Source organism: Nuphar pumila, chromosome 13 (assembly GCF_984573655.1).
Source record: "Nuphar pumila chromosome 13, dmNupPumi1.hap1.1, whole genome shotgun sequence".
Classification (NCBI taxonomy): domain Eukaryota; kingdom Viridiplantae; phylum Streptophyta; class Magnoliopsida; order Nymphaeales; family Nymphaeaceae; genus Nuphar; species Nuphar pumila.
Genome location: NC_143261.1, coordinates 53,142,751 through 53,214,839, shown reverse-complemented (window position 1 = coordinate 53,214,839; position 72,089 = coordinate 53,142,751). Strand labels below are relative to the sequence as shown.

At 38.0% G+C, this 72,089-nt stretch overlaps 1 protein-coding gene across 2 annotated transcripts; it reads left to right on the top strand.

Annotated features, from left to right (window-relative positions):
• Window positions 1-12,232: 12,232 nt before the first annotated feature.
• On the top strand, window positions 12,233-63,949 carry LOC149818402 (E3 ubiquitin-protein ligase UPL1-like). Of its 2 annotated transcripts, none has more exons than XM_089984818.1 (16): window positions 12,233-12,545; window positions 15,540-15,635; window positions 15,726-15,932; window positions 27,569-35,632; window positions 35,711-36,028; window positions 36,500-36,701; window positions 36,780-37,060; window positions 37,328-37,623; window positions 37,813-38,950; window positions 39,060-39,206; window positions 39,355-39,435; window positions 39,764-39,989; window positions 40,106-40,245; window positions 62,825-62,931; window positions 63,264-63,428; window positions 63,518-63,949. In XM_089984818.1, the coding sequence occupies exons 1-15, from the start codon at window positions 12,513-12,515 to the stop codon at window positions 63,364-63,366; spliced, it is 11,439 nt and encodes a 3,812-aa protein (XP_089840944.1). In that variant the 5' UTR covers window positions 12,233-12,512; the 3' UTR covers window positions 63,367-63,428; window positions 63,518-63,949. The 2 variants fall into 2 exon arrangements, with proteins under 2 accessions (XP_089840944.1, XP_089840945.1); XM_089984819.1 differs by having other exon boundaries at window positions 63,524-63,644.
• The last annotated feature ends 8,140 nt before the right edge of the window (window positions 63,950-72,089 follow it).

Sequence of the window (72,089 nt, the reverse complement as noted above, 5' to 3'; positions counted from 1 at the left end):
TTTTGTCAGTGAAGGATGTTACTTAAACAGTTAAACTTGTGAGGTTGAAGAAATTCATATAAAATATAGGTGAACAATGATAAATATTTGCAAAGATAAGAAAGTATGTACAAAATATATGCTAACAATGACAAATATTTACGAGGATGAAGAAGTTCGTATAAAATATCGTTGAATAATGACAAATATTTGCGATGATGATAAAGTCTGCATAATGACAAATATTTGGGAAGATAAGAGTATGTATAAAATATAAGCAAATAATGACCAAATATTTGTGAGGTTGAATAAGTTCACATAAAATACAATGACAAATATTTACGAGAATGGGGAAGTCTGTATAAAATATAGGTAAATAATGATCAATATTTATGAGGATGAGGAAGTCTATTTAAAATCTAAGTGAATAATAATCAATATTTTCGAGGATGAGGAAGTCAGTAAGGTATATGCGAACTGAGTCCAGTATTTGCATAAATATACATGAACTTCATCCACTATTAATGAAGTTATGTGGTTCAATTTAACTTTGCATATATTTTCACAAAATTTGCATAGATAGAATAAAGTTCGCATAAATGTATCAGTAGACGTTCTGTAACTGAAACATGTCAAAACTTTACAAATAGTGCACATGTGATTCACAAATTTATTGAAGACTTAAATATGAACCTTCTCATAATTTTATGGTGGTTCGATAGTGACACTTCAATTTTTTACAATGATGCTTTGAAAGTGTGAACCAACATTAATTGTAATGCTTCAATTTTTACAACGATGCTTCGATAGTAAAAAAATGATAGTTCACATTTTAGGGTTTTGTTTTCACCTTTAAAAAGTGGCAGTGAAGAAGATTTTGGAACAACATGGATGCCATGGCTGAGGTGGAGAAGATAGGAGGTAGAGATGATCAGGTGAATGATGTTTATGGTCCTTTGTAAAAGGAGCAAGCCTCAATTATGGATAGTGCACAAAGAAGGCATATTCACCTCAATCATTTGCTCAAAAAAAGTGAGGCTTTGCGAACAAAAATAGTAAGTCGACTGACATTAAGAAGCCAAAGATTGGACCTCCAATATAGAGTTATGTATGATTAAAAATGAGTCATTGGAGTAACAAGTGCATGCTCAGGGTCAAATTGCAAGATTCTCAAGCTCAAGAGTCAGATTGCAGAGGAGGCAATTTTGCCTCAATCATTTTCTCGAGAGAAGAGAAGGTCTATGAACAAAAATAGTAAGTTGATTGGCATTAAGAAGCCAAAGATTGAGCCTCCAATGTGGAGCTATGTCTGATTGAAAATGAGTCTTTGGAGGAAAGTGCATGCTCCATGTCGGATTGCAGGATTCACTGGCTCAAAAGTTGGATTGTAGAGGAAGCAGTTTTGCCTCAATCATTTGCTCGAGAGGAAAGAGTCTGCGGAGAGAAACAATAACCCAACTAGCATTAAAAATCTAAAGGATGAACCACATGATGTTTGAGCAGGTTCATTTTTGAATGAATGGAATGAATATATATAATGAATATAATAAATATTTGTATGACCATGTTTAGTTTGAATAAATTGAATGAAGTTGTATCGCATCCTCTGACTAAAAGGTAGATTTACACAGCTTATAGATACCATATATATGTGATTTTACTAAGATATTTGAGAAGTTACGATCATAAGTTCATAAATTTTATTTTTGCATGCTTCATGAAGACCGCAAAAAAATATGTGTGAACATACATTTAAGTGAGGGTTAAAGAAAGGAAAAGGGAAGTTCATGGAGTTTCCTGTGACTTTAGTATAAAATATGTGATTTTAGTAAAGTATTTGCAATTTTACGATTAGCAGAGAAGACCACATAAACAATATAATTTTGTGAGTGCTACATGAGGTCCACAAAAAAAAAGTGTGAAAATCCTTTTAAGTGAGTTTATGATACTTGATGTACAGAGCGATATATTGAGCGAACTTCTTGAGTTTTGCACATATTCACAAAATTTGTGTATATAGAGCAAAGTTTGCACAAATGTATTTGTGAACTTCCTGTAACTGAAACATGTCGAAACGTTGCGAATAGTGCATAGGAGATTCACAAATTTACTGATAACTTAAATGCAAACTTCTCCATATTGGTCATTTTTGTTTATATTTTGTGTGAACTTTATTAGGTCTTCCTGATAAAATATATGTGGATTTCCTCCTCCTCACATAGAATATATGCAGATTTGTTTGCATTCACGTATTGCAATTATTTATTGACCATAATTATCAAATAGTTTTTAGAAACATTAATCATTTAATTTGGGCAAGTGATGACTATGTCATTGATAAAAGTTTTATGACATACCTATTAAGCATTTGAAGTATGATTGTGTGATGGATATATAGGCATCATAGCACCCATATGGTATTCCATGTGGTAAGCAGGGTCCTACGTAAAGCTGAAGGCCCAGAATCAAATCCCTCTACCACATGAGATGGTTGTTGTTCTGGTAGGGGTCCGTCTAACCCCAACTTGCCTTTAATATATATATATATATATATATATATATATATATATATATATATATATATATATATATATATATATATATATATATATATATATATATATATATATATATATATATGGGCATCATGATTTCCTACATGTCAAAATATAAATTAAATATTGTTTTTCAAAGCTCTTTTGGTCATGGATTACTATTTAAAATGAGTGCATCTTGATACTTGTTTTGTCATATATCACAAATGTATTCGACTAAAATAAATAAAAAATGTTTTGAAATCATATGATATTTAGTGTTTAAAAATTATATCATGATCCTTTAAGGAAGAGGCAAACTTAGACAATAAGAATTTTCAATTTGTATAAAAAGAAATTATATTATCATTTAATAGTTGGCATAGACTCAAAGTCAAACAAAAATAAAAATAGTGGGGTTATGTATATAGTGTTTTCATGAATGTGAAATAGTGGAAATAACTTTTATACATAAATTTTTGAACATTTTAGTTATGCCTGATTTTTCTTGTGTAAAAGTTTTATTAATATTTAAATTGTTCTTGGTAAATTTCTTCTCATGGTAGCTAGTATTTATGATGACCTTATACTCATGTGTTAAGTTGGTTATCGAATTCAAATGGTGAGTAACCATTTATTGAAAGAGGGGTCATTTGACATATATTTGCATGTACGAGAAAATGAGAAAATTTGTAAGTTATGTGTCATGATGCAAAACTCATATTTACCTTATATATGTATCAGATCTAGAGGATCCATTTATATCCAAGTTGGGATATATTGTTTACGTATGTGGATCTGAGTCGTAATGTTTCCAACTTGACATGTTTATGGTTTCTTTGAAATTACACATAACATATGCTTTAAATGGATTTATTAACTTGAGGTTCTTGGTTGTATAGGTCTGGCAGTTTAGTGAGAAAATGAAGTTGAATTCATATCCAAATTTGTAATGAATTTGACTTAATTCTCTTAGAACTCATAGTGATGTTTTTGTGCTTCATGCGAATGGATTGAGCTTGACATTCTTTAGAAATATTATTTGATGCACTTATGAGTATTTTTATGATACAAGGGAATCCAAATTAAATTTGACAATCAAGTATGCTAAATGACATAATGAATGTGAATATCCAAGGTTAGAAACTATATATAACCTTGATGTAAATGTTTATGAAAGAATGATTAATATGAATATCGAAGACAATAACTTGTTTCAAGTCTTGATCAAAGTATGATTGGGAGAAACCACTATATTTAATAGTGATGCAAATTGATAGAATATACAATCAAGTAAGAATTTCGATATTGATAGATGATTGAAATTTTTTACCATATATCTCATTGTTGTGAAAAAATGATATCAATTTGGTCATTTAGTATTGGTGCCTCCTATAAATGCATATTGGTACAACAGAAGGAGAAGTATTTAGACACTTTTTTGCCTAATAATAAAAAATACTCGATGAGTATATTTTTTGAGAAAAAAATAGAATAATTAAATATTTTTCCTGTTAATGTCACTCTCAATTAAAGGGGCCCTTGAAAGATGATACATCGAGGGGAATAAGGTTAAAGCCTAGTAAAGACAATTATTGATGATGGATACCCAACCATATGATATAGATTAAATCAAGTCTAGTGGTTCAATGGGAAGAACAATTAATTGAGTAATTATATAAATATAAAGAGAGAGTATCTTTATCTTAATTATGATGTCAAATGCTCAAAACTTGTGTTTTTTTAGGAAGCGCATATATCGAACTCTTAATGAGATTTATATACCTTATGGCTAAGGTGTTTCAAATAGGTTTATCACCTTTGACGAACTCACCTATATATGTGTCAAGGTGGGGTTGTCTTCCATGAGACTCAGGCTTGTCTCTAGAGCATTCATGAATTCAAGATATTGTATAAGGCCCTTAATGCACAACTTCATATATAGTAGACATTTATTATCAACTGAAGTGAATATGTGTGTTAGGACATCTAAAAAGTCTCTCAAGATCTTTAATTAAAGCTAAGCTACTAAGTTTTTTGACTTATTATGACAAACACTAAGTAAATATTTAAGCCAAAAAAAATTACCTTCATTTATTCATAGGAGTTTTATGAGTAGCTTTATTCTTTTTATAATTTTGATCTAAGTTGAGGATTGTTATAATTGCCTCAAAATTCTGCAATTATCAAACTTAAATTCTTAATCATGTTTTGACTTGACCTTTGATTTTGCCACCTAGTTAGGCTAAGCTCATGGTCGATTTGACTTTAAACTTTTTACACAAGCTGATAGAGGAATTATTGTCGACTGTTAGACATTTAAATGTGTTAACTATTATCTGATCATTGGACTTTTAATTGAGTGAGTTGTTTTCAAACCATTAGCCACTTGCCATTAGATATGACCATTATACATATATTTCTGATCCTTGAACATTTATTTGTAACCATTAGACATTTATTCATGACCATTAAACATTTGTTCACTTAAGTTTATATATACTCGGAATCTTTTGTGACTTATATTCTTTCATTCTTTTGTGTCTCACCCTCACTTTTTTATCTAAAGCTACTCAAAGGTGATGTGTCGTGGTAGACGACTTTCAAAGTGCAAGTTGTGGTAGTTGTATTCTAGAAGAAAAATTGCAGTCAACTCTATTGTGCCGAGGAATTAATCCTAGAGGTGCTGCCAAGCAAATTTCTTATGTGATTGAGTATGGTTCAACTATATTTTCAGCAAAGTTTGGTATGCATATTAACTAATGGTGGGTGTTTGAATTTTTTTTTAAAAGAAATTAAATATAAAATAATGAGTGATGCACTAATTCAAAGGAATTATCGTTTGGAACATATGTCCCAATCCTTGATTGCCATCGGGTTAGGTACCTCACATGAGATGCACGTGTTGCATTTGGGCTGCATGATAAGTTAAAGAACTAATTTTGGAGAGGGTAAAGAGCAATGATGTTCATATTGTATTGGCCCAAAATCAATAAAAAACAAGGTTGATTTGGTTTAATTTTCAAAAGTGCATAAAATCATTCAAATGGGTTTTTAATATTTTTAGTATTGTTTTAGTATTTTACTAATGTGTGTCATCCCTTGGTTGAAAACTGACTGATTCAGGTCCGAATAAGAATTGGCTGATTCCTTGAATCATTTTGAAAATTGATTCAGGGTCGATACTGATACTAACAAACATAGGTAAATAGTCACTTTATTAAACCTGGTTAATAGGGATGTAAGCGCTTTGGATCCAAGATGGATATTCGACTAATTGGGGCCCCAATCAGATTTGGATTGGGATTCCATCCTATTATAATCCAATATGATTTTAGCTTACTAAATTTGACTTAGTGGAGTGGAATTTGATCGGATATCAAATAAAAACCAACCCATCGACATCCCTACTAGTTAATAGGGTTCTAAAGGACCCAACTCAAATTGATTGGAATGCAACTTAATTTGGTGGCCTCAGTTGGGCTTCTTGAGCTCTAACTTGTCATTGGTCAGGCTAGGCCATGCTGACTGGATGTCCACCACCTCCATTGCGAGGAGGCAAATGCCCCATACACATGAAGGTCATTTGACATGAATGTTTTCACTAATAATTTTATATTATAAAGTGAAAAAAGGATTTGAAGAAAAGAAATTTGTTGGTTTAATATGAGGGGTTAATCTTTTTTTGGGGGGGTGTTGGGGTGTGTGGTTGAATCAAGATTAGGTGCAATGTGATTGCACACTTTAAGTGTGTTGTTGCACCTAATCACCCACCATATATTAGGCCAAACTGGTTGTGTCCCAAAGATGGTGAATGATTTGGTGCAAAAACATACTAAAAGTGTGCAATCACATTGCATCTAATCCTCCCTCCTATGGTTTGGGGAAATGTTATCAAAACCTATCTAATTCATATCGAATCGACACTTAAAGAATCAAAATAGGGGTCAATTCAACCATGGTAAAAAATCAACATATTTTTTGTCCAATCGGGCTGTTTTGTCCATAATCAATTCATTTACATCTTTTTTTAACATATATTATAGCAAAAATAAAATCTAAACTTTGGGACTTCAGCTTGATTCGAATTGATTGTATGATCTTTTTGAGAGAACAATTCACTTTTTCCTAAAAAAAAGAGAGGACGATTCACTTGGTGAATCAATTTTAACATTGGTTTGGGAATGTGGGTTTGAGTGCTATCTATTTTCTAAACTTTTACAACTAAAATTATTGATTTTTAGATGGCTTTGTCTGCCCCAAAAGAGTTTTGTGTAGTGGGACGAGATCTAGGCCACCAGACAGGTGGTCTAGGTTCAAATTTCATGAGTATCACCCCTTGCACAAGCCGAAACATGGTGACTCTCTGGGTAGAAGGGGTAAGCCCATAGAGTTCTACACTATCAGGACAACAACGATAAGTATGGCATGCAGAGCCAACGTGGCTGGGTCTATAGTCTTGGCGGTGGTTTCTTCGTGTAAATATAAAAAAAAGATGGTTCTTCAAAATACCTTATATAAAACTTTTTCCATGTAATCATTTTTTTTAAGTTATTGTGTATGAGTTTGTATTGATTAAGTAGGTCATGACCTCTTTGTTCAATCACAATATAGACTATAGAGGGGTATTGTAATCAAATTGTTAAAAAATGTGGTAGGTCATTATCTAAAAAATAACTTATAAATTTTATGAAATTCAAATACTATTATTATATTATCAACCAAGTATGACATATCCATGTATGATTGAAATTAAATATAAAATTTTGTTACTTTGATTTATAAAAAACAATACCTCCTTTTTTTACTTTTATTTATTTTAAATATTCATAGTAATAAGATAAATTATATATTTTTATATATGATCCATACGACATGCAAATTTAAATATGTAAATGAAATCTCTATAACCAAATTAATATTCTAAATTAGTATATATGATCATAAATAATCAATTAAAATATCTAAGCTTATCTAGATATCTAGATGGATCAAATTTTAAATAATATATACTTATAGTCAAGAACAAACATGTAATTATAATAAAAAATCATAAATACAATTTTAGTTAAGATAAAAAACAAAATCAAGTTTATTTAAATAAGTAACCAAAACTGTTAAAACAAACACCATTTGATTGTTATGAAATTTTATACATAAAAGATGAGGAATTTGCTTTTGAATTATTTTAGATATTTGAATAAGTTTTTCAAAATCATTGAATTTTGATATAAGGTGGCAAAGTTATGGCTTTCTCAAGCTGACTATGTCTAGTGTTATCTAATTTTGAGTTATGGTTCAAGCAGAATATATGTATATGATCTAAGCATGAAGTTGAATAAATAATATATATAAATCACTAATGACATTAAAAAGAAAAAAAATATTTTTCATCAACCAAAGCTCTCAAATTTATCTTGATTGAAAAAGAAAATAAAATAAGGCACAAAGCTAGATCAACTTGTTTTAACTTGAACCACCATCAAAATATAATTAGACTCAAGCTTTTGTGTCTACTAAAAGTTCAAGAGCACACCAAATAGGGCTGACTTGATCTTGCTTCTTGACTACATAACACAAGGCTACTAAGAAGGATTTCTCCATTGTTTTTTCCTAAAGTGAGATCTTTCATTAAGAAAATGAGTCACAGTTGATGCCAACCTCTAACCATACTTTCTTAATTGACAAGGTCAATCCTCATTAGGTAATTTTTTTAATTAAAATAAAACTCTAAAAGTTGTAGAGATTTTAAAGATATCAAAAATAAAATTCAAAAAATATAATAATAAAAAAAATACTTGTTTAACAAATAATGACGGTTACTCGATATATGCATAAGTTATCCTTACGAGCATAAGAAAAAAATTTGTTTACTTAGTACATAGACATACAACACCAATATTTAAAACGAAAGTTTGTACAACTAATCTTATCTCAAAAGCTTCTAATGAGTGTGATTATCAACCATTCTCTCAGTAGGGCTACATGTTCCCACACATATCAAATTGCCTAACTGATAAATAAACAATGTTGGGTCTATTGGAATCATGTATGTTGCATGATCTATGATATTTGTCGGTTCCTCAAGTGATTTTTCCCCAATGACACCGTAAGAAGGTCTATCTCTTAAAGGCCTTATCTTCAAGCGACCCTACTTCAAAAAAACAATAAGATACACTACATCACCCCAAGTCACTCATGCTTATACCCTTAACCTAATTTGTGAGACATCAAAAAAAGTGTATCTAAAGTTTTGTGGTTGTTTTTTTTAATGTGCAAATTAACATGACTTATATAAGTTTTTAGATAAACTCATCTTGTAACTAAAATCGGTTTGCATAAGTCGCAATTGAATGCAATACCAGAACAACAATTCATGAACATAACCATGACCATATTTGAATATTCATGGATTTCATCAAAAGTTATGCAAGGACGTATAAAATATCTAATACAATCTTGGTTGTTGGGAGAAAAAAAAAGTAAATGCATTAATTTCTCAATTAAACATAGCAATATTAAGATTATTTGGAGTATAAAAGATATTCAGAATTTTTTTGAAACCTGTAGTGTATATATATATATATATATATATATATATATATATATATATATATATATATATATATATATATATATATATATATATATATATATATATATATATGGGTGTCAATGGGTAGGTTCTGGTTCAAACCTAAGTGAGTTCAAACCTATTTTTGAGGTGTTGGTACAAGGTCTAGACACATGTCCTATTAGGTCTGCTATAAGAAAAAACATACCTGGGTCCTAAAGATTACATGAAAATCACAAGTCTTAATCAAAATTCGACTTGGACCCAGGACTAACATGAAATTTCATAAATCATGCCTGCCTTTATTAGGGGTGGCAAAACCTGACACGACCCGCCAATCCGACCCGCCAACCCGCCTCTTAGGTGGGTTCGGGTTGGGCTTAAGCCAACCCGTTTAATAAACGGGTCAACCCGCCTAACCCGTTTATTAAACGGATCGGGTTCGGGTTGGGGGTATGCCAACCCGGCTGACCCATGTAATAAATGGGTTAGGCGGGTGGGTCAACCCGCCAACCCGACCCGTCAACCCGTCGACCCGCCAACCTGACCCGCGAACCTGAGAACCCGTTTACCCGACCCAACCCATTTATTAAATGGGTTGGCGGGTCGTGTCGGGTTACCTGTTTATTAAAACGGGCCGGGTTGGTGTTTGCCATAGCCGACCCGTTTAATAAACGGGTCGGGTTTGGGTTGAGGTATGCTGACCTGCCAACCCGTCGGGTCGACCCGCCAACCCGACACGATTGACACCCCTAGCCTTTATATACGAATTGCACCATTTGGGTCCAACCCAGTTTCTAATCCACTCACCTTTTTTATCACAAAACCCTGACCTTATAAGGTTTGGAAAGAAACCGGTTTGAGTCAAACCTGACTCATTGACACCCTAATTATATACTCCCTCAATATCTTACTGAAATAAATATCCACAAATTATTGTAAATTTCATGGTGAGACATAAAGAGCTTTCTATAAATGCACCATGCCTGTCAACAAATTTAAAATTCACCTGTCCTTTTTTTTTCGGTTTAGGAGTAATTTTCTAATGGACACCAAAATTCTGGTTCTAATTAATATATCCACCAAAGTCTTCTTACATTTCAAGGACCCTCCAAACTTGTAACATTTGTTAAGCGGATAAGCCCATGAGTTAGCAAACATTAAAATGTACATTCTGGTACGTTTTAAGGGTATATAAAATAGATTTATATTAAGCATAATAAAAAACTATAGACACATTATTATAGGAGAAAATGATAGTTTTGATGTTATGATCAACATTTACACAAGATTAGACCAAGTGTAGTAGAGGAAGAAGGGTATTGGCTTAAACGTGGTTAAAGACCTAAAATTTAGTGGATATGCTAATTATGACCAAATGTTTGGTGGGCATTTCAACATTGCCATTTTTCTCCTCGAAATCCATTTTAGATGTTGAGAAGTTCCAAAAACTTACCTAAGTTTTTGCTTTGATTGTGCAAGTTGTCATTTACCCTTAACTTTCCTATTAAGTTTGTAGCCGTTAACAAAATTTAAAATTTAAATAATAAAAGAGCAAGCCCCAAAGGGGTTTGGCATAGTGGGATGGGACCTAGGCCACTAGCCTGGTGGTTTAGGGTCAAATCCCAAGGGTGTCACCCTTTCTCCAAGCCAAAGTGTGATAATTCCTTGAGGTCAAGGGTTAAGTCCACTGAGTTTTAGGCTAGCAGAACAACGACAATAAGTACGACACGCAGAGTCAGTACGGTTAGGCTTCTGATTCTGAGAATGATTTTTTCGTGTAAATATAAAAAAAAAGCGAGCATTTTTTTAACACAATAAGGTCAAATGGCAACCTTGGGCATTAACTAAGATAGGTGTAATTAGAATTTTCATTACCTTAGTGAGAAGTTTGTTTTACTTAATTTGAGAAAAAAAATTAAAACTAAGATGCTCTTAAGAAAAAAAAAATATAAAAAAATGCTGACAAAAAAAATCTGACCGCCTCCCTTTATTCTTAATGCCTCGTAGACGCTCGATCTAAGAAAATATTTACTACAATCATACGTATATACACATAACTTACTAAGTTTCGTTTGTTGTTACTTTCTTTGTTTTTAAGTAAATTTGAACATAAAAATATGATCTACGTGGTTGGTTGAGTAGGAATCAACATTTGGGTTGCTAGATTCCGGCACTAAACTAAGTTTTTATGGTGATTGAAAAATCAATGGCCATAAATGCATAGTTTTTTTAATTAAAACATGTTTTTTTAATAAAAAAAATATTCCCATCAATAAGGTGATATTGTTGAAAAAAATTTAATATCTTTTTTTTTTTTTATAAAAAAAATATTGCTTTTAAGAGAAGGCAAATCTTTAGGCTGCACTGGGGTATACTAAAAATTATGACTAGACGAGTGAGGGCAATCTTAAGAATAATGGTGTCATATTTTTGTCACCTTTTCTTCCTTTCTCTCTCTCCCTCGCTCTTTATAAAAACCACTAGAATATGAGAACTAATGTGTGAATCATGATTTTCATGGATTTTTTTGTTTTTTCATCTTGAATCTAACCTTAAATATGTAATCTAGGTGCTTTGTTCCGCTCTATTTTGATGCATAAGCGATTTTTTTTAAGGTTTTAAAATTAATGACTCATAATCTTCATAAATATTCAAGCATTAAAAAATAATATTTTTAATCCAAAATACACTATCCAATGGTTGATTCTTCCACACATTTAGATTTAGAAAAATATTAAAAATACCCATATTTCTAGTTTTCATATTCTAGTTCTTGCATTTCAGTTCTCATATTAATAATCAACTTGGATCATATATTTTCATAAAAAATATAATTTTTGAATGCTTGAATATTTACTAAGATCATGAACCATTAATTTTAAAGCCTTAAAAAATCTAGTTTATGCATCAAAATGGGATGATTCAATAGTGGGTTTTTATAAAACCAAGCAGGCAGATCACATCTGTACACTTAGATTCAGGAGAGAACAAAAAATCCATGAAATTCGCTACATATATTTCGAGTTCTTATATTCTAGTTATTCTCTCTCTCTCTCTCTATATATATATATATTAATAAAGAAGATTGAAAGCTAAAAAAATTTCACCTCCTTTTCGGGAAAAAAAAACTCTTACCTCTTTTTATTGTGTTTGGGTAAGAAGAGAAGAAAACCCTCTCTCTCTCTCTCTCTCTCTCTTCTTCTTCTTCTGGATGATCCATTCTGGTGAAGAAAAGAATTCCTAACCACGTCTTCTCTCTCTTAGCTAAAGTCTCTGATTGCAGGAGCGATTCCCGATCCGTTCTCAATAGGAGCCGATTATTTTCCGGCGTGAGACCGTTCGCCGTCCGGCCGAAAATCGGTCGGATGCGTTCTTGCGGTTGACGAGCCGGTGAGTGATCCGGAGGGGACCGATAATTCAAGATGAAGTTGAAACGGAGGAGGGTTCTTGAAGTGGTACGCCGATAATCCCGAAAAACCCTAACCTTTAATCTTGAGTGTGCGCGTTTTCTATCCCGGCGATCGATTTTTGTGTTTTTCCGTTCGGTTATTGATCGGAATTCGGCATTGGTCTCGTCGCAATCGATCGGGGTTCCATTTGTCTTGCTGATTGTTGGGTTTCTTCCAATCTGTGCCGTTTGATCTTCTGTTTTTGCTGGTTGATTCGTTGGTCTATGCCGTCTCAGTGAATAATATGCTGCGATGATCTTCGCGATTGTGTTGCATACACCAGTGATCATGCAGAAAGTTAACGATACCAAATATTGACCTGTGTGTGAGTTTAGCGAATCAGTTTTTTCGTCTTGTTAGTTGAAAAACTACTGAAAAATTACGACTTTGCGGAATCTTTATGATCCTTATCAGTTTTCCTCCTATTGTTTCTGTTGCCGTTAACGTGGAGTATTTTTCTTTTGAGGTTTCATATGTGGGAGCTACCAGACTGGGTCCATTGCTTCAGTTAGATTGTTAGTATATTTGTTATTTTTTTGTTTTCTAGATGCTAATAATGCTATCGAAACCGGTTCTGATCAAGCAAATTTCGTAAATGGGTGATCAAGCACGTAGGATTGATTGAGAAATGAGTGCGATAGAGCTGCGTATCAGATTCTTGTTCGCAAAAGATATCAATTGGGGAACTGTGGGAGCATGGTCTACTTACTAGAAAAACTGATGCTTGGAGGCATGCATCAGTTAGTCACGACTTATGACCTCGTAATCGTGTTCTGTATGCTTTCGGCTGTTGCATTTGTGGATGGCCTCTGTATCAGATGGACGGTTAAAAATGCGAATTCTCAAATTGTTGGGAGTTTGTAGAGAACGATTAAGTGATTCTGAATAAATATCCTTTTCTGAGGCTTTATGTTGTTTAAAAGGTATCACCTTGATAAGAAGATGTCAGTAGGTGCTCTTATTCCCCTCACTCAGGATGAGCCTACTAGATGTTCCCTTTTTTTGTCAGATCTTCTGTAGTTTGGATGGTATCGTTATTACATGGGATGCTATATAGGTTGCTGTATAATCAAGAACCTGTTGCATGGTCATGTTCAGATGATTGTTTTTTTTTCTGTAGGATCTTTGGCAATTGAAGTTGTACATTCACCTAGCGAGTGTTTTCTACCTTAGATGAACTTTTCTTTGGACTCTGTTTGTAGATTGTAGATTCTTGATTACAATGTAGATAATAGCTGAGAGCTATTGTTGGTGTTCATATCTCGGTTGCTATGACTTAGTGGTAGTTTGTCGGAGCGGAGCTTTTGCTCCACATTAGGATCACTCGCAACTTATCTCACATGCAGTTCGTATAGTGAGTTGGTTCCAGCATGCATCCCCTTCTCATGCACTTGTGCCGGTTAGTGGAAATGTTATGCATTCCCTGTACTCTTGCTTATCTTGCTCTTCTTGTTGAGCTTATGGCTTACTCTGATTCTAATTTGGATCGGGATGTCTCTTTGGTGCTTTGGTACTAGATTATACTTTTTCGGGATGACTCACTTCTGGAAATGAGGGAGATAGCACTATGTTACCTTCTCTTAGTCCGGTCCAATATTGTGCTATGACCTTGCTGAGTTAGTTTAGATTGGCCTGTTGATTGATGAAATTTGGCGTTCCTTTTGGTTTCACATCACTCTAGTATGAAAAGGACAATGGTGTATATATTTTGCAATACGTTCTCCCATTTTCCTGAGAGAATACAGACACAAGATGATGCTATGAGTGAGAGTTCTTGAACAGAGTCATCTCATTTCTATGCAATATGTATGAGCTTCAACTGCCTTCTTCATGAAGTTATTTGTTTTTTTTTTCATTTTCCTACTTGGCACACTCTTATTGATCTTATTTGAGTTTCTAAGGGTGTAAAAGCATATGGTCATGCATATGGCTGTATGCAGGTTGTGTGTACTATCTCCTCTCTAAGTTTCAATTTCTGTCTAATACTTCTTGGCCCTTTATTTTCACCTGTTCTTAATTGGCTGGTTCTGCAGTCACTTCCATCTCCTTCCTTTGACTTATTTTTTTTATGCTATTGCTGACATCACCTAAGAATTTTGTGTCTGCATGTGGATGTGATTGTTTTTTCTACAAATATTGCTGTGTATGTCTGGTCTGGGATTGCACACACTGTCATTTGCTCCTACCTACAGAGACCTTGAGAATGTACACTCTTTTTCTAGAATAAATTGATGATATCAGTTTTGAGGAAGGTTGCAAACTGCAAAGAGAATTGTGGAGAGTGACCATAAGTTTTATCAATTTTCAAATTACACATTTCAACTCAGAACCTGCATACCATCCTGATCTTTTCTCCAAAAATATAAACCACACTTGAGAAAGCTTGGTTTGTTTTCTGCTGCAGTAAGGAGCCCAGGAAAGATGATAGATAGAGATTTCTTAGTTTGAACTTTGAATAGTTCTGATTAGAAGTCCATCTGTACGATCCACTAGCCTGTTAAGGTTTTTGGATTAGTTAACCATGCACATCTATTTTTTTGGAAAGTTGACTTGTTATACACATCCACTAGTCTTTAGTTGGCTTTTATATTAGACTTGTCATGATACACTTTTTGTAACTGTAGTGGCTGCTTTATGCTTATACACATTCTTAGTAATGTAAGAGCACCTTATTTTTTTCCATTAACCATTTCAGTTGTTGTTCATGAAAATGCAGGGTACATTATGTCATCCATGCGCTTTACATATTAATTTTGTTGGGATTTTTTTTCATAGGGAGTGCCAACTTATCCAGATACTTGTTTGCATGGCTATGATTTCTTTTCCTTGTGCACTGCATAGCTTCAAAATGTTTCTGATTTTCCTCAACTTCTTCCTTTGCATCATTGCATAAATATTCAGCAGCTGGAACTTTTTATTAGTGGATGCAGTATGATATGTGATGTTCTCCTATTGTTTGCTGATTTTTTCTCATATATATATTTTTCCTCTCCTTCTCAGCCTCCTAAAATCAGAGCCTTCATCAATAGTGTTATTTCTGTTCCTCTAGAGGATATAGAACAACCTTTAAAAGTTTTTAACTGGGAGTTTGATAAGGTACTGGTTATTCATTACCAATTCTTCAGTGTGCATTATTCTATATACTTTTCATTAGCTAGTACTTATTACATTTATAACTCTCTGCAGGGGGATTTTCACCATTGGGTTGATCTCTTTAATCATTTTGACTCATTTTTTGAGAAACATGTAAAACCAAGGAATGATTTGCAGTTGGAGGATGATTTTCTTGGAGAAGACCCTCCTTTTCCTAGGGCGGCAATTCTTCAAATTCTTCGCGTAGTAAGGATTGTCTTGGAGAACTGTACAAACAAGCACTTCTATAGTTCTTATGAAGTATGTGAAACTTGATCATTTACATTTTTTGCTCTTCTTCTCTGAGAAATGCCTTTTTAGTCACTGTTTCTCGTTATCAACTGTGTTCAGTCAAACATAATGTATTTTTATCTGCCTGAATATTTTCTATTGAAAATGTTCAATTCATTTGTTTTCATTTATCTTACTAACATAAAGAACTATTACTGTATATTTTTTTGCAACGAATTGGACAATATGCCTAACTTTGTAGTTGCTTCTGGGGAGGTCCTGTAAGCATATACAGGGGCAGAATTCTGTGGGAGTGCTTTAGGGTGTGCCATGAATATGTTGCATTTTGATGGTTCATCCAGGAGTTATAGATAGTGTGGCCAAGATGATTTTTTTTGTCTGAAAGTGTATGTCACTTTTGATCTTATGGTAGTTGCCATTAGATTGTAATAGAGACAAATTTTGGATTATGGGGAGTGAAGGTTGTTGAACTCTCCAAGATTTCTTGTGGACTTCAGTGCAGAAGCATAGGCAAATGTAAATGTAATGTGATTGGTTGCTTTAACGATGCTTTTGCTTCTGTCTGGGATTCTTTTTCCGTTGTAGGTCAGGATAAGATTTCAAGTGCTGATTGTACTGTATATGTCAGAATTTCAGCACCCAATTACATGATCATACTGAAGGAATAAGATTGTTGCTAGTTGTATCCAGTCAAATACACAATTATTGGCTCTAGAATTTTTTTTCATGTGAATCTTTGAGAATTGAATGCTAGTTTAAAACTTTAAGTACTCTTTTCTGCTCATTGGCCCGATATGAGTTTAGTCAATACTGTTATCTTCTACAAGAAATCCTCTTGTGAAGGACCTACTACTGGTATGATTACACTAGTGTAGTTTGGATTATCAATAGTAAGGAAGATGGTCCTACACGGGTGTGGTTAAAACTATTATAAAATCCATGAATAAACAGAATAATCTGTCCACAAATTAGGGTCATACCTTGGTCAAAAATATCGGTCTTAGCAAGGAAAACTCTCAGGATATTATCATTTTTCAATAATTATCCAGAAAATCTTGGAAAGTAAAAAAATTTAAAAATTTAAAAAAAGTTGAAAAATTAAGAAAAAATACATGTTAAGCAAAGAAGCAAAAATTCATGAATGAACTTGAAAAATATTGGAAAATTAAATTTTTTAAAAACTTGAAAAAATAAGAAAAAAATACATGTTAAGCAAAGAAGCAATAAAACATGAATTTAAATATAAATATGAAAAAAATCCATACTAAGCAAAGAAGCAATAAAACATGAACATAAAACACAAATATAAATCCCAATTTTTTCTCGATATTATCACAATAAATCGAAATGCCTGATAATTTCAAAATATAGTGAGTTTTTGCCAGTAAAATCGTTTTTTGATTTTACAACGATAATATCATGATATTTTGAAAATATCGCCAATATCTATGAATGTGGGTCATAGTACATACTACATTAAGTCTCTATTTTAAGCTTGTATGGGATTGCACCTGAGACTTGTGAATACTTGGGGGAAAAAATGTTTAAGGACTTGTATAAAGAAAACATAGTGAGAAGATGAGATTAGAAGACCTTGTAGTCTAACAACACAATTAAATGATTAATCTGGTGTTTAGGCTCTGTGATATTTGAACATTGTGGGTTTGGGTGATGTTGGATGGATAAGGGGCAAATAAAATGATCAGATGTTTTGCGTGAGTGTTGCTTGGATTGAAGGGTTTTCCAAGAAGTGGCCGGAAGAGAAGCTGCATGTTGTTGTGATGCATATGGTGAAGCTAGATGTGTAGAGTAATAGAAGAAAATAGCTTTAGAAGTTTATACACTCAAGGGAATTTAGGAGTATTGCCAATAAAATGAAACAAAAAAGTAATCTCATCTAAGATGACATTGGAATGTGTTGAAGAGTTTAGGTTTAGGCTTTTGGCCTTAGGTCAAGGTGGATGCCTTGTATCAGGGGTGTGCCTTGGTTGTCCAGTTTCATTTGATCTTGATTACTTAATTTTGTTCTAATCAAGTGAAAGTTCGCTCATATTGACCTACAAGCTGGATATGTAGATTGATGTTATGATTTGGGAGAAAAAAGGCTTCTTGCATTTTTAGATTTAAATGGAGTTTCCTGGTCAAAATGTGGACACTAGACCAACCAGTGACTGTTTAGTGTTTAGGCAGTTTTTATCATAATGGGATTTCATAGGAAGTGATCTGGTAATAAGATTAATCCCTGACCAAATGACACACATGGCGTGAAACTTTTATTATCAGAGGTGCATACATTAAGTCTCTATTTTAAGCTTGTATGGGATTGCACCTGAGACTTGTGAATACTTGGGGGAAAAAATGTTTAAGGACTTGTATAAAGAAAACATAGTGAGAAGATGAGATTAGAAGACCTTGTAGTCTAACAACACAATTAAATGATTAATCTGGTGTTTAGGCTCTGTGATATTTGAACATTGTGGGTTTGGGTGATGTTGGATGGATAAGGGGCAAATAAAATGATCAGATGTTTTGCGTGAGTGTTGCTTGGATTGAAGGGTTTTCCAAGAAGTGGCCGGAAGAGAAGCTGCATGTTGTTGTGATGCATATGGTGAAGCTAGATGTGTAGAGTAATAGAAGAAAATAGCTTTAGAAGTTTATACACTCAAGGGAATTTAGGAGTATTGCCAATAAAATGAAACAAAAAAGTAATCTCATCTAAGATGACATTGGAATGTGTTGAAGAGTTTAGGTTTAGGCTTTTGGCCTTAGGTCAAGGTGGATGCCTTGTATCAGGGGTGTGCCTTGGTTGTCCAGTTTCATTTGATCTTGATTACTTAATTTTGTTCTAATCAAGTGAAAGTTCGCTCATATTGACCTACAAGCTGGATATGTAGATTGATGTTATGATTTGGGAGAAAAAAGGCTTCTTGCATTTTTAGATTTAAATGGAGTTTCCTGGTCAAAATGTGGACACTAGACCAACCAGTGACTGTTTAGTGTTTAGGCAGTTTTTATCATAATGGGATTTCATAGGAAGTGATCTGGTAATAAGATTAATCCCTGACCAAATGACACACATGGCGTGAAACTTTTATTATCAGAGGTGCATATATGGGAGCTGAGTGAAACTATCTGGTGGCCAATGATATGCCTAACATAGCTGTTATATGGTTCATGTGCAATATGGCAGGAAGTAGGAGCCCAAATATTTGGGATTGAAATGTGAAATCTTCAAATTCTCAGCATCCATGATGCTATAATTATTATAATTATTTCAGCTATTATGCCTAGAATCTTGTAGCGATCTATAATCCTTCTCCACTATAAAATATTTTTTGATACCCTTAATCAAGAGAAATAACTTGTTGTAATCTTTAATATATATTGCAACTTGATGCTTGACCATGTGAGTAATCAAGCGCACAAGATGATGCACTTGTATACAATAATTTATGATATCTGATGGATGTGAGAACCTTTCCTTGATAAAATTTGCATGTTAGTCTAGTCTTGAAGAGGCTATTATGTCCAAACCCTGGTAGTGATAGTAGCATGTTCTTTTCCTTTTTATCATTACCATTGCTAGTTATATTATTGGTTATATTGTCATGAGTTCACATTTTATGCAGCGATGCTGGCCCAGCCTGCAGCGTCACTGCTCACCACCTCCCATCTCGTGGTTCCTTGATATGGGCAGTGGTCAACCAAACGGGCTTGTGTCTGGGTTGTGTAACCCACAATAGTGGGTGATCAACCTAAAATAAAAGCCAAGAAAAAAAGAGAGAACAAAGGGAATAAGACGACCCACCTTCTCCTTCAGTTTGGGTACTTTGTGGAGCCACATATTTGTTCCTTCCCTGTAGCCAAAAAAGAAGAAGGAAAGGGCGATCCTTAAGACGGACCTCTCTCTCTCTCTAATCTACCAAAGGGAGAGTTTTCTTCTGTAAATCGTAAACCAATAAGGAAAATATAACATCAAATGAGAGCAATTAATTTTGAATTTACCAATCAATCTCCATAAAATTCTCTGTAACCTTATTCAAAGAAAATAAAAAAAACTTATTGAAAGGCGATATAATTTAAGTAGGATTCATTTCTTCCCATATAGAATTTAAGTATGCTTCATATCTTCCCATTATTCTTTTTTTTTAATTCACACTAAACAAATGTGCCCGATCACGAGTCAAACCAGTTTGAAGAACTTAAAAGCCAAAATCTCTTGGATCTATGCTCAGGTTTCAAACATTAAACATTAAACATTTACCTGGATATTCAAAATCTTGATTACAATGCATCATATTCAAATCCAACAGATCTCTCAGTTAAATAATGCAACTTTATAGGTCCAATTATTGCAATCAACCTCTTATTTTCCTTAAGCCAACCATGATTTCACTTAGCCCATGATCAAGAATGCAATTTGTAAATTCTCGGTTAAAACATCTTGCAAATCAAGTGCACCCAACAACGAGGTGGCAATAGTTTAATATTCTTCTCCCTTTAATTTATCACTAAGCAATAATTTAATATTCTTCTCCTTTTAATTTATCACTAACACCATTGCTGCCATCATAGTTGGCAAACCCGGTGATCCGACTCGGGAATCGCCTGAGACAGATTGGATCGCCCACTAACTGGGCTGCCGATCCAGGCTAGTCCTGGTCTAACCAGGATCGGCTAGGAATCAGTTGATTCGGCAAGTCTTTGATTCAGTCTTGAATTGTTCGATTCAGGACTAAGACACGACAAGGTGATTCAGTCCAGATTTGTCAAGTTGTCTTGGATTTTGTACCAGTTCATTTTGATATGAACTGGTTTAACCCTTTAAAAGGGATTGTTTTTTTAGAAGATTCTCTCTCGCCCCTTCTCGAACCCTAGCCATCGAACGACGACGATTGACAACCATCGTATGCCGCTGACAGCCAATCTCTCTCTCTCTCTCTCTGGCGAGCCGAGCCGAGGAGGCTCTCTCTCTTTCTCTCTGCATGGTGAGTCGAGGAGTCTCTCTCTCTCTCTCTCTCTGTCTTTGATGCGAGCCAAGGAGGCCTCTCTCTGCGAGGTGAGCCGATGCCCTTCTCTCTCTCTCTCTCTCGTTGAACCAAGGCCCTCCCTCTCTCTTTGCCTTGTCTCTGTTGTGGCCTTGGGGGCCATAAATTCCTTTTTTTTTGTCCAAACTGATGGACATTTCTCACTTTCCTTGTATCGCAGTGTGCACGATGCATACTATTGGGGGTTTATTTTGTTGTCCACAGTCTACATAATCCCACACTACACACACACACAAAATGGTGAAAACCCCCCAATAGTGTGCGTAGTGTGGGGCTTCCTTGTTCATTTTTTACTTGTTTCATTTCATTGTTGTTCTTATGTATGTGCAACTATGAAGTTTATTTTTTTTATGCAAATATATGGTAGTTTCTATTATTTGATGCTTTGATTTAGTGAATTTGATGCTTGAAATTTGATTATTTGCATTCACATTGTAGAAAACATAGTGTTATATTAAATATTTAAAAAACTAAAGTATAATTAAAAAATGTTAAGATGTATGTATATAATATATATAATGTATACATTATATTCTTTTATCATTGTAATATATATATATATATATATCATTGTAATAGGTAAATACCCTCTGGGGATATTTTTGTCTTTTTCTCTTGTAATAGGTTCTGTCCTCTAGGGACATATTTTTTTATTTTCTTTATTCTTATTTTTGTGTTGTCTTTATCCCAAAGACCAAGGGTATTAAGGTCCTTGCTCTTAAAGTCGTTCGAAGCATCCCGACGACTATTTCTATAGCCGTTGGGAGCTCCTAATAACTCTATGAGAGGTCCCTTTTGGCTTTTCCTTTTTGTATATAAGGGACCTCTTGTCCCTACTTTATTCAATACTTCTCTTAAGCATTCATGTTGAATAAAATATTTATTTTTTATGTTCTTGTATTTCTCTTTTTAATTCTTTGTTGCACTTAGTGCTTGTCTAGTGACTTTGTGCTCTTGTATTGTCTTTTAGTTGGACTTGTGTATGTGCATGTGAACTTTGTGTTTATGATCTTGTAAGCCCTTAGAGGCCCTTGTTTTGTATTTCTGCATATTTCATTACAAAAATCACTAAAAAAATTTAGGTCCTAACCCGTCCGAGTTACTGAGTCGACCCACTGACCCGCGAGTCAGAGGCCGGGCGATTCGAGTCCAAGTCATGGGTTTGCCAACTATGTGTGATCATTGTAAATTTTTTTCTCTTGTTCCTCTTTTCCTTCTCTGTCCCTTTCTAGCCTCTATTCCCTTTTTGAAGGGGAGTAAAAGATAGAAAAGAAGAGAAAAGAGAAAAGAAAGAAGAGAGAGAAACTCTTTTGCAAAGGTCTCACTTGATCTTAAAAAATGTTTTGAAATTACTCGTCTCCGTTTTTGAAATATTTGCGGGAAAAATGGAGAGACGGGATTCGCTCGTCGGTACGAGGTTCGACTGTTCCTGACGCCTTTACCAGGGGTAATCGAACCAAGGATCGAACTTATGCCTTTTGCTTTGCCTAAATATTGTCTAAGAATTTATTCTAAGTCTAAGAATGCACAAAGAATCATGCTTGTGCAATAGATTATCTTATAATACATTTTATGACCATAGTCAGGAATGTATTATATCTTCGATCTTATTTTAATTATCCTAAAGAATAAAATATGCTTTTCAAATTCAGTTTTCAAAAATTCTTGTTCAGTCAGAATCCTCCACGACGGTTCGTAAAGTTTGTAGAAGAGCCTGAATCACTGAATAGGCCCAAGTATGGGATTCCAGCAGAGGATCCGATGCGCGAGCAGTTAAGAGAAGTGACTCGAGCAATCAAAGATATTCAGGCCAAAAGTAAGGGCAAGTAGACCTATATTGGTGAGGATTTCTATGATGGCCTAAATGGGGATGATAATCTGGAGAATCTTCCTCCCAAATTCCTGACGGAATTGGTAATCCCAAAGCTCATCTGGCCACGTTCTATGCAGAATGCAGTCGCTTCAGGAAAGACAATAGGGCTTTGTTCATCTGCTTCCCTCGCAGTCTGGAGGGAACTGCTGCAAGGTGGTATGTTAAAATTGTACTTGGGTTTTTCTTGAAGATCTCCTTTTTGCTGGAGGTCAGTTAGAAGTGGCTTGTCATTGTTCTTGAAGATCTTTTCCTTCTGCCCCTTGTTCTGACCTACTTTCGGGCCATTGTCACTGTTATTTTTGTTCCCTCTGTTGCTACTGCCATGATTGTTGTCGGGGGTACCAGCTGAGTGAACTGCGCCTTCTTCTTTTGGTCTTGGATATTCTTGACCAGAGTCATGCTCTCGTAGAGGCCATTCTCCATTCCTGTCTCGAACCATTCGGCTCGCTCAATCAACTTGATGAAGGATTTCGCCGGTGAAGTAGCGATGAGGCTCCTCAGGGGTTGAGAAAAATTATTGAGGATCATCTGTAGTGCATTCCGAAAATGATTTCGAGCCGTTGTCCAAACATCAACCCTCGTGTTGATCTTCTTTTCCAAAATTGGTTTCGAACCATTGTCTTCAAAAATCAACCCTCATGTTGATCTCTCTTCAAAATCAACCCTCGTGTTGATTCTTCTTCAAAAGATTAGCTCTCGCGTTGATCATTTTGATTCCAGTAAAATTCGGGAAATAACTGGAATTTAGATTGAAATTGACTCGATTTATTCAGAAAATGGGGGCTAGGGGCAAAAAAGGAATATTTACAAAATTTTGAAAAATTTGGGGTGTTCACACTATAGCTACCATCTCTCCCAATCTTCAAGATTCCCACGTTTCCAGCAGTGGGTCAATCACACAGCTCTACAAGTCGCTGTATCACATACTCCCATAATGACCCTTCAAATCTTCAGAGGGATGTGAACAACTCATAGGGAAAATGCTTTATTTACTCAGAGAGAGAGAGAGAGAGAGAGAGAGAGAGAGAGAGAGAGAGAGAGAGAGAGAGAGAGGATCACAAATTGCTCATTTTGCTGCAAGTAAAGGGATGGAGTTATGGTTGGCAAACACGTGACTCGGGCTCAGATCACCCAACCTTTGACTCACGAGTCTGTGGGTTGACTTAGTGACTTGGATGAGTTAGGACTTTATATTTTATAGTGTAATCACATGAATAGGACATGGAAATAACTAAACTTCAAGCTATAATATGTCAACAATTAAGCTACAAAAACATATAACTATACATGATCATTAACATTTTTCATTGAACAATATTAGATTATTCATAACAAGTGCCTTTGTATAAAAATTGTGCATTAAAATCATAAAATACATGATAAGAAATTTATAATAGGCATTAGGATTAGTAACCTGAATCGGTGGCCCATTTGGGGTCCGATCTGAGTCGACTCCCATAAACCGAAATAGAGGGATCGTCTTCTTCCTATTGTTATTTTCTCTTCTATTTTTGTTTCTATTTTAGGTCTGTACCAGTTACAGTACAGAGAAAAGCTGCAGGCTCATCAGGTTTACCGCTGCCTATCTCGAGAAAGCTACGAGATCAACAGTGGTGAACATGCAATGCTGCAGGCTAGGCCTGCATCCACGCTGCATAAAATGTGAGCTCTATTATCATATGAAGCTACAAGGAATGGAGACAAATAATAAACCATGTGCTGTGTTTATAATATGTTGTCTGTCATGAGACCAGAAATTCTTGAAAATCTATGTAACCGTGGCATGACACTTAGGGTGCCGAACCCGTGTCGACACGGGTACTGGTACCTGGACACGGCATTTGCCGTGTCCTATATTATATTATATATTCAATATATAATATATATTTTAGATATATAAGATATATAATATATATAATATATATTTTAGATATATAATATATATTTTAGATATATAATATATATTTTTTAGTATATATTTAGCCATGCCTCCATACCCATAATTTTTGGAATTGCCATGTACCCGTACCCACACCCAGGTGACATAGTTGAGAATGGCATTTGCTAAGGAAAAATATGTCAACTGAATTGGAAACTAACTTAAATTGGTAAGGAAGACTTCTTTTCAATTATGAGGATTGTCTGTAATGGGGAAAACTGACTTCTAAATTTATACCTTCTTGGACTTTTGCGGACTCGTGTCATGGTTATTTTGTGCACTAAGCTCAATTAAGTCTTATGCATTTTCTACTGTGTTATTGGAAACCATGCGCCACATTGTTGCATGTAATTTCAGTTTTTAATTTTGAAAGATCATATAGAAAAGGCCTTTTACAATGTAGATTGATCTTTGATTTAAGTTGGAGAGCGTGTATTTTTGGCTTGCATTTTATTACCTTTTCTGATGGTTTGCATCAACTGTAAGTTTAGAAGGCTCCTCACTCCTAAGACACTCCCTGTCAAACATTGTGTGGATGATGTGAATGAGCAAATATTTTGTCAAAAAAATCTTTTGTCAACCGTATGCATAATTAAAATGTGTAATCTTATCATAAGACTTCAAATCTTTTGTCAAAAAAATCAAAGTGCGCCAAAATAAAACCCGTGTGTGTGGGGGGATTTGAACTCGGGTCATTCCCGAGAGAGGCAACGAACCTCTCTACAGCACTATTGTTCTTTTCGTTGCAAATTGAGTCCCCGTTAATTTATTTATACACATATAAATGTCATAGTTTTTTTTTTCAAAAAAGAATGTAGCGCCTTTTTACCAAAACCGCGTGTGTGGTAGGATTTGAACTTGCGTCAACTTTCAAAGAGGCAACGAACCTCACCACAACATCACTTCACATTTCGTTGCAATTTTGACTACATAAATTTATCTATATACATACAGTTTTCTAATGGATCTCGGATTTTGGGTTGGATTATTGAATATTATAAATTTATACAACCCTCCAATTGCTTTTCGGATCTTGACTGGGTTTATATAAAATGTTTGGATCTTTAGAAATCCAATTGGATTTCAATTGAGTTTTGGGTCCATTCGGGATCCAAATCCATGTGGGTGAATGCTTTCTCTTACAAGCTTGGAGTATGTGTCTGGCCCTCAAATTTTTTTAAAATGATGACAAATTTAAAGCTTAATGGAAAAAGTTAACCACAAGTGGAGAAGATTCAGATGCCAACTGTCTTCGCTTGTAACGTGGGGCCATTACTTATTAAGCGTGCCTTCTGTAGCTCATTGTGGGAAAAAGTGTGCCCTTTCTTTGAGGCTAAATTAAGAAGTGTGCCCTTTCTTTATCCCAAATGAAAGAACAAAATAAGCTTTGGATGTCAATTGTCTTTGGTTTAGATATCTTGGGATGCAACTATTATGCGGGAGAACTACTTCCACTTCCAGAATAAGGTTGAGATTGAGATTCACACAAACATTGATGCTTGGGTAGCTTAATGTCTACTAAGATTTTAGTCAATTCTGTGCTTACTAGTCAAACAATATGCACATCCCTTATTTCTACTGCCTAAGACATTCTCCAAATGACTCAACAAAATCTTTAAAGAATCCAGTGGAAAGGTGCGAACTGTCAACAAACACTTCACTTGGTCTTCATGTTCTATGCTGACAACCAAATACAAACATGACACCAGCCATGCTACTTCACTTGATGAACATAGTCAAATCTTCATTCACATGGTCAACACCATGCATGTGATTTCACCTATGTATCTTCTGTGCTCTTTGAGCTCATTATGTTATTACCTGCATATTTCTTTTAAAAATTTGTTGTTGGCATGTCTATATTTGTATTTCTTAATGATCTCGAGTTTTGGCTTGGTAATTTGTATGTAAAAGGAATTTAGAGTCTTATTTACACAAACATAAAATGAGTGAGACATAAAAGACATACACAGACGTAAAATAAGTGAGATATAAATGCGCCACCATGTTTTGCTTTGCATAAAATTGCCATTATTGTGTCATGTATTTATGTTGTATCTACGCCCTTGTTTGTATGGAGAAAGAAACTTACCTTGATAATTGGAGCTCAGTTATTTTCCTGCCAATAAAGAGAATGTGTAGCTTGATGCCTTGAGTTGTTCAGTTGAACTTTGAAGCCACTTGATGTGTATGATCACCAAGGATGTAGATGTAGGGTAGTGGTTGATGAAGATGATCAAATCCAACTATGGGCTTCTTTTTGGGTATTGGGTTTGGGTGGAACAAGCAAATAGAAGGATAAGATAATCTATATGAAAGTGATGTTTTGAGGTGTTTGATGCTCTCTTTGTAGGACTGAGATTATGATTCTGCTGTAATAGACTCTCTTGTTATTAGCTGGCGATTGTGAATAGAGCTATGCATGAACCAAACCAAAATTGGGTTTGGTATATTTTATCTTGACTTGGTGCAACTCACACCAGGCTTGAGCTCAACTTGGCCCTGAGCTTGGGCTGTTTTTCTCCAATTGCAGTATAAGCAGGCGTCCTTGTTCTTTTGATATCTGGAGTCCTTGTTCTTTCTGGTTGATGTGGTTTACTTTCTGCTGTTGTTTTATCTGGGATTATGTGGGGATTGTGCAAAAAAGTTTGATAGGCATATCCTGATTATTTTGCTCGTTTGGGATTTGCATATATCTGAGGACACTATTGTCTAGATTTAGGTGTTATTCATGATTGTGCACATGGACTTTTTTTCTAATTATTTGGCTGGATCTGAAATGCAGCAGCATCTTTCTTCTCTTCTTGCTTGCACGGATGCAGATGTTGTGGAGGCCAGTTTACAGACTTTTGCTGCATTCTTAAAGAAAACAATTGGGAAATGTTCTATCAGAGATCCTACCTTGAATTCGAGACTTTTTGCATTTTCCCAAGGATGGGGTGGTAAAGAAGAAGGCCTTGGGTTGATTGCATGTGCCACCGAGAATGGATGTGATTTGGTGGCCTACCAGCTAGGTTCTACTCTTCATTTTGAGTTTTATGAATCAAGTGGGTCACTTGATGAGCGTGCTGGTAAAGAAGACATGAACAAAGGTCTGCAGGTGATTCATTTGCCTGACATTGGCTCTCGCCAGGAGAATGATCTGGAGCTTCTAAACAGGCTAGTGATAGAATATAAAGTGCCCCAACGTTTACGCTTTTCACTCTTGACAAGACTCCGCTTTGCAAAGTCATTTGGCTCATTGGCTTCTCGTCAGCAGTACATCTGTATAAGCCTATATGCATTTGTGGTGCTCATTCAAGCTAGCAATGACGCTGATGGCCTGACTGCATTTTTCAACAATGAGCCTGAATTTGTGAATGAGCTAGTGTCTTTATTAAGTTATGAACATTTTGTTCCTGAAAAAATTTGCATTCTAGCAATTTTATCTTTGGTGGCACTTTGCCAGGATAGGTCTCGCCAGCCAACTGTTCTAGGTGTTGTCACATCTGGGGGCCATCGAGGAATCTTACCCAGTCTCATGCAAAAGGCTGTTGATTCCATTACAAGTGACTCTTCAAAATGGTCTGTTGTTTTTGCTGAAGCACTCTTGTCTCTTGTCACTGTTTTGGTATCTTCATCCTCAGGATGCTCTGCTCTGCGGGAAGCTGGATTTATACCCACTCTTCTTCCTCTTCTTAAAGACAGTAATCCTCAACACTTGCACTTAGTGAGCACATCAGTTCATATTCTGGAGGCATTCATGGACTACAGCAACCCTGCTGCAACACTATTCAGGGACTTAGGGGGTTTAGATGACACAATTGCAAGACTAAAAATAGAAGTGTCTTATATAGAGAAGGGCTCGAAGAAAAACGAGGAAGACCATCAGGCTCATGGCAGTAATGGGAAGGGTAAAGCTGTTGTCGACACTTCTGGTGATCTTGATATTCGGCCTCTCTATTCTGAGTCATTGGTTTCCTATCACCGACGGCTGCTGATGAAAGCACTACTTCGTGCAATATCTCTTGGCACTTATGCTCCTGGTAGTGCTGCCCATATTTATGGTTCAGAGAGTTTGCTGCCACAATGCTTATGTAACATTTTCAGAAGAGCAAAAGATTTTGGTGGTGGCGTATTTTCTCTTGCTGCTACTGTCATGAGTGATCTTATTCACAAGGACCCCACCTATTTTTCTGTTCTGGATGCTGCTGATCTGCCTCGAGTGTTTCTGGATGCTATCATGGGTGGTGTACTTTGCTCTGCAGAAGCTATATCATGCATTCCACAATGCTTGGATGCCCTGTGTCTAAATAACAGCGGCCTCCAGGCTGTGAAGGATCGAAATGCTTTGAGATGTTTTGTGAAAATATTTACCTCCAGGACCTATCTACGTGCCCTCGCTGGTGATACTCCAGGATCTTTGTCCACAGGCTTGGATGAATTGATGCGCCATGCATCTTCTCTTCGTGGGCCTGGGGTGGATATGTTGATTGAGATATTGCATTCAATATCAAATATAGGATCAGGGAGCGAACCATTATCACTTTCTACAGAAATTCTGAACTTGTCTTTGCCTGTACCGATGGAAACTGATGTAGAAGAGAGGGCTTTGATTTCCTCAGATGATGGGGAATCGTTCAAGATGGAGGGTTCTGAGCAAATAGTTGAGGCCTCTAGTGAAGGTTCACTTGCAAATGTTGAGCCCTTCCTTGTTGAATGCATAAGCAATGCTGCTCGCCTTCTAGAAAATGTTCTCCAAAATGCAGATACTTGCTGCATATTCATTGAGAAAAAAGGAATTGAAGCAGTTCTACAATTATTCACATTGCCCTTGCTACCTCCTGCTGCTTTGAGCGGTCAGAGCATATCAGTTGCCTTCAAGAGCTTCTCACCACAGCATTCTGCTGCACTTGCCCGAACTGTGTGTGCATTTTTAAGGGAACACCTCAAGCTGACAAATGAATTGTTGACTTCAGTAGCTGGGACTCAACTTGTTGATTTGGAAGTAGCAAAACAAACAAAAGTTTTGAGATGTCTTTCTAGTTTGGAAGGTCTTCTGTCCTTCTCCAATTTTCTTTTGAAGGGAACAACTACTATGGTGTCTGAATTGGGTTCTGCGGATGCTGATATTTTGAAGGATCTAGGGAAGACCTTCAAGGAAATACTTTGGCAACTTTCTTTGATCAATGATTCAAAGATAGATGAGAAGCGAGATGCTGATCAAGAAGTGGGATCAGCAGATGCTTTACCATCAAATATCATTGGCAGAGAAAATGATGATGACCTTGTTTCATTCATCAGGTATGTCAATCCTGTTTCAATTAGGAGTGGTTCTGCATCCCGTTGGGCTGGAGAACCTGATTTTTTTTCTGTAATTCATCCTGGAGAAGGTGTAAACAGGCATGGTAGAAGGCATCATGCAAATGAAGCTCTAAGCAGAGCACGTGGTGGAAGAAATAGTCGTTATGCAGATGCCTCTCACATTGATTCAGAAGGTTCTACAAACACATCAGAAACATCTCACATGCAGGAAAGTAAAAGAAAAAGTCCTGATGTCATGATTTCAGAAGTCTTAAATAAACTTGCTACTGCCATGCGCTCTTTTCATGCAACTCTAGTGAAAGGGCTCACAGCTCCCAATCGACGGAGAGCCGATTCTGGGGCACTTAGTTCTGCTGCTAAGAACCTTGCAACTGCTCTTGCTAAAACTTTTCATGACAGTCTCAGCTACTCGGGCTATCCTAGTTCAAGTGGCCTTGAAATGTCTCTGTCAGTGAAGTGTCGATATCTTGGAAAGGTTGTGGATGACATGGCAGCCTTGACTTTTGATAGCAGGCGACGATTATGTAATACGACCCTGATAAATAACTTCTATGTACATGGAACATTTAAGGAGCTTCTGACCACTTTCGAGGCTACAAGCCAGTTGCTATGGACTCTACCTTTCACTATTCCTGGTCCCAGTTCAGCCCAAGAAAACACTTTAGAAGGAAACAATCTGTCTCACAATTCCTGGTTGTTAGATACATTGCAAAGTTATTGTCGTATGCTTGAGTATTTTGTCAATTCATCTTTACTTTTGTCGCCACCATCTGCGTCTCAATTGCTTGTTCAACCTGTTGCTTCTGGGCTGTCAATTGGGCTCTTTGTGGTCCCTAGGGATCCAGAAGTTTTTGTTCACATGTTGCAGTCTCAGGTTCTTGATGTGATTCTTCCCGTATGGAATCATCCTATGTTTGCTCGTTGCAGTGCAAGTTTTATTACCTCTGTTGTTTCTATTGTTGCTCATATATACTGTGGTGTAGGAGATATAAAGAGGGGCAGAAATGGTGTCACAGGAAGTGCAAGTCAGCGTTTAATGGGACCCCCTCCTGATGAGTCTGCTATTGCTACGATTGTGGAGATGGGATTTAGTCGAGCAAGGGCAGAGGAAGCACTCAGACGTGTTGAGACAAATAGTGTTGAAATGGCTATGGAATGGTTGTTTAGCCATGCAGAGGAGCCTCTGCAAGGGGATGATGAACTTGCACGGGCACTTGCCTTGTCACTAGGTAACACATCAGATGCATCTAAAGAAGACAGTGGTGATGTGATGAGAGATGTTCCAGCAGTGGAGAGAGGGGCTGAGCTTCCACCTATTGATGATATTCTTTCTGCATCTATGAAATTGTTTGAAAATAGTGATTCCATTGCCTTCCCCTTGACTGATTTGCTTGTGACCCTTTGTAATCGGAATAAATGTGAAGATCGCCCAAGAGTGGTGTCTTATCTCATTCAGAATTTGAAGCTTTGTCCCATGGATTTCTCTAAAGAAAGTGGTGCAGTATGTGCAATCTCTCATATTTTAGCCCTGCTTCTCAGTGAAGATGGTAACACTCGAACAATTGCAGCAGAGAATGGTATTGTTCAAATTGTATTGGATATCTTGACGAACTTCAAGCTGTGCAATGATTCAAGGGGAGATATTGCAGTTCCAAAATGTATAACCACTTTATTTCTTATCTTGGATAACATGTTGCAGTCCAAACAAAAAGTTTCTTCAGACAACCCTGGAAGATCCCATTCAGGATCAATAGCCAGTGCTTTGGGAGATGATACCATTTTATCACTGTCAACATCTAAGACGGAATGCAAACCTGCTTCTGATGGCCAAGAAAAGGAAACAGCTGATGTTTTTGAAAAGATATTAGGGAAGTCTACTGGGTATGTAACCATTGAGGAGAGTCATAGACTGCTGGCAATTGCTTGTGACTTTATAAAACAGCATGTTCCTGCTACAATCATGCAGGCTGTTTTGCAACTATGCGCTCGCTTAACAAAATCACATGCTATAGCAATGCAGTTTCTTGAAAGTGGAGGTTTGGCTGCTCTTTTCAGTCTTCCTAGGAGTTGTTTTTTCCCAGGTTATGACAGTGTGGCATCTGCTATTATACGACATCTTCTGGAGGACCCTCAAACCCTTCAAACGGCTATGGAGCTGGAGATACGTCAAACTTTAACAAGCATTAGCAGCCGTCATGGGGGCCGTGTTTCCACCAGGACATTTCTGACCTCCATGGCACCTGTTATTTCCAGGGATCCTAGTGTTTTTATGAAGTCTGCTGCTGCAGTTTGTCAATTGGAATCTTCAGGAGCGAGAATGTATGTTGTACTGTTGAAGGAGAAGGAGAAGGAGAAGGAGAAGGAGAAGGAGAAGGAGAGAGCAAAAGCTGCAGGTACTGAAAGTGGGACTGGGAGTTCCTCAAATGAGGGCATTCGAATGCCTGAAACATATAACAAGCTACATGATGGATCTGGAAAATGCTCAAAGGGGCACAAAAGGATCCCCCACAGTCTTGCACAAGTTATAGACCAGCTCTTAGAAATCATAATGAGCTATCCCTTGCCAAGGAAACAGGACCAATGTTTGAGCTCTGAGGTATCTATGGAGATTGATCCACCTGCCACTAAGGAAAAGGGTAAATCAAAGGTTGATGATGACAAAATGGGGGATGATCACTCATCTGAAGGATCTGCTGGTTTAGCAAAGGTGACTTTTGTCTTAAAGTTGATGAGTGAGATTCTTCTGATGTATGTTCATGTGGTGGGTGTTGTTTTGCGGAGGGATTCAGAAATTTGTCAACTGCGTGGATCAAGTCAAGTGGATGGTCCAGGACATGGTGGGCTACTGCATCATGTACTGCATGAGTTACTTCCATTATCTTCTGACAAAGCTTCTGGAAATATGGATGAATGGAAGGATAAGCTCTCTGAGAAAGTTTCATGGTTTTTGGTTGTACTGTGTGGCCGTTCTAGTGAAGGACGTAGGCGAGTGATAGGTGAACTTGTGAAAGCTTTGTCTGCATACTCAAACTTGGAGAGCAACTCCTCCAAAAATGTCTTGTTACCTAACAGAAAACTTTTAGCTTTTGCTGATTTAGTGAACTCCATTTTGTCTAAGAACTCATCTTCGAGTACTTTGCCAGGTCCTGGATGCTCACCAGATATAGCCAAAACTATGATAGACTGCGGAATGGTTCAATCATTGACAGGTATTCTTCAGGTTATTGACCTTGATCATCCTGATGTTCCAAAAGTGGTAAACCTGATATTAAAAGCATTGGAGAACTTGACTAGAGCTGCAAATGCTAGTGAGCAAGTGTATAAATCTGATGGAATCAATAAGAAAAAATCTTCAGGTACCACTGGAAGGGCAGAAGATATAGCTGTATTTTCTAATGGCGAAGCAGTGGAGAACAATCAAGTTGCACATCCTCAGCAGCAAGATACAGGTGTAGTTCGAGCTGAAGAACCACCTCGAGAAACTTCTATTAATGCAAGTGAGCCAGATGAGAACCAAAATCAGCCTATGGAACAGGATATGAGGATAGAAGTGGAAGTGACTGTACGTGCTCATCCTTCTGTGGAGCATGGGGTAGAGTTCATTCGTGGTGAGATGGAAGATGGGCACAATGCAGATAGTGTTGGAATGACTTTTCGTGTTGAGCACAGAACAGTTGATGACATGGGTGATGACGATGATGAAGACATGGGTGATGATGGTGAGGATGATGAGGAAGATGAAGATGAAGATGAAGATGAGGATGAAGATATAGCCGAGGAGGGTGGTGCTCGGATGTCTTTAGCTGATACTGATGTGGAAGATCATGATGATAATGGCCTAGGAGATGACTATAATGATATTATGGATGAAGAAGATGATTTTCATGAGAATCGTGTTATAGAAGTTAGATGGAGAGAAGGTCTAGATGGTTTAGATCATTTACAGGTTTTAGGGCGATCTGGTGCTTCAAGTGGTCTAATTGATGTTGCAGGTGAACCCTTTGAAAGGTTGAATGTGGATGACATTTTTGGCCTTCGCCGGTCTAGTGGTGTTGATCGCCGGCGTCAAACTGGAAATAGACCTTTCCTTGAGCGATCTGGTTTAGATCACATTAATGCTTTTCAGCATCCTCTTCTTGTAAGGCCATCCCTGTCTGGAGAGTCAGATGTTTCAATGTGGCCATCTGCTGGAAGTGCACGAGATGTAGGCTTTGTTTCAGTTGGAAATATTGATGTTGCTCACTTTTACATGTTTGATTCTCCAGCTCTTCCATCTGAACATGCTGCAGCTAACATTTTTGGTGATCGTTACATGGGGTCTGCACCAACTTCATTGTTTGACTTTTCAATAGGCATGGACCCTTCACATTTTTTGGGAAGAAGAGGGCCAGGTGATGGTCGGTGGACTGATGATGGCCAGCCTCAAGCTGGTGGGCAAGCTGCTGCTATTGCACAAGCAGTGGAGGAGCAATTTGTTTCTCAGCTTCGTAGCTTGGCCCCAGCTGAAAGTCTTCCAGTGCCCAAATCATCTGAGAATTCTGAAGTGCAGGATAAGCAACAAAGTGAATTGCTTCCATCAAATTATGAGAATCCGCCCCTAGTGAGTGGAGATGTTTCTGCAAATGAACAAGGTGGAGGTTTGCATTCAACACTAGCAATTCAATCATCACATCATGACACTTCAGCTGCTATAGTAGATGCATCTCTTCCAGATTTATCTCATGGGACTCTGAATTTTGATACTGCTGTCAGAGAACCACAAGAACATTTTGCTACCCAGCAGTCGAACTTGATGCATTGTGATGAATGTGTTGCCAATGCTACTGAAAGTGTGCAGATCATGAATGGAAATAATTCTTCTGGTGATCTTTCTGATCCAATCCCTGAGTTTGCTCTGCCATCTACTGATGTACAGGATGAAGTTCCTCTAGGTCAGGATGGATCAGGAATAGCTGCGCCTAAGGATCAGTTTCACTTTGAAGGCAGTATTGGAGCTTCAGGTGCAGAGACCCAGTCAAGCACTTACACTTTGCTAGATTCTGGCTTACAAATTGCTGGTGCAGTTCATGGCCAAACTGTGCCATTCCAAATCAGTGCAGACATCGAGATGGATGGTGCAGATACTGTTGCTAATCAAGCTGCTGGGCCTGCTTCTAATAACGGAGCAGATGAGCCATCGTCGAGGCAAAGTTCTGAAGTAGCTGCACAGGTTGGTAATCAAGCTGAACATGATAATGTGAACAATGACACTTCAGGAACTAATGTAATAGATCCAACCTTCTTGGAGGCACTGCCTGAGGATCTTCGTGCAGAAGTGTTGGCATCAACACAAGCTCAGTCTGTTCAAGCTTCAGCATATGTACCTCCTCCAACAGAAGATATCGATCCTGAGTTTTTGGCTGCTCTTCCTCCTGATATCCAAGCAGAAGTTTTAGCTCAGCAAAGAGCTCAAAGAGCCTTACAGTCTCAGCAAACTGAAGGGCTAGCAGTTGACATGGACAATGCATCAATAATAGCTACTTTCCCAGCAGATTTGCGTGAAGAGGTCAACATATTGAATTCTATTTTCTGCATTGTTAGTTTTTGTGCTTGTGCATGTTCTAAATTATTTCATATGGTTCAGGTACTGTTGACGTCTTCAGATGCAGTTCTATCAGGACTGCCATCACCGTTGCTTGCTGAAGCTCAGATGCTCAGGGATAGATCAATGAGCCATTATCAGGCTCGTAGCCTTTTTGGTGGTAGTCATAGACTTGGTGGGAGGAGGAACAGTATAGTGATCGACAGACATACGGCAATGGATAGAGGTGTTGGAGTCGCAATAGGTAGAAGGGCAGTTTCTGCTATTGCAAACAGCTTGAAGGTTAAAGAAGTTGAGGGGGCACCTCTTCTGGATGTTAGTGCATTAAGAGCATTGGTTCGCCTATTGAGGCTAGCTCAGGTTAATTTTCTTTCAACTATGTTTTTTTTATGCCTGCAAATAGATTCCAAATTGATCAATTACTTTGTAAAAGGTTAATTTGGAGTTTTGCCAATTCATTAAGTGCAAACGCCAGCATGGTTAAAGTCCTTTATTTCAGATGTTTGTCAAAGTAGCTACTTCCGTTTTACCTTTTTGCTACATAATACACTCTATTATTAATGCTGGTTTTAATTCTGAATGTGAAGATAAAATAAGTTTTTCTTTTAGCATGACCCACATATTAAATAATCACATCAAGTGTTTTTCTAGGTTTCAGATAAGTTTTATTTGCTTTATGATATTCAATTTCTATAATATATGGGAACTTGTAGGTTGATTTCACCTCAAACAGGGCAAGGGGATGCTGTTTTTGAGCACTTGCAGTCTTGCAGTTATTGCTTTTTCTTTAGAATGTTTGGTTGACGTTAATTTGTCATTTTGCATGCTCAGCCCTTGGGCAAAGGTCTTCTGCAGAGACTCTTATTGAACCTATGTGCACATACTGTTACACGAGCTGCTCTTGTTTGCCTCTTGATTGATATGATTAAACCTGAAGCACATGATGTTGCTACCACATCCAGTATGATGACTTCTCAGAGGCTCTATGGTTGTCAGTGGAATGTGGTTTATGGTAGATCACAGCTATCAGATGGTACTCTTCTGCACCTGGAAATTTTCATTGTCTTTTGGAGTTTATAGGTATATAATCACTCCATTTATTGTGTTGCAGGCCTTCCACCTCTTGTATCACGCCGCATTCTTGAAATCCTGACATACCTAGCAACAAACCACTTAGCTGTTGCAAATATTCTTTTGTACTTGGATAACCAGGAACCTTCATCTCATGCTCAGATGGAGTCCAAGAAGGAGAAAGGAAAGGGGAAAGTTTCGGATGGATCAACATTTACTGGCCTTTCAGAAGCTTCTCAGAAAGGCGAAATACCACTCAGATTATTCCTGAAGCTGCTAAGCCAACCGTTGTTCTTACGTAGCACTGCTCATTTGGAACAGGTAGGAAGAATTTTCTTCATAGCTGGAAAAATTTTACCTACAACTTGGACTAATATATTACTATGTATGCATTCATATTTCAACTATAGTTGGTTGCACCTATAAGACTTTAAGCTGGCTATGGACTTGGGCAGATAGCTGAGTCAACTATAGCTTCTTGATCTGGCAAGGGGACTTTGGTGGTCTCCTTGTCTATCAGGTTCAAAATTTGACTCTGTCGCTCACAACAAACTATGATCTAATCCATAGTTACATATTTTTCTGCAGGTTATGAGTCTTCTACATGTGGTGGTCAATAATGCTGCAACAAAGATTGATTCTGAGCTTCCTTTCAATCAAGCTCCAGCATCTAGCACGCGGGTTTTAACTAATGAAACAACACCATCTGATGTTCAAAAAGAAGCTTCTATATCTGAACAAAACATTAATCAAGATTCTAGTAAAAAGTCTGAAGCAGAAGTCTCAACTTCTGGTGGCAAGCGAACTGTTAATACACATGAAATCCTCTTGCAGCTCCCTGAGCCAGAATTGCGCAACTTGTGCAGCCTTCTTGCACAGGAGGGGTAAGTCTTATAAGTCAGCATCTTTCTTTCTGGTTCGTGCTCAGTTAGTTTTAAAGTTCCTGCAAAATCAGAAGTTTCAAATAAACCAGTTGTTTATTCTGCATTGAAGCATTGATAGTTGATACTTTCCTTTTCTTTATCACTTTTGTTTCTCTTTTCTTTTTCTTATGTACAAAATCATCTCATTAGGCTATCGGATAAAGTGTATTCGCTTGCTGCGGAGATCTTGAAGAAATTGGCATCTGTGGCTGCACCTCACCGAATTTTTTTTATTTCTGAGCTAGCAAGTTTGGCACATGGTCTGAGTGGCTCTGCGGTCAATGAACTCATAACTCTCCAGAGCACTCACATGCTGGGTTTGAGTGCAGGCTCTATGTCCGGAGCAGCAATTTTGCGGGTTTTACAAGCACTTAGTGCATTGACCTTAGTCAATTCAGAGGGGAACAAGGGTGAAGAGAATGACGGAGAGCAAGAAGATCAGACTACTCTGGTGGAGTTAAATTTGGCACTTCAGCAGTTGTGGCAAGAGCTAAGTGTGTGTGTTAGCAAGACGGAATCAAAACTGGGACACAGCTCTTCATCTTCCTCTCCTTTGTCAAGTGCTGATGCAGGAGACCATGTTGGTGTGTCTTCTGTTCAATCCTCACCTCTTCCACCTGGGACCCAGAGACTTCTGCCCTTTATAGAAGCTTTCTTTGTTTTGTGTGAGAAGCTACAATCAAATGGCACCATCATACAGCAAGATGCCAATAATGTGACTGCCAGGGAAGTCAAGGAGTCTTCAGGGAGTTCGTTGGCATCACCCTCAGCAAAATGTGGTGGAGCTACTCAGAAGCGGCCTGATGGAACTATCACATTTGCAAGATTTTCTGATAAGCATCGGAGGCTTCTGAATGCTTTTATAAGGCAAAATCCAGGGTTGCTGGAGAAATCACTCTCTTTGATACTAAATGCACCAAGGTTGATTGATTTTGATAATAAAAGAGCATATTTCCGCTCAAGAATTAGACAACAGCATGAACAACATCCTTCTGCTCCTTTACGAATAAGTGTTCGGAGGGCATATGTATTAGAGGACTCCTATAACCAGTTGAGGATGCGGCCTAGTCAGGATCTGAAAGGTCGGCTGACAGTTCAGTTTCAAGGGGAAGAAGGAATTGATGCTGGTGGTCTGACAAGAGAATGGTATCAGTTGCTTTCCAGGGTCATATTCGACAAGGGAGCATTGCTTTTTACTACCGTTGGAAACAACACTACATTTCAACCTAATCCAAATTCTGTTTACCAACCCGAGCATCTTTCATATTTCAAATTTGTGGGCCGTGTGGTAATTTTCGCCACTCTTTTATTTGACTGGACGAGAATAGTTCATGTTCCTTTTTTGTTATTTCTCTTAGTGTATCTTTACAGTTCAACTCATTTTTTTATACTTACAGGTTGCCAAAGCATTATTCGACGGTCAACTCCTTGATGTTTACTTCACTCGGTCCTTTTACAAGCATATTCTTGGTGTCAAAGTAACTTACCATGACATAGAGGCAGTTGATCCTGATTACTACAAGAACTTGAAGTGGATGTTGGAGGTTGGTATTTTGATTTTTCCATTCTGTATCATAATTATTTTCAGCTTTAGACACGTTTCAACTTGTATTATCTGTCGTGTCTTTTATTTTTACTGAAGTATGCAAGGTGTTTTTGTCTAACTGATGTTCTGATTTTCATCTTGAACAGAATGATGTAAGTGACATCCCTGACCTGACATTTAGTATTGATGCTGATGAGGAGAAGCATATCCTGTATGAAAAAACAGAGGTAAACAGTTGTTTAGAATTTTGAAAGCAGAAAATGTTTTAAGTCGGAAAATGAAGGGATTAAGGAAATGATTTTATTATAGTATCATACCACTGCAATGTTGAACATTGCTGATACTTTTCAAAAGTTGTAGTAGAATACCTTTAAATTGTTTTTTGGAAATCTATGCACAGACAAGCATGTCCCTTTATTACATAACATAGTCAATATGTGTGGTACTTCATTATCTTGCATGTTGACTACAATTTATTTTTAACATCGATTGTAGTTAACGGTATGTAGTGTTTTGACTATAGTTACTCATGCCCTTTACCTTTCTCTTTTTAAGGTCACTGACCATGAGCTTATACCTGGGGGGAGAAATATACCGGTCACTGAAGAAACAAAGCATGAATATGTAGACCTTGTGGCTGAACATCGTTTAACTACTGCTATCCGCCCACAAATTAATTCTTTCCTTGAAGGTTTCAATGAGTTAGTACCCAGAGATCTTATTTCAATATTCAATGATAAGGAGCTTGAGCTTCTAATTAGTGGCCTCCCTGAAATAGACCGTAAGTTTCTGTAGCATGATCAACTGAACTTGTATATGGAGTTTTGTTTTCTCTTCTTTCAGTTTAAAGTACACCAAAGTAATTCACGTGCTTTTTTCTTTTTTTAATCTTTACAGTTGATGATCTCAAGGCAAACACTGAGTATACAGGCTATACTGCTGCCTCTAGTGTCATCCAATGGTTTTGGGAGGTTGTCAAAACATTTAGCAAGGAAGATATGGCTAGGTTACTCCAGTTTGTCACTGGCACATCCAAGGTAATCTCCTCTATTTAACATCATATTGTGGTTTCCCATTTGATTCATTCTTGAAAGAATATCATAGCCTGTGTGCAGAGTTAGTTTAGGGTCAGGGTTCAGTCTTGCGTGGATCTTTTCACATGGAACTCTCTATTGGTCATTCTCAGTCTAAGCCCTTCCTGGTTATTTTATTTTTTTTGGCTTGCCTGGTTGATTGGGAAAATTATTATTATCTGATTGCTGTTTTGCATAGATCAAGTGGATGTAAAGACTATTTGGGATGGTCGTGGTGACTACTTAGTATTGTTTGGATACTCAAGACAAGGGTATCCAACATGGATGCCTGAGGAAAACCATAGCTTCACAATGGTAGTTATCTGCCAGTGTTTGGCACAATGGACAATAATGCAGTGGCTTGCCAAAAAGAAAATAGAAAATGAGAAGTCGATGGGAGTATCACATATAAGGGTGAGGAGTTTAAGACACAAAGATCCTGAAATAACTTAAGATCAATAGATAAAACCTTGGAAAGTGTGGATCTCAGTGTCTCAAATAATCTCAAAGACTAGGTTCTGGCATGTCCATAATAAATTTGAATGCAACTCCTAGGTGCAGATGTAGTAGCTGCTGGTGAGTGTTCGATACCCTGTTTCAGGCCGTAGGGGGGATTCATGGTGAGGTTGAATGAGAGAGGGGTAGCTAGTGACAGGGCACCGTCTGTCAGTGTAATGAAAAAAGCAGCACAAATGATGCAAAGAATTCTTCAAAGGAGGCAAGCAAAGAGCCAAGAACACATGCACTTAACGTGCGCAAATAACCCACTAAGGGGTAAAGTGCCTAAAAGGCAAAGAAAATATTATTCAAGAAGAGAACAACAAGGCTTCAAAAGCCATACATTACAAGAGGGAGCACCCTCTTTTTATAAAGGAGGAAAAAGGAGAGGGGACCACATGGGGCTCCCTTCTAGTCGTTGGGAGCCCAAACGACGGGTGGGGCCCCATGTGGTCCTTATTACATATAAAAATAAAAAGAAAAAAGAAAAGAAAAAGGAAGAAATAAAAGAAAAACCTAAAAAATAAAATGAACCAGGAAATTACCAAAATATCCCTATCGGGTTTTTGGGTATACAATAAAGAGAATGTATATATATATATACTTATATATATACATATTTTAACACGCCTCCTCAAACTTTACAGGGAGAAGACCGGAAGTTTGCCAAGAAGAAACATAAATCGCGGAGTTAGAAGCGCTTTGGTGAAGAAGTCAACCAACTGATATTCTGAAGTAATATATGATAAAGTGATGGTTCCTCTGAGAAATTCATCTCGCACATAGTGGCAATCCATTTCAATATGCTTGGTACGCTCGTGGAAGGTGTGGTTGCTTGCGATGTAAATCACACTTTTGTTATCACAACACATCTTGGTGAAAGAGGAAATGAGAACACCTATATCACATAGGAGACTTATGAGCCATACAATTTTCATAGTTGTCATTGTCATGGCTTGATATTCAACTTTAATAGATGATAGTGAAACTTTTTGGTGCTTCTTACATCTCCAAGAAATAAGTGATTCACCTAAAAAAATGCAAAAATCAGTAGTTGAGATTCAATCATTGAGATTTTCTTTCCAGTCTGCATCAGTATAAGTAGTTAATTCAAGAGATGAAGACGAGGATAAGAAAAGCCCTTTGGAGGTGGTGTTCTTGATGTAGCGCACAATTCTCATCACGACCGCCATATAAACTGAAGTAGGTGCATGCTGAAACTGACTTGCAGCATGAATCACATGAGCTATATCTGGACGGGTGATGGATACTTGGATCTTCAAGTAGAACACCATCCTCAAGTCTCAGTTTTGCATTTATAACTTCAGGAGTTTCAACTTTCTTTTCATTTGAAACCCCCGACTTAGTACAGATGTCTGCTGCTAATTTCATTTGAGATAGAATGTATCCTCGAGGGGAATACACCACTTCAATACCTAAAAAATATCTCAAAAAACCCAAGTCAGACATATCAAAAGTTTTCTTTAACATAGTTTTAACTTCATTTACTCCCTTTTTGTCACTTCCAGTGATGATCATATCATCAACATACAAAAATAGAATAACAATGGAGTTACCTGTTTTCTTAACAAAAAGTGCAGTGTCAGTATAACACGAAATAAAACCCAAATTGATTAATACATTAATAAACTTGTCGTACCAAGCTTTGGGAGCTTGCTTAAGGCCATATAATGCCTTTTTTTCAATTTCAAATTTTTACCATTTAGATTCATGCTAGGAGTGTAAATTTTCCTTTTTGTTCCTGTATTGAGAAAGAGAAGAGAAAGCGAGAGGGAGAGAAAGGGAGAGATCGACTGCGGATGTCACGATTTCGGTAAAAAAAATCGTGACCTAAACATGTATTTAAGTTTACATTACACTATGGGTCGGGTCTGGTATATCCAGACCCGATAACTAAATACATGATCTTTACATACATGGACGGTGACATGGATCGGGTCGGATCCTGCACCTTTTTCACCCCCCCTCAAGTTGATCATGGTTTTGGACCATGAACAACTTGCTTTTAAGCATCCAAAAGTGATCCTTGGTTAACCCTTTGGTAAATATGTCTGCAACCTGTCTTTCAGTACTGACAAACTCAGGTTCAATCTCTTTTTCTTTAACCTTCTGCCTCACAAAGTGTTGGTCGATCTCAATGTGCTTGGCACGACTGTGATGTACTGGATTGAATGACATATTGATAGCACTTTGATTGTCACAGAGCAAGGTAGTGTGGGAGATCTTTTCTCCTACTTCAGTTAGAAGATGCCTGATCCATGTGACTTCGGCAGTGGCAGCAGCCATGGATCTATATTCAGCCTCAATGCTTGATCTAGCGATAGCTTTTTGTTTTCTACTGCTCCAAGAGACTAAATTTCTTCCAATGAAGGCACAATATCCTGATGTAGATCTTCTTTCGTCGGGATCTCCTGCCCAGTCTGCATCACAATATACAGTAATTTCGTGCTCGTTTTGGCCATGGGACTGTGGTAAATATATCAATCCATCCCCAATAGTCCCTTTCAGATATCTAAGGATCCTCTTGACCGCTTCCATATGTCTAGTACGTGGCGCATGCATAAATTGAGACACTTGATTGACTGAATAAACAATATCAGGTCTAGTGAATGTGAGGTATTGTAACATTCCTATTATGCTGCGATACCTGGTGGGGTCATCACACAGATCTCCATCATGAGCGCTAAGTTTTTGATGAAGTACACTCGGAGTTCCTAGAGGTTTGCAGTCTTTCATGCCTGCCTTGCTGAGAACATCTACGGTGTACTTGTGTTGAGTGAGTGTCAATCCATGACCCTGGTTGTCAACTTCTACACCAAGGAAATAACGTAGAACTCCAAGGTCTTTCATTTTGAACCTTTGACCTAATAAGTCTTTTATTTTTTGGATGTGGTCCGCAGAGTTTCCTGTGATGATAATATCATCGACATAAATTAATAATAGAGTGGTCACAGACTGGCTTTTAAAGATAAATAATGAGTGATCCAGCATGGAACGTGAAAATTCATGTTTTTGAATCTCTGATGAGAAGCTATCAAACCAAGAGCGAGATGCTTGCTTCAGGCCGTAGATGGCTCTTTTTAACCTGCATACATGGGTTTTACAATTTTGTTCTTGATATCCAGGGGGTTGTTCTATGTATACCTCCTCCTTCAAATCCCCATGTAAGAATGCATTTTTTACATCAAGCTGACTCAACTTCCATCCATGTTCAACAACCATGGAAATAATAATTCGAATCATTCCCATTCTTACAATCGGACTAAAAGTCTCATCATAGTCTTGCCCTGCTTCTTGAGTGAATCCTTTTGCTACAAGCCTTGCTTTATATCGTTCAATGGTTCCATCTGGCTTGTACTTGATTTTGTAGACCCATTTGCATCCGACAACATTTTTGTCAGGTGGTCTGGGAACAACTTCCCATGTTCCACATTCATGCAAGGCTTGCATTTCATCATTCATGGCTTCTACCCATTTCATAGAAGCTGCTGCCTGATAATACATGATGGGCTCTTCATCCTTATTGATGGCAGTTAAAAACAGTTGAAAATCCAAGGAGAAGTTGTTATAACTAACCCACCTGTCAATAGGATGTCGTATACGGTTTGATTTTCTGACTGCGAGGGTATGAGAAGGAGTAGGATTGGCGACTGAGACATGATCTAAATGGCTTGATGTTGTCGGTCTCTGTCTGGAATAGACAATGCCTTTGTATCTGCCCGGTACTTCCTCTGCATTCTGTGACCCCGACGTCCCAGTGTTCTCAAATACCTCTTCTTCTTGTTGCACGCATTCTGAGGAACCTGTTTCATTGGAGCCAGCAAAAAGTTTTGAGCTTAGCCAAGGATAGTAAATTTCAGTTGACATATTCGTTGTGTCAGCTCCGTGATCAAAATTTTGTTCATCAAAGACAACATTTCTTGAGGTTCTGATACGTTTGTTGGTGGGATCATAACACCTATATCCTTTGTAGTCATCTGCATATCCCACAAATCTGCACTTTTGGGCTTTGTCTTGAAACTTGTTTCTCAGGGACTGATCGATATGCACATAGCAAACACATCAAAAAACACGCAGATCATAATAACTAGGATAAGTTCCAAAAAGACAGTGATAAAGAGACTTATTTTTCAGAATAACCATAGGCAGTCTGTTTTATCACATGCACCACAGAATGGAAAGCTTCTGTCCATAAGTTGATGGGAAGATTGCTGTCATGAAGCATACTCATGGCACTTTCAACGATATGCCTGTGTTTTCGTTCAACAATTCCATTTTGTTGAGGGGTGTGAGGACATGACACCCTTCTTCCTATTCCGTTACTTTGAAGAAAAGAGATAAAATCACGGGATGAGAATTCCCCACCTCCATCACATTGGAAAAATTGAATGGACTCAGAAAATTGATTTTTGACAAGGGAAAGAAAATTTTGAAACAAAGAGAAGACTTCCGACTTATTTTTTATGAAATATATCCAAGTGTATCGAGTATAGCTATCAACAAAGATTAGATAGTATTTGCTCCCAGATCCAGAGGCAACTGGGGCGGGTCCCCATACATCAGAACAAATTATCTTAAAAGGTTTTGAAGCTCTCTTATTAATGGAATGAAAAGGCAATACATGACTCTTGTAGGAAAGACAACTAGAACATTTGTGACTGTTCTCATCCCTATTTAGACTTTCTTTTGGAATGAGATTATTAGATACAAGTTTCTCAATGAAATGACCCCCACAATGTCCTAATCGACTATGCCATAAGAATGACTTATTACATTCAGAAATACTAAAAACATTAGCAGAAGAAGATGAACATGACTCTAATGAAGGCTCTGAATTCAGGTGGACAGGGCGGACAGCATGACAAGGAGCTTCTTCAAAGACATACATATTGCCTCGTCTCTTTCTTTCAGCGAATGTTTCCCTCGTGCGAAGGTCCTTGACCTGCACAGAGAAGAGAGTGAATTCAACTGAAGCATTATTATCATCAATAAGTTTGGAAACAGAGACAATATTTTTCTTAATGTCAGGAGCATGAAGAACGTCAGAAAGAGTAAGAGTGGAATGTGACATGGGAATGACAGTTTTTTCAACATGAGAAACAGGATGGTGGGATCCATCTCCAGTGACAATCTTACTTTTTCCAAAATAAGGAATGAGATTAGAAATCTTACCTGCATCACCTGTTACATGAGTCGTTGCCCCTGAGTCGACAAACCAGGTGCCTTCATCGCTCTGCTTCAATTTTAACTCTGACAAGGCAGATATCAGCAGATCTTTAATCTCTCCACTGCTTGAGAACTTCCTTTTGTTTTCTGTCTGTGGACCCTTTCCTTTATTATCTAGATTATGCCAACAATTCGCCTTGATATGCCCCTTTTTGTTACAAAGGAAGCAGGTAGGAATGGATCTTGACCCCTGCGCATGAGCTAACATATTTGGAGTAGGAAGCAAACCACGCCCTCCGTGTCCACTTCGCCCTTGTCCTCCTCGTCCGCGTCCTCTACCATAAGACACCCCTGTGGCAAAAACTTCCTGAGAATTTGTGTGAATGTGAGATTCCTCAGAGAACCTTTTCAGAGTCATCTCATACTGAATTAATTTTGCTCGCAACTCATCAAAGGTAGGAAGGGCAGGGAGACACAATAGGGAAGTGACGATCATGTTGTAGTCGGATCCCAATCCACTCAGAGTCTGTTGTACCATATCGCTGTCACTCACCGCGCATCCTATAACTGCAAGTTGGTCTGTGATAGTCTTCATCTTGTTAAGATATTCCATGATGGTCATGGAATCTTTTCTCAACATCTGGAATTCCCTCTTGAGAAAAACCATTCTCGCCTGCGAAACTTGTGAATATGTTTGAACCAATTTTTCCCAAAGTTGCAGAGCAGTACAATTGTCGGGAATGGCAACAAGGACTTCTTGGGACAAGGTGGAAGTGATGTATGCAACCACTGATTGATCTTTCCTTTCCCAGTTGAGGTACTCAACATTCTTGACATGCACAATTGAACTTACTCCTTTGTCGTCTTTTTCTTCTCTCGTAACAAATTCGAGTGGGACGAGAGTGGTTCCATCAAGATGACCTAAGAGACCTTGACTCCTTATAAAAGGAATGATTTGTCTCTTCCAAATCAAGAAGTTTGAGGTAGTTAACTTTTCAGAAACGAGTTGAGTGAGAAAACTTGAGGAAAGATTGGATGAAGATGAATGAAGATCCATGAAAAAGGAGTTTTAACAAGAAAGGGAACTCCTTTTTTTTTTGGAGTATTCACAGAGTGCTCAGTCTGCAGTCAGAGAGGTTTGCTGATCGCCTATTTTTTTTTTTTTTTTTTTGCACTGAGTAACTCAAAGATAGACGACCAGAAGCTGTCAGAAGAAAGACTGAGTTTTCAATGTGAATCCCACTCGTAACAGTCAGAACAAAAATGATACGAGAAAAGGCAAATGAGAGCAAAGAAATGAACAGATTTTCTGTCGCACAGCAGGCTGGACAACAAAAAGGATTTGAAAAAAGGAGATTTAAAAAAAAGAGATTCACGTGTCCCAGATTTTATGTTGCAAGTCTGTAAGTCTGCCCCAAAATAAAGAAGGGACACGCAAGAAAAGAGATTTGAATAAAGAAAGAATATTCACGTGAAGTAGATTCATGTGAAATTCACGACCTTTTGATGTACAACGTTCACGTGAATCAAGATTCACGTGAATTCTTCGTGAACAAATTAGGGATTCACGTGAGATGTGAATCCACTAAAGGAAGAAATGAAAAAGGTGGGAAAACAGAAAGGGAAAACGAGAGGTGGAGATTGAAATCGTGGTAGAGAAAAAAAAATCTGAAGGAAATGAAGGAAAGAATAGGCAAAACCTCAAACCTTGATTTGCCGCACCTTCGGAATCCACTTCAACCCTTAGCTGGATCTTGGCTCTGATACCATGTAAATTTTTTTTCTTGTTCCTGTATTGAGAAAGAGAAGAGAAAGAGAGAGGGAGAGAAAGGGAGAGATCGACTGCGGCTGTCACGATTTCGGTAAAAAAAATCGTGACCTAAACATGTATTTAAGTTTACATTACACTATGGGTCGGGTCTGGTATATCCAGACCCGATAACTAAATACATGATCTTTACATACATGGACGGTGACATGGATCAGGTCGGATCCTGCACCTTTTTCAAGGAGGTGGTTCCATATAAACTTCTTCACCCAGATCTCCATTAAAAAAGGCATTCTTAACATCAAATTGAAAAATGAGCAATTTTTTAATAAAAGCTATTGCAATAAGAGCTTGAACACTAGTCATTCGAGCAACAGGGGCAAAGGTCTCATCATAATACACCCCATATTCTTGGGCATATCCTTTGACTACTAATCGAGCCTTAAATCTTTCTAATGAACCATTACTTTTAGTTTTTACTTTAAAAACCCATTTACATCTAATGGGTTTCCCCTCTTTAGGGAGATCAACGATTTCCCAAGTTTGTGCTTTATTAAGTGCATTAAGTTCAAGTTCTATTGCTTCATTCCAATGGTCATATTGTTTGGCATAATTATAATGCGATGGTTCATGGAAAGAGTGAAGAGCTAACAAACAAGCTCAAAAATTTGGAGAAAAGGTATCATAAGATACAAATCTATTTGGTATTTTAGAAATACGATTTGATCTTCTTTGAGAGGATTCTTCTATCGATTCGTTTTGAGAGAATTTCTCAAGAGCACAAGGGAGATTATTTTCATTTCTTCCAGAATAAACTTGTGTGCGATTTGTTACATTTTCATTTAAGTTTTCATGTAGGTCATGTTGTTCATCATTTGAAGGTTCAATATGATCCTCGATAAGAGATTCAATCGATTCAACATGATCATCTATGCATTTTCCTTAATGTAACAAGTCAAACAAGAAGGAATAATCAACATTTTCATTTAGGTTATGCGAAAAACCATTTTCTTCTTCAAGAAATGTGACTTCTTTTGAGATATAAAGTTTGTTATTTAATAGGTCAAAAACATCGGTAACCTTTTTGTTTTTCGCCATATCTTAAGAAAATACATTCAATTGCCCTTGGAAAAAGTTTATCGTTTTTGTGAGTTAGAACAAAACACTTAAATCTAAAAATTCCTAGTCTTTTATAGTCGGGAGACATTGTAAAGCTTTTCAAACGGAGAAAGATTTTTTTAAAGAGGATGAGGGTGTTCTATTAATTAGATATGTTGAAGTCAGAACAACTTCAGCCCAAAAAGATTTTGGAATATTTTTGAAAACTAATAGAGTTCTTGTTGTCTCTATTATGTGTCTATGCTTTCTTTTCAAAGGCCATTTTGTTGTGGAGTGTTTGGACAAGAACGTTGATGACAAATTCTATTTTCTTTTAAACAGCTTTGAAAGTCATTAGACATGTATTCTCCTCCCGAATCGGATGTAAGAATGGATAGGATTTCTAAGAATTGATTTTTGACCATTGCATGAAATTCTTTGAAAAAAGCGAAAACTTCGGATTTGCGATTTAGAAAGTAAATCAATGTAAATAGAATAAAGTCGTCAACAAAGACTACATAATAGGAAAAACCTCCTTTAGATACAACAGGGGAAGGACACCATACATCGGAATGAATAAGTTCAAATGACTGTATGGGAACATAATTTCTTTGAGGAAATGGAATAGCTTTAGATTTCCCAAAAATGCAATCTTTACAAGTCATATGTTTGTTTTTACAAGTATTGTCCAAAAAAGGAAAAAGAAACATCTTTAAAATTTTCGGATGACCAAGTCTCTTGTGCCAAACTTTAATACTTTTGTCATTTACAAAATTACAAAATGACTTGGATGGAAGAGTCAAAAAATCCATAAAACAATGATTGCCCCTCCTATGGCCTTGCCCAATCAGCTTCCCTGACTGGAGATCCTGCACGGTGCAATCTTTAGATGAGAAAAAGACTTGGCAACAATGATCGGTAATTTGAGAAACTGAGAAAAGATTTAAGTTAACTTTTGGAACAACTCTTACTTTAGGGACAAAATAAAATTGAGAGGATTTTAAATCAAAGTGTTCCAATACTTTCAATTTTTAAGGATGTCCCATCGGCCGTTAAAACATAAGAAGATATGGGTTCAGAAAAAACATTAGAAAGAGAGTTTTTATGAGATGTCATGTGAAAAGAAGCACCAGAGTCTAGTATCTACATACCTGGAGGTGATGATGAATAAGCTATGGCGGCTCCTGAAGTTGATGTTGAAGAAGTCTTGAGAAGATGTTGGAGGACTTCGGAAATATGATTAAGAGTTTCTTTGATATCTCCTCCATTGACATTTTCTTCTTTCTTCTTTGAAGAATTTTCTCCAACCGCGACCACCTTTCTTTTGAGTTTTGGACAAACCGGCTTAATATGCCCAATTCATTACAATAGTGACAAATCACTCCCTTTCTATACCCATTATTTTTTTGAAAAATGAGAAGGTCTATATGCTTTTACATTTGTTCCCGGCCTAGTAATGACCAAAATTTCATCATTCTTAAGACTTATGCTAAGACGACTTTTCGCTTGACATACTTCTGTAAAAGCATCTTCAATAGGTAAGGCTTTACTTATATGAAGAAGAGATGCTCTAACTTGTTCAAATTCTAGTCTAAGCCTATGAAGAAATTGAAAGAAATGTTCTTTTTCAATTTGTTCTCTTCTTAACTCAATATCTTCCGGAGCCACCCACTTGGGCTCAAGAAGAGCGAGCTCATCCCAAAGAGGAGTTAAAGCACTAAAATAATCACGGACACTCATATCTGCTTGTCTAATAGACCTAATTTTTTCTTAACAAAAAAATTGTCTCTTTTTGGGTATATACATACCCTTAAGGAAGAACTATGCTTCATTGGCTCTCCTAAATTTCGCAATGTTGGCACAATTTTTAATATCAACACTGTTTATGAACCATGCCAAAATTTTGGCATGGTTACTTTTTCAATCTACTTTGGATTGGTGCTCATTAATGACCTTAATGCGGTCTTCCCCATCTAGAGCTTTCTCAATACCTCCTTTAATTTTGGTGAGCTTTAAAGAGGGTTCAAGAGTGGTGCCCATCACAAAACCCCACAACTTCTTACCTTTTAGATGATTTTTCATAGTCGATGCCAACATAAGATAGTTTGCGCCATTAAGTTTGAAGGAGAGCTCAACTCTTGATTTGTGCTCCACTGATGAGGAGAAAAATATGAAGAGCTCCAAAAGATCTTCCAAGATTAATAAAAAACCAATGGCTCTGATACCATGTAATGAAAAAAGCGGAAGCACGAATGATGCAAAGAATTCTTCAAAGGAGGCAAGCGAAGAGCCAAGAACACACACACGTAACGTGCGCAAATAGCCCACTAAAGGGTAAAGTGCCTAAAAGGCAAAGAAAATATTATTCAAGAAGAGAACAACAAGGCTTCAAAAGCCATACATTACAAGAGGGAGCACCCTCTTTTTATAGAGGAAAAAGGAGAGAGGGGACCATATGGGGTTCCCTTCTAGTCGTTGGGAGCCCCAACGACTAGATGGGTGGGCCCCCATGTGGTCCTTATTACATATAAAAATAAAAAGGAAAAAGAAAAGAAAAAGGAAAAGAAAAAGGAAGAAAAAAAGAAATAAAAGAAAACCTAAAAAATAAAATAAACCAGGAAATTACCAAAATACCCCTATCAGGTTTTTGGGTATACAATAAAGAGAATGTATATATATATTTTAACAGTCAGCCTGCAGGAGCTCGGCAATCAGCCTGGAGCTTGCCGGCAGCATGGTGAAAAGCTCTATGATGCACACAATTGGGTTCGACGTGTACCTCTGGATCGAGGGATCATCACGGCTCACGATCAGGACTGCGCATGATCATGGAAATGAAGTTCAGGAAAGCAAAACCTACACAGATGTGGTCAAAACAACGTTAAAACCCAAGGTGGAAAGCAATCATAAATATGCTATCCTCGTCAGGGAGGAGGGTGTGAGGTTGGTGTGGCAGATGAAGGCGAGAGGTCACAGGCTGCAGATGTGGCTCTTCCAAGGAGAGGACATGAGGGTGATCAAAAAGAGGGTGGGGGAACTTCACTAGCGTCAAACCAGGGACATCAATCTACTAGCCATATCCGACCTTTGGAACATCATCCCATCTTTGAACCCTGTAGAATTCAGGAACACTTGGGTACCAGCCTTGGTTTGCTGTGTTCAGGCTGGTGGGCTCAAATGGGAGGATGTGCAGAACCTCTTTGCAAAGATGGGCATTGATAACACATACCCACAACATCGGAATGAAGCGATGGATGAGGCAACTGCGCTCCGACTAATGAAATTGGCTCAAACACTCTGCCCTGTGATTCAAGGTTGGTGGTGTCAGGGCTGCTCAACTCTCATCGGGTTGCGCTCTACAGCATGTCTGAGATGCGGGTATGACAGAGATTCCTGTAATCCTCATATGTTCACAGGCCCTCGAACAGGATCATACGGTGCACAACAAGAGGATGGTTGGATCCAATACCGATCTTGTCTATCCCGGCGTAGAGACAAGAAAAATGCAACACCCTCATACCTGGCCAAGTACAAAGTGTCACCTAGGGATGGGCAACCGGCCCGGCAGCCCGATGGGCCAAGCCGACCCGGCTCGGCCAGCCATGTGACAGTTTTGGGCCATGATTTTAGGCTCGGGTCCATTAGGTACCGGGCTGGCCCACTCTTTGGATGTGTGGACCTGATGTTTAACCACATTCTTCTGATCCAAATCCAAAACCAGATGTTATATTGGAATCGGATCTGTGGGTCGACCTTGGATTGCTCTAGTGGGACAGTTTTGGGCCATGATTTTAGGCTCGGGTCCATTAGGTACCGGGCTGGCCCACTCTTTGGATGTGTGGACCTGATGTTGAACCACATTCTTCTGATCCAAATCCAAAACCAGATGTTATATTGGAATCGGATCTGTGGGTCGACCTTGGATTGCTCTAGCGCATGGACCCAACACCAATAAACAGTTTGGATCTAGATATCACTCCGGTAGTTGCATCGATCCACACAACCAATCTTGGCTGCGTTGTGGACTCACCGCCTCCCAGCTAGCCGATTGTAGTGGATCAACGAGAGTGCTTCGATGACGAGCGCACTCTCAAAGAGATTCTTGATGCCATTAAGCTGAAATTGGCGCCTTCTTCTTGTTCGTTGATTTTAATATACATGAGGACAGCAAGGCGGGTGAGGACTAAGACCGGAACACTCACGACCTAGGATTAGGCATGTTCTTTGGGGTGGAAGGGTACATATAATGCATTTTTTATTAAGATAATGATGTGGAATGCCCGTGGGCTGTGTGGGCGAGAAAAAAAACACTATTAATCGAGCATGATTGCTACAAAAAATCGGATATTGTTTGCATCCAAGAAACGAAAATATCGGAACTGGATAGATCTTTCATAGATAACTTGTGGAGAGGTTTCTCTTACGCGACCCGCCCGTCAATTGGGCGGTCTTGGGGTATTTTGATGGCTTGGAAGGAACCATTGCCCATATTGGAAGCTTCTCTATATCGGTCTCATTCTCTCTTGATAATGCATACATGTTGTTCCTCCTTAGCACGGTTTATGGACCTTTCACAAGTGTCCTTAAAAAGGATTTTTGAAAAGAATAAAAAAAATTAAAGAGGACTTGAAATCCTCGATGACAACAAATTGGTACATTGGTGGAGATTTTAACTCCATCCTTCGCTTGGAGGACTCAAATCGAGAACAATATACACTAGTAACATGAGAAGGTTTGCTACATTTTTGGATATGGCACAATTATCGAACCTTCCCATGCAAGGATCCTGGTTCACGTGGTCGAACAAGAGGGCGCTGACGATGATGAGAAAACTTGATAGATTTTTTCTCTTCTAGCATGCTACATAGACTCCATGACATGTGGGCGGTGTCGGACCCAATCTCAGTGTTGGACCACTCCACTATTTGGTTATCTTGGGGTGCGGGGGTCAATACCGAAATAAGAGTTTTCGTATGGAGACTTGGTGCTTGAGGGAGTCAGACTTCTTGAATCTTGTAGGTGAATGGTGGAATTCGGCCCCTTGCGAGAGTTGATGGGCAGCCCAAAGGATCAATGTAAAACTTGGTTATGTGCGTAGCAAGCTTATTGAATGGATCAAATCAATAGGCTCAGAAAAGTTTAAGGAGCTTGAGCAATGGGAGGCCCAATTGAAGATCCTTCAACACTGGGAGGAGGAATCAAGGGATATAAAAGAGGCGTCAAGTTTGAAAACTGAAAGGCAAAACCTTGTTAACCGTGTTAGGGAGTGGAGGGTGCGCGAATGTATACGGTGGAAGCAAAGATCTAAGGGTGAATTGCATTTCATCTTTGATGATTGATGGGACTAATATAGAGGGTCCTCATATCTTGCCTAATGCCACCGAGTTCTTCAAATCATGGTTTTCCAAGGTAGTGGTCAGGGAATATGACATTTCTAACGTGGCCTTTAAATCCATAAGCGAAGAGGAAAGGAGGGGCCTCACTTGCGCATTCACCATGGAGGAAATAAAGAATGCTATATGGTCTCTTCCTAATGGTAAGACCCTGGGTATTAACGAGTTTCCAATTGAATTCTTCAAACATACTTGGGACTTTGTTAAGGCCGATCTACAAATGTTGAAAGACTTTCTCCTCAATGCCAAAATCTCAGGTGTCTTGGCCAAATTGGCACTTGTCCTTATCCCTAAGGACCCTTAAGCTAAAGACAGTGGAAGGTTTAGGCCTCTCTTTCTCTGGTGGGCACTTTTAAACTCGTTTCAAATAATTTGGCGACAATAATCAAGGGTGTTATCAGGAGCGTAATTTCAGATTCACAAAGTGCATTCATTCCCGGTCGACGACTTCATGATGCGTGTGTCATGACACATAAGATAATTCACTTCATCAAGCTTCAAGGTACGAAATCTTTTGTCTTAAAAATTGACTTCAAGAAAGCCTTTGATTCTTTATATTGGAGATTTTTGCTAAGTTATTTGCAATGTATGCGATTTGGGGAGAAGTGGAATAATTGGATTGATGGGCTCCTTTCTGCAACTTCGATTGCGGTATCCCTTAACGAAGAAAAGGGTGATTTCATTAAGCCAAAGAGGGGTTTGCGGCAAGGTGACCCCCTTTCACCTTTTCTTTTTATTATGGCTATGGAAGCACTCTCGGTGATGATCTCTCATGCGAAGGAGGGGGGAGTGTTTAAGGGTTGCAAAGTGTCGGAATCAGTTTCAATCAGTTATCTTTTGCGGATGACTTGTTGGTTTTTGGGGAAGCATCGGAAAATAACTTGTGGGCTTTTTGGGTGGTGATCAAATGTTTTTCCAAAATATCCGGCCTTTGTATGAATGAAGGAAAGACTTAAATAATGAGGGAAAAAGTTAAATAATGGTATTCAATGATCCCACATGGGATTCTCAAAGGTTGGCCTCTGTTGTTTTTAATTGTAATGCGGAGTCCTTACCCATAAAGTATCTTAGGCTACCACTACACTTGGGGGAGTCACACTAGTGTGTGGTAGGGGATAAAATTTGCCGAAAACTTCAATCTTGTGCTTCTCGGTTACTCTCTAAGGCGGGTAAAATCATTCTTGTTAGATTCAATATTTCTTGCTAGGTGCTTCATTTTTAAGATTCCTAAGAAAGTTGAAAAGCACATCAATACAATGTTTTAAAATTTTATTTGGCATGGGTCGTTAGACGAGAGATCTAAGGCACCCTTCAATTGGTCTTTTATCTTCCAACCACTTCGAGTTGGAAGTTTGGGTATACTTAACTTGGGGAGATTCAACCTTGCCATCTTGACTAAGTGACTATGGAGGATTTGTAAAAAGGAGGGTACTCTTGCATTGCTCTTTTCTGAAAAATATGATTTGGTGGGATGGTCATGGAGTTGGACCGAAAGTCATAAATGAAGGAAAGGATCTAGGATTTGGAAGGCTTGGATCTCGGTTTTGGATCACTTTAACTCGGTTATTCGGGTCAAGATGGGAAGCGAACCAAAGACATTATTTTGGCAAGATGTTTGGTGTGGGGACACAAAGCTTATGGATACTTTCCCAAGTTTATACGAGGCAGCTAGAGCCAAGTATGTTAAGGTGTACGATTTTTGGTCAAGTGAGGAGGATGCATGAGATATTGTGCTAACGAGGGAGCCTTCGGATTTGGTATTTTGTGAGTGGACAGCTCTAATGGCCATGCTACAAGGTTGTTCTATCTCGCAACGGGAGGATGAAATTTGTTGGACACTTGCAAGTGATGGAGAATTTAAGGCATCAACCATGTATTGTTATCTTGGTTCGCCTCTTCCCTCTTGGTTTTCGAGGAAAGCATTGTGGGCGGCGGGTCTCCCGCTACGAGGATCTCTTATGGGATGGTTGATTCTCAATGATGTGGCCAACACCGAATCTAGGCTCAAGTGTCGGAGTTTCCATCTTGCTAGCAGATGCTCGCTTTGTTTTTGTGAGGAAGAGTCAACATCTCACCTCTTTTGGAATTGTATCTTGATTCACACCTTGATACTCCAAGCATGGAGTGACATTCTCATGGTTTGGGACAGCATCTCCTTCCCAAGAGAGGTGTTGATTTCCCCCACACATGAGCTCAAAGGGGTACCGGTGAAAATTTGTGTGGCGTGTTTGGATCTTGACAGCTTGGTGGCTTATTTGTCTTGAAAGGAATCGATGTATCTTTGTCAGAAATATCCACCTGCAAGGGTTAGAGATGAGGTAAAGAGAGAAGAGAGAGAAGAGAGGGGTCGGCGGCAATAGGGTTTCCCTCTTTTACTTATTATTTATAAGTGTTGTACATAGTATGACATTACACAAGAAGTAAAAACAAATTACAAACATGCCACCGCCCACGCATCCCAAGATGGATCCTTGGAATGTGGTGCGGGTCAGATTCATGATCCAAAACTAACAACCTCCCTCAAGTTGACAACTTGCCTTTGAGTGCCCAAAACTGATGAGTGGATAATCCCTTGGTAAAGATGTTAGCAACTTGCATATCTGACCGAACATATGCAGGTTCAATTTCTTTTTCTTCCACCTTTTGCCTAACAAAATGTTGATCGATCTCGATATGCTTCGTGCGACAATGAAGGATGGGATTGAAGGCAATATTAATAGCACTCTGATTATCGCAAAGAAGCATAGAGGACGAGATCGGTTCTTGTAATTCTTGCATTAGATGTCTCACCCATGTAACATCGGTTGTTCCTGCTGCCATTGCACGATATTCTGCTTTAGTACTAGATCGCGTCACTGCCTTTTGCTTCTTGCTACTCCATGTTACAATATTATTGCTGATAAGAATGCAATACCCCGAAACTGATCTGCGCTCGTTAGGATCACCCGCCCAGTCCGCATCTGTGTAGGTGAATAGTCGATGCCCTGACATATAAGCTGTGTCCTTGGTGTACATCAAGCCATCTCCAATCGTACCTTTTAAATACCGAAGGATCCTTTTTACTCCTTCCATATGTACATCTGTAGGAGCATGCATAAACTGTGAAGCCTGATTGACAGAGTATGCTATGTGAGGCCTAGTGAATGTTAAGTATTGTAACATCCCTACAACTCGACGATACAAAGTAGGATCATGATAAGTAGTGCCTTCTTTAGCACTTAGCTTATGATTTAGAAGGCAAGGTGTGCTAATTGGTTTACAATTCTCCATCCCTGTAGCAAGTAAAATATCAATGGTGTACTTATGTTGGCTCAATGTAATAGTCTCATGTCGACTATCAACTTCCACACCCAAAAAATATCGCAAGGGACCCAAGTCTTTCATCCATAGACTTAACCCAAGATATGTGAACCTCATCACTCCCGGTAATAATGATGTCATCAACATATATAAGCACCCAAACAATAGCTGAATCACTTTTGAATATGAACAATGAATGATCTAGAACACTTTTAGTGAACCCATGATGCTGGATCTCCGTGGAAAAACTCTCAAACCAAGATCGAGAGGCTTGTTTCAAGCCATAAAGAGAGCGTCGAAGTTTACATACCCAATTGGATGAATCATGCATACTATAACCAGGTGGCTGCTCCATGTAAACTTCTTCCTTTAGTTCACCATGCAAAAAGGCATTTTTAACATCAAGTTGACTGAGTGACCATCCATGTTGTAATGCCAATGCAATCATAATCCTGACGGTGCCCAATTTTACTACTGGGCTGAACGTTTCATCGTAGTCCTGCCCATACTGCTGTGTGAAGCCTCGTGCGACCAGACGAGCTTTATAGCGCTCAACACTGCCATCCGGTTTGTGCTTGATCTTGTACACCCATTTGGACCCTACAACATTCTTATTATCTGGCCTTGGTACAATTTCCCATGTATTGCATTCATGCAATGCTTCTATTTCCTCATTCATCGCCTCTACCCAAGCACGGGAATGTACAACATCATGAAAAGAGGAAGGTTCTGTTTCTTTGGACACTCTGGTTAGAAATGTTTGAAAATCCAAAGAGAAATTGTTATAACTTACCCAACGATCTATAGGATGTCTAATCCGAGTGGAACGTCGTAGAGGAGTCTCATCATTGACTGGATGAGCTCTACGAGAATAAACAAGACCAGAAAAACGTGAGGATGTTGTTGTAGGAGGAATGTCTTCCATATGCGGTTCCACATCGAAAGTATAGGGTTCATTGTCTGTCAATAAAGATGAATCCTCATAAGGCAACCAGTCATATAAAAGTGAGTCACTGAGCCAAGGATCATAACTGTCCTGTGTATCTGTGGAAGACGAACCCAGAGTGTCAAAATTTTCATTATCAAAAACAACATTTCTAGATACCCGAATTTTGCCTGTATGAGGATCATAACACCTGTATCCCTTATAGTCATCTGCATACCCAAGAAACTTGCACTGTACAACTCTGTCTTGAAACTTATTTCTCAATGAATGATCAATGTGAACATAACATACACAACCAAAAGGATGTAGTTCTTCATATGATGGATGACAATTATAAAGAACAAAGTATGGAGAATTATCTTCAAGGATGGTCATGGGCAACCTGTTGATAACGTAAACAGCTGTATGGAAAGCCTCAGTCCAAAGAGAGAAGGGAATACCCACAGTGTGCATCATGCTCAAGGCTGTCTCAACAATATGCCTGTGTTTTCTCTCAGCTACTCCATTTTGTTGAGGGGTATGAGGGCAAGAAATGTTACGTGTAATGCCATGCTCCTTCAAATATTCACTAAAATCATGGGATATGTATTCTCCCCCCATCGCACTGGAAATATACAACATTGGTATTGAATTGGTTTTGGACTAGTGCATGAAACTGTTTGAACAACTTGAAAACTTCATGTTTGTTTTTCATGAAGTAAATCCAACTAAAACGAGTGTAAGAATCAAGAAAGAGTACATAGTATCGAGATCCAGAAAGAGAGGCAGTGGGCGCAGGACCCCAAACATCTGAGCATATAATCTCAAAAGGCTTTGTTGCTCTTTTATTGATACTATGAAAAGGAAGTACATGACTTATGCATAAATGACAACTTGGACATTTTGACTCTAAACTGACTGCGGGTATTAGACCTTTAGCAGACAACTTGTCAAGAAAAACTTGACTACAATGACCCAAACGAAGATGCCATAAGTCTGGCTTATTAAGTTTCAAGACTCTAGATGAAGAACTATGATCTGTGGATCGACTAAAAAATGTTGGAAAGGAAGGAGCTGAAGAAGCCACGGCTACGGAAGACGACGTCTTCAAAGGCACATGAGATTCTTCAAAGACGTACATGTTCCCGCGCCGTTCACCTTTAGCGAGCATCTTCTTGGTGTGAAGATCCTTAAGATAAACAGGAGTAAATTCAACGGAAGAATTTGTTTCATCAACTAATTTAGACACAAATAGAATATTCTTTTGAATAGCAGGTGTGAGTAAGACATTTGACAAGGGCAATTGAGATTCAGGCAAAGAAAGGGAGACATTTCCAGTGTGAGAGATGGGGTGGTGAGATCCATCTCCTATGACTATAGTGCCATTTCCTGTGTAAGGAGTCAAGTGAGAAAATTTACCTGCATCAGAAGTAACATGTGCTGTTGCCCCTGAATCAATATACCATATACCATCATCATTTTGACGCAAGTTCATCTGATTGAAAGTAGTCATAAGGATATTTTGTACGTCCTGTGGAAGAACCTGTCCCTGAGGAGTGCGTGCAAACGTTTGAGTTGCCCTCTGCCCTGGCCTCCCTGTTTTGTTCCGGTTCTGAGGATTGTACCAACAATTTGCTTTAACATGTCCCCGTTTGTTGCATAGAAAACAAGTAGGAACACGTCCCCCTCGTGGTACACTGCCTGAGCCAAGGCCTCCTCCAGCTGGTGTAGGTAGTAATCCTCCTTTGTTTATAGTTGTTCCATTTGGACGAGGAGGAGTAAATAAGGCTCCTGTTTGAATAGGCGTATGTGCCATCATCACAGGATGAGTATCATCTAACGTGTGTTCCTGATTTAAACTGACCTCATATTGCAAAAGCTTAGATTGAAGATCATCAAAACATGGAAGAACTGAGACAACCTGGAGTGCTGTGCAAAACATGCGATATTCAAGTCCAAGGCTACCTAATACCTGTTGTACCATGTCCTTATCTGATACAGGACTTCCAATGGCAGCTAATTGATCTGTAATAACCCTAACATCCCCCATGAACTCTGTAATAGATTTGTTTCCTTTTCACATGGATTGAAATTGCCACTTGAGTTGCAAAGCCCGAGATTCAGAAACCTGAGAAAAGGAATGAGCTAGTCCATTCCACAACTCGGCAGCAGATTGATCATTAGAAATAGTTTGTAAAACACGATCAGAAAGTGTGGAAGTTATGTAAGCAACTAATGTCTGATCCCGTTGTACCCATATGTCATAAGCAGGATTGGTGGTTCGAAGTTGACTCACCTTCCCATCTTCACCTGTTATTTCTTGCATGATATGTGTAGGTGGGGCGGGTGATCGCCCATCTAGATGCCCATAAAGACCATGACTGCGAATAAAAGGCACAATCTTTCCAAAGTAGTTATCATGAGATAACTTGTGGGTCATGAGGTGAGTAAGAAAACTAGGGTTCAACTTGGAATCTATGGATTATATGAAGAATGAGAAGCCAAAACTGTTCTAACAGTGTATTGAAGAGGAGACAACAATGAGGTGTGCTGAAAATAATATCAGCACACACGTTATTCAGAGAAAGAGGAAAACAACAATGCTGCTGTGTGCTGAAAATGATACCAGCACACGTTACACAGAGAAAGAGAAACAACAATGCTGCTGTGTGCTGAAAAAGATATCAGCACACACGTTACACCGAGAATAGTAACGTGCGAACCAGAAAAAGGGAAAGAATCAGAAATATTTTGGGGAGAAAAACAAAAACTCGGGCTGAAACAGGATGTTAAGACGTGCGTACCAGAAATATTGAGAATGAGAAGAACCAAAAAAAGAAAAACTGGAATGACGTGAAAGAGGATTAAGAAAAAGGAGGAAATAAGCAAAAACTGATTTAGGAAGATAGAGGCCTTCTAGATGATTGATTTCCGTGCCTGTGCTTTGATACCATGTCAGAAATATCCACCTGCAAGGGTTAGAGATGAGGTAAAGAGAGAAGAGAGAGAAGAGAGGGGTCGGCGGCAATAGGGTTTCCCTCTTTTACTTATTATTTATAAGTGTTGTACATAGTATGGCATTACACAAGAAGTAAAAACAAATTACAAACATGCCACCGCCCACACATCCCAAGATGGATCCTTGGAATGTGGTGCGGGTCAGGGTTACCGGAAGCGCGAAACCTCGCGCTTCCGAAGCGTGGGGGGAAGCGTCCCCCTTTTTTGGGAAGCGCGTTTCCCTTTAATGGGGGACGCGTTTCCCTTTAATGGGGGACGCGCTTCCCTTTAATGGGAAGCGCGCTTCCCATCACGCTTCCCCCTCGCTTCCCCCACACTCCCCCCTCGCTTTTTTCAATTTTTTTGTATTTTTTATTTTTTATTTTTATTTTTTTCGCTTCCCCCTCGCTTCCGAGACGCTTCCTAGGTCGCTTCCGAGACACTTCCCGAATCGCTCCTAAGTGGTCCCACGCTTCATCGCTTCCTAAAATTTTGAAAGTGCCTCGCTTCCCGCTCCCGCTTCCTCAACTGGCAACCATGGGTCGGATCCATGATCCAAAACTAACAATCTTCAAGGGTAAGGCCAGTGATTTGCATGGTATTCTATACCAATTGAGGCGGGAGCTAAATGACCGGGTCCACCGCAAATGGCCAGACTCTAGCATTGATTGGCTATGGGACAAGTGGGTGATAACGTGAACTATGCTACATGGTACTTGTTGGACCAGCACCTTGTAGGGATTGGCTGCTACCGAGGGTCAGCATGTTTTGTTTATGTAATCTAACTTTGCTCAGATTTGAAATTTCTGTTTGTAATGGGGAGTGATATCTCATCACATCCCATCTACCTGATATGTGCTGAACTCCCAACTTATTATGCTAATAATATTTTCTCTTTAAAAAAAAAACTCTTTAGGTGCGGATATCATTGGGTCATATATATTTCTCACAATGTATAACATGATATTTTATTAACATTGTATCCTCTAGAGGGGGAGTTTTCAAGTGGCTCTATGTATACTATCGACTTCATTGCATCTAGATCACAGGTTGGCAGCATCTAGCAAAGCAAATATTGCCAAGTGAGACTCTGACTATGAGCACATGCTTTTGAAAGTCCTTGGTGTGGGTTACTTGAATTAAGGGTTAGTGCTAATAAACTAATTGTAAAACAGAACATGAACTATATGCATTCACATAAGCTGTGTGATGGTGCAGAATGTTAGCATCCATAACTAGCGTAATGTTATATACTGTTCATTTTTTTTTTATGTGAACCAAGTTTTTATCATGTTTTTGTGATAATCGATACCTGTTCTTTTGTGATATACACACATCTTTGTTTATGAAAATCTCATTACTTGATTCAATTGTTAGGTTCCTCTGGAGGGTTTTAAAGCTCTGCAAGGCATTTCTGGCCCTCAACTGTTTCAGATTCACAAGGCATATGGTGCTCCAGAAAGATTGCCCTCAGCCCATACCTGGTTAGTATCATGGATTTGTATCTATGTATTCTCTGGTATATATGTATATAATGATGATAACATTGATTTGAATTTTTTGAAAGTTGTGATAATAGTTTTGCCTGATTGGTTTTAACATCCGTCAATATGACTGAAGCTTCCTTTTCTATAATCACACATGGTTTGGTGCTTTCTGAGACACTCAGCTAGGGTTTATGTGCACCAAGTTGGCGTTCCTGCGACTTGTTCAAAGTTGCTGGACTCATGGTTGAGGGCATGTTCCCCTTTGTAATTATCAGTTTGGGCTGACACAATTGAAAGAATCTCTCAACTGTTGTGGTCCAAATATGCAGTTTTAACCAGCTAGACCTGCCAGAATATTCTTCCAAGGAGCAGCTCCAAGACCGGCTGCTGCTTGCTATCCATGAAGCTAGTGAAGGTTTTGGCTTTGGTTGACACACCTCGGTAATGCAACCTGCATCAAATTTAAACCCTATACCAGTTGCTTAGAGTGAGAGGTTAGCAGTTAATTTTCAAAGGCTTTGCTCTTCACAACACCTTTATGATTTCATTTATTGGTTACCATTTGATGAGTTCAACTTTGCAGTGCCAGGTGTTAAGGGTGCCTATCAGTGATTTCGATATGAGTCGCTATCCTGATGGTGCATTCTGATGATTCAACCTACATTCTACTCTTTACACAACGTGGGAACCAGTATATATATGGATCTCAGAAATTCTCCAGACCTTGGTACCTTCAGAAGCTCTTGTTGGCTCCCGTTTGGAGATGTCCACATTTTTGCTACCTTGCCAGTTAGTTCTTGGTGCTGCACATTTGTCTAAATGCCGCTGGTTTGCTTGCGTGCTGGATCATGGGGTTCTGTTATCTATAAATCCTGCTTTTGTTTTTTCTATATTCTGGCATGAAAGATCTGATGCAAGCTGCCTGCCTGATCTTTTGTCTAGTGTGAGTTTGTGAAGCAATGCACTTTTCATTGTTAGCATCTGGTGAATAAATGAGTGGGTTTAGTCTCTTGCCCCTCCTTGTGTATCTATGTTGTTTATTGGGATTGTTCCTGAATGCCCTTCTTACCAGTGATAATGTGTGCTCCTGATGCATTTTATTTGAATAGGCTGTTAGTAACTCTTTCCTAACCAGTCTTGCGGTGTGGAATTGGCATTTCTCAACTTTGAGCGAGGCGTGCCCACAGGCTCTGCATTCTTGGCTAGAGGCAACCCTGGCTTGTCACCAAACATGGAATGACCATAGTTTGAAACCGATCGAAGCGGGGGGGACCTCAAGGGTTTAAAAAATGTTTTTCTTGGATTTTTTGCTCTTTTCTCTTAATTCTAATCGACCAGATGTAATTTACATGTTTGGTTTTTATAATAACCAGCTTTTGAATCATCTAATTATGACGCATAAACAAGATTTTTTAAAGATTTAAAATCAGTGGCTCATAATCTTTATAAATATTCAAGCATTCAAAAATTATATTTTTCATCCAAAATACATGATCCAACAATTGATTCGTACCAAATTCACCATGGGGGTTCGATTTGCAAAGAAAGTGTAAGAAATTCCCATGTGGTAGTTCTCATATTTCTAGAACTCAAAATGTTAGTATGTCCCATCCCAAAGTTCCTAAGCATTGCAGTTATATGGAGTCATACAATGTGATGGATGGTGAACCATTGAGGTGTTTAGCCACTTGTACCATGAAGGTAGTCACCCTCAAGCTTCAGCGACCCATGTTTCATATGGAACAGAAGGAAGTGTTTGATTTTGAACACTCACGCACATTTTCATCGAAAAATAGAAGAATATCAAAATGAGGTTTTTTTCGTACCTCGTGCATACTCGAACAATGGCTTCTTGAGGATCAAGTCGTTCGGGTCTTCCATGGGGCCACCAGTGAAGGTTCAACTTTTGGGCTGACTGAATGGCAGGAGTGCCAATGGTTCAGATATCTGACTGGAACCAAATAGTTTAGATGGATTCAATAATGAAAATAGTACCCGAATAACAATAGGATCTGGACTTGGGCTGGGTGTTTTGCATCAAATTATGAATTTGAGTAATAACTGAGTCTGAATATGACATCCAATCTTTTTTTTTTTTTGAAAGGCAAGCTGGGGTTATGCAGACCCCTACCAGATATCTCTTAAGCCCCATGTGGCAGAGGGAATCGATGGCACAGGACCCTGCTCACCACATGGGATACCACCTCGGTGTTGACATCCAAATTTGATCATATGCAAATATGCACCTGATTAACGATTTACATGCTAGTTGGATCCGGACTCAATACCACCCTTTTTCACTCAAACATGTATCTGACCTCATAATTAGCCAGTATCCTATTAGGTCAATAATCAGTAAACCCTACATCTGCACCCGTTGGCATGTTCAAACTTGAATTTGGAGTAGGGATCCTATAAAATAAAGCATGTAGAACTCATCTATAAGGTTAGATTTAAGGAAAACATGAAAATACCCTTCATATCTTTCTTAAATCTGACCATACAGATGTGTTCTACAAGTTTGATTTTATGGGAATCGACTCTTGGATCATCCAATTTTGACATGTAGGTAGGCTTTTATAAGGTTTAAAAATCGATGGTCTAAGATTTTCATAAATATTCAAGACTTAAAAAACCATATTTTTTTTATCAAAAAATATGATCCAAGTATCATTTTCTAACAAACTTTGTGAAAAACAACCAAAAAACACCCATCGCCCGTGGTAGGTTGGCAGTAGGTTAAAAAAGTAGTAGGTAACTATATATAAATATAGTCACTAAAAATATGTGCATTTCCAACACTTTTCTTGCAAATCCAACCATGTGGACATGCTTGGCATGGTGAATTTGCTAGGAATCAACCATTGGATCGTGTATTTTTGATGAAAAATGCGATTTTTGAATGCTTGAATATTTATGAAGATTATGAGCCATTGATTTTAAAGCCTTAAAAAAATTAAGCATCAAAATCGAACGATTCCAGAGCGGGTTCTTATAAAACCAGGCAATATCTGTACGGTTAGATTCAAGAGAAAAGAATAAAAAATTCATGAAAATCACGGTTCACACATTAGTTCTCATATTCTCTCTCTCTCTCTCTCTCTATATATATATATAATAAAGGGAGACCATCCAACCAAAGGAATGTAAAAAATATACAACCAATGACAATTAGATAGCTCCCTTTCTCCAATGCTCGAGCATCTCATCATATATTTGTTCTTTATAATTTATTTAGTAAGAAATATGCTTCCCACATAGACTTTACCACATATAGACATGTATTTTGAAAAGAGAAAATAGACCGTTTATAATGCATTTAAAACTTACAAAACAAAGTATTGTAGGTCATTATTTTTAGCCCTTTTAAAAATTCATCCAAACATCGAAAATTCATAATCCAAAACATGTCACTCACTAAATGAATAATAAAAGTCTAATATGTAAAGTCCGATCGATGAAAAACTTGATTGCTAGAGACAGAATGTTGTTGATTATTATTGGTTATAGATTTTGGACCATTTGGTTGGACGATCCAAGTTTCTTATATATATATATGTGGTACTAGAATATGACAACCTAAATATGAAAATTAAAGCATTTATGATACTTTTTTGGCAAATTTGGTCTTGCATATACATTCAGCACAGTCCATTTGCTAAGAATTGATTGTTTGATTATATTGTTTTGGTAAAAAAAATATGATTTTTTGGATGCTTGAATATTTACAAAATTTTTGAGCCATTGATTTTCAAGCTTTAAATTTTTTTGCTTATGCATAACAATCTGATGATTCAAGAGTGCAGTCAGCTTTAAAAAAACATCCTATGAAAATCTTAGTTCACTCTCTAGTTATATATATATATGAAAAAGGGTAGGTGCCTAACTCTTTTTGTGCTTATGATGAACTGAGATTTTAAAGCATTGATTTACTGGATTTCAGGCTGTTTTTTAAAAATATGACCATACAGATGTGTTCTGCATTATCGATTTACTAGGAAATCACACTTGGATCATATTTTTTTGAGAAAAAAAATGTTTTGATTTTTTGCTCTTATAAAAATCTAACTTGATGTTGGAATTAGACGAACCAAAAGTCAATTCCCATAAAATCAAGCATGTGATCTTGGTCAGATTTTAGAAAAAATAGAAACAATCTTTCTAAAGCTTGGCAGGCATAGGCACAAAAAAACATCAGGCACCTGCCCCTTACATCTCTCTCTCTCTCTCTCTCTCTATATATATATATATATATATATATATATATATAGGGGAATGAAAACCTCCCCAATGGAAACCCTCACAAACCTTCTCAATGACAGTTTTATTGGATTTTTGGTAATTTTTCAAAATTCCAACGGTACAGATATTATCTATATGCATGTTTATATAGGAATCAATTCTTGAAGCATTTGATTCCGATGCAAGGATAGATTTTTATAAGTTTCAAAATCAACGGCATACAATTTGTATAAATTTTTAAGGCTCCAAATACCATTTTTTCTATCCAAAATTCATGATCCAAGTATCTATTTATAGTAAATCAATACTACTGAACAAAGATATCATTGGGGAGGTATGGGAGGATTTCTATTAGGGAGGCTTTCATTCCTCTCTCTCTCTCTCTCTCTCTATATATATATATATATATATATATATATATATATATATATATATATATATATATATATATATATATATATATATATATATATAGAGAGAGAGAGAGAGAGAGAGAGAGAGAGAGAGAGAGAGAGAGAGAGAGAGACTATGATGAACGTGCATCATCTTTCTTGGGTTGGAAAGTATCCACCTCCATCAAATTGTAGAAAGTGGCATCGACATCTCCAAATGTAAGTCCACACAAAAGGTCATCTTCTGCTCTGCATCTTTGCCCTTTTCTGCACTTTCTTCTGCATGTACTTCGTGCTCTCCTTACTAGACCCCGCTTCTTAGTGTTGGACATTATGTTGCAAAATGTTTGACTATGTCACAAGGAAAGCATCTTTGATTGCCCTCACCTGCTCGAGTATTGAAGGTGGTGACTTCGAGTCCTGATTGGCGGATGAAGCATCGTCGGGGGTTCGAGCTTATTCCCTGAGTTGGAAAAACATCCTTGAAGGCTTGAACCGAGATGTCCATGCATCATTCTTTGATTTCAGCTTCTCTTCCACATTTAAGGCATATTGACATGCATTCCCTCAAAAAAAAAAAAACCCAAGATATACCTGAGCAAACGATAGAACTTGAACACAACGGAACACAAGCTAATGATGCAATGTGTTGCCTCATCTCGCTTGTTTATTGTTTTACATTGCACATATAAGTTTTCACACAATTCATACACGCTTCCATAGCTTCTTCCCATTTGCTTTGAAATTGCAAACCAAAAATTTAAGTGCAACTCTTTGATGCACTATCGATCTTGCAGATGCAAAAAAAAATCTACACAATTCTACTCCTATGTACGAAAATCAAAGCAAACAAGAAAGTAATAAAAACATGAAGTAAATTAATGCATAAATTTCAAAATCATCAACTACGTACTCTAAATCCCACCACACAACAAATATTTATAAAGAAAAACCCTAATACTACTCATTGATCTTGGATAGATCCAATGTCCAATATAATGAATCCAAAACTAATATATAAATATAAACCTAATAAATTTAATCCAAATGAATCCTGGATTATCAATAACCCTCTATCTTCTTGGTGGACCATCATAGATCCGGATCCATAGGTGCATCACCGTCTCTCACTGAATGCCCCTCATCTCTCCCTTTCCCCAACGACACGTTAATGACATTCCTCGGTGACTCTCGCACCATCTCTCTTTCTCCTCAAATCACCAAGATGCTCGTTCCTCATTCCTCTCATCAACTCTGCTCTTTTGTGTTGGGAAAGATGCGTTAGCTCATGACCAACGGGAGCTCCGCTTGTCAGGTAGGAGCAGCTAGTGCACGTCACCTTATGTTGGGACGTTGCAGGTTCAAAACCCAATGGTATAGTGTAACTGGTAGGGGTCTGCCTAACCCCACCTTGCCTTTAAAAAAAAAGAAAGAAAGAAAGATGTTTGAAGGGTTGGGCAAACCCCACCTGTTATATATTCATACCATTGAGATTTGAACTTGTAACGACCTCAGACAAGGTGACGGGGACTAACTGCTCCTACCAAACAAGGGGAGACCCGGTTGGTGGATGAGACTTTGTGTGGTGGTTATAGTGACCAATCTTGTGAGATTTTCAATTTCTCGTGAGAAATTACCCGAAAGTTAAAAATGATATTTTCAATTTCTCGCAAGTTTTTTTTTGTCAAAAACATAAATATCATGTTTTAAACGTGTTGTTTTTAAATATATTTATTTATATTTTCTTGCAAAGAAAAAAAATTTGAGAGTAATTGACATAATTTAGTTTATCAGCTATTTACAAATTATTACACTTAGTTGTCTGCTTTTCACAAGTAGCATTCCAAAGACACCCTTGGTTTTTAAGAACAGGCTGTTGAACTTTGCGTAATAAGGGAAAGTTACTGAAATACCCTCAATATTGATTTGTTACACAAAAAAACTACAAAGATGAAATAACGCGAGATGTTTTCGTGAAAAAAGGACAAAAATAGCATTTCATGTTTTAAACAATGCTGATCTGAATCGTCTTCCAAAAAGATTCTGAAGATCAGACCTAATGGAATCGTTCTAAATTGGTCTACGTGAAAAATTGGAACTGGGTTTGCCTTGTTTCTTGCTCAATAATCCTTCAGAAGGCGAACAAATCGTTTTTACTCACTTTTTGCAAGTCGTGTCTTTTTTGTAAAACTAATCCTTGTTGAGGGTAAAACAGTTTTTTACACACTTTTTGCAAATCAGTTGTGTTTATTTTTTTTGCAAAACTGGTCCTAGAGCAAAAACAACCCTTTTTACTCATCCTTTACAAATCAGACCCTAGCTTGTGTCTTTTTTTTTTTGCAAAATAGTTCTTGATGAGGGCACAACAATCTTTTCATATATTTTTTGCAAGTAACCCTTTGTTATTTTTTTTGGCAAAATGGTCCTCGATAAGGGCAGGATAGGCATTTTTACTTTTTTGCAAATTAATCTATATACCTTATTTGGTATTTGCAAAATAGTCCTTGTGAAAGGATAATTAATCATCAATTTACCTACGCTAACAGCTTCAGTTGAGGGACGACTGTTATCCTCAGGGACCTATTTGCAAAGGTTAATCCAAAGGCGGGGACCAATTTGCAAAACCTGAAAAGTCTGGACTAATTTGTAAATAGCTGATAAGGCAAGGACTAATTTGCAAAAAATCATTTTTTTAAACTAATTCGCAAAAAACATTTTCTTAGTAGTTTCGAGTTTAGTCCTCAACTCGTACACGCTTACGATGATATCCTACACACACATAAAAAAAAATGAATATTATCTAAAAATATACAATTGACCTAATGCCTATGTTGAGAGCAGCCAAATATAAGTTTTGAGTTCGCACCTAGGGTCAAGGCTTGAGGTAATGGGCAGGTTCATTGTACCAGACTGTTTGTGAGAAGGCCAAACTGCATTGGCCCAGTTGAACCGGCACAGTTGGGCCAGGCTTAGGCGGGCCGGTTCACGGGTTGAAGTGGTTGAACTGGCAAAAATTGAAAAAAAATCAGAAAAAAAAATGAACACTATGATTTTAAGTGGAAAACCCCAAAGGAAAAAAAACCACGGAACCGAAGTCCAAAATTTCACTATGAAAAGAAAATTACAAGTAGATTACAAATTAAAATTAGAAAAAAATCTAAAACTATAAATAATACAACTAGAAAAACCCGAAAACTAATCGTTTATAGCTGTTGGGAGTTTTTTTTTTTTGAAAAAAACCAAAACTAGCCATTTTATAACCGATACGGTTCATTGGACGAGTTATTTTAAACGATCGTAACAGGTTTTAGGGCCAGCAGGAGGGTGAAACCGGTACGGCCCACTACACGGTTCATGAGTTTGACCCGAATTGTTATTGTAGCTCTTGGACCGTGCTATGCTGGGTTTCAACGAGCTGATTCTGGTCTGATTAACGAGTCAAACCGACCCATTAGCCACCTCTAGTCAAGGACCCTCCCACTGCACCAAAGATGATTTTTTTTTTTTTTGTAAATGTCATGGTATTCTAATTTTGCAGCCGGTAACATAATTTAGAATACAAATGACATAAAATAGTACAACTTACAAGATTTTAAGCTGCATGATATTAAGATCCAAGGGGGATGGGACAAGAACCGTAAGTACAGCAGGCTGGGCTAGTGCGACTAGGTTTTCGGACTTGGGGAGGTTTCTTCGAGTAAAAAAAAAAAGTTCATGATATTAGAAAACAAATAATTAAAAATAACATGAATTTATCATCTTTTGAATAAAACAATGGCTCAGGAACTCCAAAATTGTAATAAATTATCAGCACAACTGTCCGAATTCAGGAACTTGGTCAGAAAGTGGTAGTCACGTAATTTCCTTTAAAACCCAGGATGTTCTCGTCCTGGAGACAACGGCATGAGATCCCTCTCTGACGTATCATCAGACAGGGTGTCATGCTGACGTGTTATTCCTTTTTTGGTGAGAGTAGACAAAACGTCAAGTCAGGCCATCGTGGAGTGAAGACGTGGTTCAGCGGTCCCCACCGCAGCCTACGTGTACAGCCCTTCGTCGGTGGATGACATGGCGAATCCGAGCCGAACGTTGTCCCGCCAGCTCGACGATTAAGCCGACGGCCCGACGAGTAAACCCCTCCCACGCCTCCCCCGCGCACTTAACGGAACATTCAAAATTCCGTTAACGCCTCTCTCTCTCTCTCTCTCTCTCTCTCTCTCTCTCTCCTGCAGTACAATTGCCAAATGTCATCACTCATATATCCTACTTGAATACACGGCTGTTAATAGATTGGATCTGTATCAGATATATCTGACCTCATCCAGACCCATATTTTCAGGTTCAGGTATGTGAGGGGTGTCAACAGGCCTTGATCGGGTTCGGATCTAAGTGGGTCTGATTCTAAATCTGTTTTTGAAGTGCTGGTATAGAATTCAGACCTAGGTTTTATTATTTTTTTTCTATACACTATAAGCTACAAGATTAGACGACTAATTAAGGCATCGAGAAAACTGACGTTAG

Excerpts from the sequence above, each read along its gene's own strand:
- LOC149818402 (XM_089984818.1), top strand. The coding sequence starts at position 12,513 with ATGAAGTTGAAACGGAGGAGGGTTCTTGAAGTG. Across the intron at positions 15,933-27,568 it reads ACTTCTATAGTTCTTATGAA|CAGCATCTTTCTTCTCTTCT; the intron begins GTATGTGAAACT and ends TCTGAAATGCAG. Across the intron at positions 36,702-36,779 it reads TAGATCACAGCTATCAGATG|GCCTTCCACCTCTTGTATCA; the intron begins GTACTCTTCTGC and ends ATTGTGTTGCAG.